Source organism: Drosophila gunungcola, unplaced genomic scaffold (genome assembly GCF_025200985.1).
Source record: "Drosophila gunungcola strain Sukarami unplaced genomic scaffold, Dgunungcola_SK_2 000129F, whole genome shotgun sequence".
Taxonomy (NCBI): domain Eukaryota; kingdom Metazoa; phylum Arthropoda; class Insecta; order Diptera; family Drosophilidae; genus Drosophila; species Drosophila gunungcola.
The window spans coordinates 43,424-115,512 of record NW_026453290.1 but is presented as its reverse complement, the minus strand read 5'-3'; the positions used below and the strand labels follow the sequence as shown (position 1 = coordinate 115,512).

The window sequence follows — 72,089 nt, the reverse complement described above, 5'->3', positions numbered from 1 at the left end:
ACTTAAGCTCTGCTCAGCTCGACTCCTGCCAACGGACGATTAGAAGAACCTAGCTGCACTTCCCTACACTCGAAAACAATTTTTGACTTTAATTTTGTTGTAGTTTTTATTTATATAAAACGTGATAACGTTTAGCTGTGACTTTTAAGCAGGGACTCAAACGTTATTTAAGAATTGTATTTTTTAGGGAAAAGCTTGATTTAGCCTCCCGCACTGGAAAAACTCCTGATATTTATATCAATTAATAACTTGTATTTATTTTTGGTTTTTGTATACACTTTTGGGGCAAAAAAAAAAGGCAAATGAGTTAAGCTTGTAATTTTCTTTATAGTCACTTTAAAAAATATCAATGAAAAAAACGAAGAAACCAAAAGTATCTATAAATGAAATGTTCATTTTGGTAATAAGAGCACAAAAGTATGCACTGAGGCTTGATTTTCTTGTTAGCTGAAGGGGTTATACACAGTTAGAATTTTTAAAACTATTTATTTATTTTATTTTATTTTGTGAGTGTACATATATTAAAGAAGACACACTAAAAATTTTATATTGTTCCAGTGAATGTTTTCGAAGTTACACCCGGATAAACCACGAGCTTCATATATATAAATTGTAGTAATTAATCAAAGATTTTTTTTCCGAAAAAATATTTTTTTTAAAAGCAATTTAAGACCGAAATTTTGCTAAAAATTCTCAATGTTTTATTTGATAAATTGCCATTTGGGAAAAAACTTTATTTAGCTTATTCCTTCGATTATTTACTAGATTTGGCAACACTTTAACGAAATCTGATTGATTTTTTAATACGAGAGGATCCAGTTCAAAGATATGGTCACCGCAAGATTAGCTGTAGCTCCTTTCTTAATTAATATTTTTTCCTATACTTAGAATTAAAATACAGTTAAATATTACATAATATGTGTACAAAATATTACATAAATAAACAAGTAAATGCAGAAAACACATAGAATTCCCCTGATTTTTTTCCCGTGTTTTAGTGACTTTTCCAACTGCATTGTTTCGCAGCGTATGCAATAAAAATAGGAAAGTTATCGACGCAGAGCAAGGTAAAAAAGAGGGGTTCTTTTACATTTCTTTTTTTTTGGCAGTTGACAGCACCGCTGCACCACTTTTTTGAAAAGTTTTGCTAGCGCTTTTCACTTTTCTTTTGTGCTTCTTTGGCTATTCTTTTGGTCGCTGAGCCGCAATGTTTGAGCTTTGAGTGCATAATAAATATGCAAACTTTGTGGTTGCTTCAGCAATTTTTAGTGGGTGCTGTTGGCTGGTGGTGGGCTAATCAATGCGCCAAACGCCAAGCAAACAACTGGGAGGAGAACTGCTCGGCTTTGGCCACGTGGCTGCTACTTGGCTTTTGCCCTCAGGAAAATGGAGGTGGTGGTGGCTAGGAGGGCAAAAAGACGCACCACCCACTTGTGATGTTGCCTTTGCTATTTCTATTTCTATTTCTATTTTCCAGCTTGCACTTCATCGTCAACGGGCCATCAATGGCAACGTGTCGCATTACTCAACATGGCTACGTGACTTAAATGCCATGGCGCCGCTGCCATTTTGCGGTGTCCCGCCCCTCGGCCATGCCCACCGCCTACAAAAACCACCCCCCAGCAGCCATGCCCTCTTGTCAGTCTCTCGGCCAAGACATAAACCCCGCGCCACATTACGTAATGAATGAAAGAGCCGCTCGACAGCTTATGCAAACAACAAAAAATAAGGAATATTATACATTGAAATAAGTACAGCTATGGTCAGATTTTTGGGTAATAAATTTGAATAATTAGTTAGTTATAATTAGTTAGCTTTGGATAAATAAACCCATATATTAGATCATATATCAGTGCATTGATAGAAAAGAAACAAATGAGCTATTAACTTGAAAATGTTCTTTAATAGTTGCTCTATCCCAAATTTTTAGAATACATCTTGAAGCGATTAATAAAAGGATATTTTCAGCAAATCAGCACATAAAAAAATAATTATATTATTATTATTATGTTATGTGCCTGAACTTAAATTTAGCTATAGCTTCAAGACTGGCTAAAATATGTATATTCCCAAATCTAACGCGGCTTAATATAGAAGCATAAAAATATTTAATAATTGACTAATTGACAAATACATTTTTTTGTATAACTGCAGAGCTTACCTAAATAAGCCTAATTTCTATTTAAAATTTGTTTTTTTTTTAAATTTTGAATTTTAATTTAAGTACACGTTTGGTCAAGACATATATGTAAATTAAACATTTAAGTTAAGATAAAGGTGTGGATCACTTAAAAACCAGCATAACTATGTTTTTTGGTTATATTATTATGCCCCAGCTGTAGCTCTATCTGTATGAATGTGGCGAGGGAATTGTTAAAGGCATGGGCACGTGACAGTGTCGAAGGTGCTTTCAAACAGAAGAGCAATGAAATAAAAACTAATTGTAATCAAATTCTAATTAGGACAAAACGCAATGCGATGGCAGCGTGAAACGAATACGATATTTAAGCAATCTAGATGAATATAAAATAAAATGGGGAGTTAAAGTGGTGCTGAATGAAACTTTGGTACCATTTTTTGATGGCAAAACGCTTAGGGCTAACTGATATATTTGTGGAACACGAATATACGCATAAAAATAGATTTGGATAAAAACTTTAGATTTTCGAATTTTCGATTAAGATTTTAGATTACGTTTCATTTTGGTTTGAACATAAGGTTAAAAGTGCAATGCTGGAGTTTGGCTTAAGTGTAACTTTGTTATATATATTTGTTTTTAACTTATATATATATTTTTAAGCTGATTTTCTTTATGTGAAAACTTACAAAAGGAGACATTAAAAATTATTTATCATCCTAAAAGTGTTTCTTCACTAATTGTACACAATTTTTGGTAATGTCTAGTGTACTTTTCGGCATCCCAAAACCTAACTTCCCACTCCATTTTGTCTGCACAACTTTCGCACCATTTTCATAGCACACTTTTCGGCTTGACACACGCAGCTGTTGCTCAAGTTCGTGGAAAGCGGTGGAATACGGGGGGAATGTTGGGGAAAGTGGGAAAGTGGGAAAAGCAGCATGACTATGAGACAGTCTGCTTGGTTTGCTCCATAACTAATCTCGTTTATCACGATTGTCGTGTCACGCTCGCGTCATTTGACCCACACATACGCAACCTCTTGAGTTGGCTCACACGTACGAGGATGCTTTTCTTCTGGCCCATATCCCATATCCCATATCCCATATCCCATTTCCCATCTACCATTTGCCCCCCAGCTCTTCCGCTAACCAAGTCTAGTGCTAGTTGCAGTTGTGTTGACCATGTGTGACTTGGGCCAACGGCTTCGTGCCACGTTCATTGTCATTGTCAACATCTTGCGGCCAGCGGCGACACGTAGCCTCCTCCCATCTAACATCACCACCCACCACCCACCACCCACTACACACCACCCAATGGCATCCCGTTTTTGAGCACCCACTCTAACCGCAATTTGCATTGGCTGCTGTCAAACGCAGCCAGGCGACTGCCAATTTATGAATGGGCCGACAATGCAAAAGGCAACCCTTGACCCCTGGAAAACCGGCGTTAGCCATGCAATATTTTATACATTTTTTAAACACAATAAAAATTGAATTAAATATAAATCAAAAACTCTCGCCAACCGCTGCAAACAGCCAAATAACCAAAACAGCAACAGACCCCCAAAAGAAATCGACGGGATAAAAACAAAGTGGGAGCTGTGAAGGCCTTTGTGCATGAATGAAAGTTCTGAATACCCTGGCTGAGGAATAGAAACTAAATATTTATGTATATTTAGGGATTGCAGAGAGTGGTTATTCACAACCAGTGTATGACTCACAATTATACAGTGATGGGTTGACAATTTATGCAGTATAAGAGTTAACCAATTAAATATACATACATGGTTTTTGCCACACAAACTGCTATAGTTTCCGAAGCCACTTATGAAGGTGTCTAAAAGTGTGTAGTGAAAGAAGAACGACATATTTCGTAAAGAATCCATTTAATTTCCAGACAAATTAATTAATCTAGTGATTTCTGTACCACCACCATATGCAAAAGTCCAGTTAACACCCATTTCTTTATTTATTAAGAAACAAACAACAATATTTAACACTATAATGTTTCCGTTTCAAATCTTATTGAAAATGTAAGTAGCTGGTTTGCAGTGCTATGCTTTTGACCGCAAATGTTCATATATTTTAAAGAGTGGCAAGTGCTGGAAAACTTTAGCTAAAACTATAATACCTTTCGTTCGGGGGATAAACTAGTGGATTGGGAAGTGGAATTGGGCTTTTGGGGTTGCCGCCATTAACTGGGGCCGTGGAAAGTTTTCAACTTTTCGAAACCGCAAAAATTGCCACATGGTTTTGCACACGGTTGTCTCCGTTTTGGGTGTCTGTGTGGCCGATGTGTGTGTGTGTGTGTGTGTTTGTGTGTGTGGACTGACCATGCCACGCCCATCGGTTGGTTTCGTACGCCTTCCGGTTCGGTGCGACTCTTCAAATTGCCCACAAAAACCAAAAAGTGTCAAAAACGTTTGCAGGCAACAACAGTAACAACAACAGCAGCAAACACCAGCGAAATGCAGCGAAATTGTTGCCACTCGTTGAACAGCCGCCACGCCCCACTGACTCCGTCCCGCTCCCCTTCCGCACACTTACCGCCCACTTACCGCCCACTTACACAGCAGCCCCTCAGCCGCGAGTCTGGTTTTTTTTATCGAACTCACTGGCGGCAGGCGGCAAAAACTACGAAGGCAATTGCTTTTTGTCTATTTTCACCATTTCCACCAGCATCCAGAATACATATCTCTGCGTTTTATATATGTGTGTTATATCCGAGTTTAAAGGGCAGAAATGGGCCTAAAACGTGATTTAATTTAATAACAAATTCTTGGCAAAAATATTTATTAGCTCTTGACCTTTTATTTCCTATTTGGTAGTATGGTAAGATAAATCAAACCCACTAAAAAACATTAGCTTATAACTAATTCACAAATTACAATCCATAGCACACTATAAATGCGATAAATATACAGTACAATAAATTAAGATAATTGGATTTGAATAGCTCTCGTTCCTAAGGTAATGTTTGCCTATCCATATTGAGAAATTCGCAGTTTGGTCTCTCAATTAAAATGAAATGAAATTCTAAGACCATCAAAGCTTAAAAGCCGCTCACTTTAAAAAAACCCCAAGCCCTAAAGTTGTACATTTAAAATTATCACGTATACGTTAAAGGTAAAAAATATCACGTATACGCTATAAAAAACGTACAGGTGATTGTTTTTATGAGCTACTTCGTTATTTTTTATTTTCCATTTCCTTTTTTTTTTTTTGCCTTTTTCAACATATTTAACAGCAGTCTTTGCATATTTCCCTTTGATGGCAGGTCAGGAATAATCGAATAATCGATATGTCCGCATCCAGAACACTTCAGTTCCGCCTCGTGTGCAGATGTGTGCGTAAATGCGTGTGTGAGTGTGTGCTGGTGTGTGTCGGTGAGCGCACTTGCACCGGCTGCACTGCAAATGCGTTTCAATGAGCACCAGCAGCCGACGTCATCGACCGGCCGTGTCCTGGCTGTGGATCCTGCACTGAGATAAACGCACACATGTACGAAAAAGTCACAAATTTAATAACATTTAATTTTCAGTTGTTACTCGATTTATTTCCAAACGCTTAGATTATGAAGGAACCTCACTAAAAATACTATTCTGTACTGCAGTCAAAAAATGTATAAATATTAAAATACAAAATTTACTCAAATTATTATTTCTCTGTGCTAAAAAATTCATTATAGATTTTTTATGTAGATCTCTTAACGAAAATCTTCAAATTAAATGAATCTTGATTTTGTAGGAACCTCACTCACAAATCAAATAATTTAAATCAAATAATTTGGATTTAATTTAAATATTTTCCCTTTGATTTTTATGCATTGCGATCTAACGTTATTTTAAATATGAAAATATTAAAAACTTGTTTAATTTTTCATTTGACTACTATCGGACTTGTCAAAAATGTCTTAAAATTTTATTAAATTTAAAACCATATTTAACTCAATTAAAATTCATTTAAATCAAATGGGAACTATTTGAAATTTAAAATTTTGCACATGCATTTTAATTTTGTATATTAAATAATTTTATTTAATACGCATTGTATTTAATAATTTGATTTCATATTTAATTTTAATATTTGATTTTAAATTCAATAGTTAGATATTCATCATTAATGTTCCATTATTTTTTATCAGTAAACGAATTGAATAATTTTTTACTTTTCTTACAATGTAAAGCTGCTACTGAAAAGGGATTTCAGAACGGGAGTCTGCAGCCAAAGCTTTGGATAAAAGTCATATCCATTGCGTGTTTTTGTCGCGTTTTTTCAAGCGTGCAGTAATTTTTTTATGTCCCCTCGTCGGGCTCAGTGAATCTCCAGCTCCCCCCACACCCTTTTCAGTCCCCTCTCCGGCACCCCTGGCTGTGTGTTGTGTGTGCGGCTAGACGCATAAATATTCTGATTTGGCAAAAATTATATGCCCGTACGTGCAGTGGGGTGAACCGATTCAGACAGAGCAGAGTAGCAGGCCCAATAATGTTGCGAATTGGTATAGCTTCGGGTTGGCAGGACTTGCAGCACTGGCAGGACTCCTAGGACTCCCAGGACTCCCAGGACAACTCCAGGCTGGAGCTCGCCCGCTGCTTTATGACAGCGCATATTTTACAAATGGGCCAAAAGCCTGTTGCATAAATTTAGCACAACAGAAAGTCGCACGGCCAGTCCTTGAAAAAGTCCTCGCCCTTAAGCCGCCCCGTGGAGCAGGCACACGATGGCATTCATTTGCATGCTTCCGTTGGCAGGAGAGGGGAGTCCTGTCGCTTCCCTCGCCTTTTTCCGCGGTTCGCTGGGTGTCCGCGTTGTCGTCTTATCGCTGCCCTCATTGCCGCTGTCGGCCTGACGTCTTCTCTATTTTTGGGCGGTTTCAGAATGTGGGCCGAAATGGGTGGGCTAAGGGGTGGTAAGGCGGTGGCAAGGCGGTGGTAAGGCGGTGGTAAAGGAGTGGTTATGGGTGGTAAAGTTGGCAAGAAGGGTATGAAGCCTTTATCTTTAGCCAGGCCTGCCCAACAATGGGATGATATATGAGCCGGACGAAGTTGGTGGGCATTCCCCTAAAAAGGTCATTCTGCAAACTTAAACATCCCAACCTACTATCGATTATTTACGGGCTTATCAATAAATACGACAATAATCCCAACTATTTAGCTTTCAACTAAATAGTGTTGATAAATCTTAGTATAAACTACATAATATTTATTAGTTACCAAAATTAAATAGCTAACCTTTAAATTCCACTAGACAAGAGTTATTTATGGCAACATTGCGTATGAGTGATAATGAGAAAGGTTATTTATGAAGTTGCATTTTCTAAACAAATTAAACATTTTTTCCACTTTGCTCACAATATTTTATTAGATTTTCAGATGACTTTCGGCTGCTGCTTTGCTTTCGGCAGGCGACCCAAAATGTAAATGGTCCCAATCCTTAATATTTGATTGTCTCTGCTAGTCCCGCATCGCAGATTTCAGATTTCAGATAGCCGACTTTCCGCCTCTTGAAAAGGCGCCTTCTGCATTATTAATAATTTTTTAGATCTCCAAAGTTGCGCCAAAGATTTTCTATTTCGCCCGGTCTTTGTCCATTTCCCCCCTCGTTTTGCTGTGATTTATTTGGCTCGATGATTTATGTCGGTCGAGCGAGTCGCTGTCCCATTTGCTGTCCCATCTTCCCTCTCCCTCTCCCTTTTTCGCAGCTTTCTTTGTCTCTTTCTTGATGGGTCATCGCTACGAGGGTCGCGTAATAACTTCAAGCACTTGTTAAATATTTACAATTTAAGCGGGGGCTTTGCGGCTATGGCTCTTGTGTTAGGCCATCTAAATCCTAGCTAACTTAGTTGCTTAGCCTTGTTTTGGTTAAGAAACATATGACGCTATTTTGTGAGCTGTGGGGATGTGTCCTAAAAAGCTTTAAATTCACGATAAAATGGTTTGGTTATGTTTGAATTTGTTTAGCAATATTTTCCTTGTCATGTCTGAAGTTATTTAAGGAGGTTAACTGAATTAACTCAGTAAAAAAAGCAAAATTAAAGCATATTTCAGCACATCGTAACTTGGCTATATATATATATATATATATATATATATATGTATCTTCTTTATTTAAAAAATTTAAAAAAAGCAAGCTTAACCCAAAAACTAACAAATGTATAATTGAAAGGCAGACCTTAAGAAAATAAACAAAGCACATGAAAAAATTGTTTCTAAATTAAATATAGTATTTAAGCTAAAGCTAAGGCACATATGAAATAGTTACGTAATTTTTTCACAAACAAATTAGATTGAGCTTGTTCCAAAAAACTTAAAATTAAAGAAGTTGTTAAGTTTTAAAAGAATGTTCCTTTTATAGGGCTAAATTAAGTGGTTGCTCATTAAACAAATTTCCTCAAAACCTGAGTAAGTCCTTAGGGGTCTAAACTATTGTTACCGGTCAAATGAGTGGTTGAAAGCAAAAAATTCAAAAGGTGTATGCCTGCGGGTGGCCGCTCTTTAGAACTGCGGTTTAACAACTATTTTATATACGACTTTGCCGCTTTCAAATTATGTTTTTGTCATTATAAACTAAAAAATACCCAATTTTTAATAAAGTTTCACTGGTATAGCCCCTTAAGCTTCGAAAATCCTTAAATTAAAGAAGAAAGGAAGCAAACTTCGGCAAGCCGAAGTTCATATACCCTTGCAGCTATATCAAAAATTAAATATTCTTGAAAACATTAAAATTATTATTGACTTGCGTGTATGTATACATTGAAGCTATTTGAAGCTTGTTTGATAGTTCCTATAGCAGCTATATGATATCGTTTTCCGATTTTAATAAATTAAAAATTAATCATAAAGTATTTCTAAAAAATTTACGAATAAAAAAGTTAAACTTAAATTTTTTTTTATTGTTCCCATGGGAGCTTTAAGTTATAGTCGTCCTATTTTGATGAAATTTAAGACGTAATTCTGAAATATTATATTTAACCATTACTTTATGTTGAACAATTATAGAAAAATTAAAAAACAGCAAAGTTATAATTTTTTTGTATTTTTTTTCCGATTGTTCCTATGGGAGCTATAGGATATAGTCGTCCGATCTTGATGAAATTGTCGAAGAACTAAAAAATAAAGTTATAATTTTTTTTTTATTTATTTTTTCGATGGTTCCTATGGGAGCTATATGATTCCGATCTTGATGAAATTATCGAAGAACTATAAAATAAAGTTATAATTTTTTTTTATTTATTTTTTCGATGGTTCCTATGGGAGCTATATGATATAGTCGTTCGATCCGGCTCGAACCGACTTATGTACTACCTGCAATAGAAAGACAACTTTTGGGAAAGTTTTAAAACTGAGGGACTAGTTTGGGTAGAAACGGACGGACAGACGGACGGACAGACGGACTGACAGACGGACTTTATAGGATCGGAGATGTCTCGTTCAACGCAGTGAAACATCTGACTGAAATTATAATACCCTCTGCAAAGGGTATAAAAAGCGATTCTAGATAAACAAATTATATTTATGTGGATATAAAACCAGTTTACATTTTCGGAGGTTAGAAAGTTCTTAAGGAACGCTTTACCGGAAAATTATGTGCACTTTCTTGAGGATTTTTTTAATGGGTTAAATAACCTTTTACAAGTAATCTCAATGTGATGCCGGGTCGTTGGCTCGCAACAAAAGAGACAACAAACACGGGCGATGGGGAGAGGGAAGGAGACAGCCACTTGCGCGCGTGTCAGCGTCAGTTACAAAGTCCCCGCCCCCTGCCACACCCCCTCACCCCCTTCGCACACACTGCGGCCCCCGCCCCTGACGCTATAGTTGTGTCTGCGCTTCCGCCATTGTCGCGCTTATCAACAGCATAATTTGTCTTGGCGTGTGGCGCAGTCACTCCAGTCACACTTAGAAAAACAAGGCAGTTTATTCCCAATTTTTTTTTTGGTTTAAATATGATAAGTGAACTATTCGCAAAATAGATGATATACAAACATAGCACGGTGTTACAATATGCTTTGTTAATTTTTTGTAGCTCTAGCCCTCAGCGTTTTGAGAAAAGTAAACTCACAGTTGCAAAAATTGCTGTATCAGCGTTTTCAAATAATAACGATTTTCATATTTTAAATATCCAAATTTATTAGCAAATGCGAATACCTTTTTTCCCACACAAAAGTTGTCTTACGTTTAAAAAAATTAAGGTGCCTTGGAAATAAATTTTCGAAAGCCAAATAGTTGCCATTGGCCATATTCCGTTCATCTGTTATTCGGCTCAAAAGTGTTTTCAACTTCAAAAAGTATATTTTAATTGCGTTGCAGCAAAATATGTGCTAGATAATTTATTGGAGTGTAGGCGAAACTGTCCTCGTCGCACTCCCTGTATCCTCATCTCCTCCTGGCTCGTCTTACGCCAAATTGTTGTTTTTCTCACGCTTCTTCGGGTTTTCCCTGCCTTTCCAGCATCCCAATTCCCCCAGCTAGCTGGAGTTTTCCCCAAACGCTCGAGCGGTAGCGATGTCATGTCTATGGCTTTTTCTTTGGATCCGGCTACGTCTTTTGGCCATGAATTTGAGCCATCCCCGTTGGAGCCTCCCCCTTTGCCACGCCACTGGGTCTCCACACATTACATACGCAAATTGGCAGCTTGCTGGTTTTTGTTAGTTTCAGTTGGCCAAAGCAATTGCGACTTCTTTGCCGACACTTTTGATGGGCTTATGTGGGATGTTGCAGAGGCTCCGAGGCAACTTGTGCGCTCACACACAGGACTACGAGGACGTCCCAGTTATAAGCATAATCTAAACAAATTGATCGAGTTGTCGCGAGTCAAGCGAGGACGGGGAAAACTTGTTAGGAAACTGAACTTTCTGTTTGCGTTTGGTTGCTATCTGCGAGAACGATGGATGCTGTGAGTGCTTAAATTGGGATTATTGGAGGGCAGGCCTTGGGTCCGCCATGAAAACAATGGTCACATTTTGGTTTAGATTTATAAAAATATTTGATTGGCTATCATATTTGGATTGAATAAACTTGAAAAGGTAAAACATTACTAGTTTATTGCTAAGCATATGCTGTATAAGCAATATTAAGTGTAGTAAAAGCCATAATCCTCAGTGTTGATAAATACCTGTAGGGTTGGATAAGGCTGTTTGCGGAGGGGTTGTTTTTAATGACTTATTATCGCAGATTTGTACCCACTTAGTTATATTGAAGGTCCCGTGGCATAATATCGCCCTTTGATTAGCCATTGCCTTTGCTGTATCTTTCTTAGTATCTTACCATCTCTTTCGCCCCGATATTGCTTTCTCTTTCCATCTGATTGCCGTTTTCCTCCTTCGCTCTGCTCTTAAGTTGACTTTGTTGTTTGCTTGCTTAAGCAATGAGTGTTTTGGCTTCTATATATCTCTCTGGTGATATCTTCTATCTCCGCCACGTAGCATCCATGCCTCCATCCCCCAACCCACTCATTTTCCAGAAACACCACCCTTTCCCCTCCCTGGAACGTGTAATTTCCTTTCAAGTTTGGTGTCGGGCTGGCAATTTGGTTGATTGCTTAATCGCATCACGATGCCGTCGTTGCGAAATCAGCTCACTGCCATTTCCCGACGCCACGCCCACACTGCCTAACACTTTTCCGCCCCCCACCAAGCACCACCAACACCAACACCCACACACACACACAAACTCACACACACCAACGCGAACGCATCTATACAAAAGATGTCGCGTATAATTTAATGACTTTGTATGCCTTGAATTTTAATGACAACAACAGAACAGCGCAGAATGGAACAGAACAGGAGTTTCGCCAGCCCCGCCCCCCGCCCCCGGCAGTGCCCTTTGTCTATATCCTGGCTGAAAGGATAATGGATCAAGTGGAGGCGGCAGGCAAACAACAAGCGACACCACAAATTGCAACAGACCAAAGAACGGGCACTGAACAAAAAGGATAATTCTTTGGATATTAAAAAAAAATCAAAAAATCACTACCTGACATATGAATAATTTATAATCAATAATACTTATTAAGGGCAGGGTTTTTCAATCATTATAACTTAATATTTTAATATATAACATTTTAGGAATTTTATTTTCACATTTTTAGTTTATGAAAGTTAAAACAATGCATAAGCAGGAAACTTGTTAACATTTTATATAAGTCAAAAATGTTTTCAATTTAAATTAAATTTTTGGATACTAAAATCCTATCTAAAAATAATCAAATACAAAATATTTTGATATTTTCATAAATAAAAAAACTTAAACGGATGAAAATAAATTTAATTATGATTTAAATGGGAAAGTCATAAATCAAGATATACGTGATTGAGCATTTCTGAGGCAGTCTTTAATAAATTGTACACGCAAACATAAATTTAATGTATTAAATTTACTGAAATTTAAAATAGCCTAAAGTCATTAATCAAAATAATTGCTATAAATGTTAATTTAAAGCCATGTAAAATAGTCAATTATTTGCCGCAGTGCAGCAGCAGTAGCTACTCAAGTTGAAGATGAAGACCAAGATGCAGGACTCGAGCGGAAAGGTTAGTGGGTGGTCAGTGGGTGGGCAGTGGGTCATGGGAGGAGGGAAACGGGAAATGGGGAAATGGCAACTGGACTAGTTGAGCAGCAAACATTGCCATGCATGACACTGGCTCCCGTTGTGTAGACAACGGGATTTGTTTTGTTTGCAGCAGCGATCTGACCAAGTCCTTTCCACCGCCCTCGTTCTAACCCTCCACCATCACCACCACCACCACCACCACCCACACCTTCCCCCTCCACCGTAGATTCCCTTTCGCGAGTGGCAAAGATTTATGGCTTTATTTGTTCATTGTCCTCGCCCCCAAATCCCCCTTCCCATATATCTGTGTCCATCTGTGTTAGTGTTATTTTTTATGTGGACATCGCGATGCGACTCAAAATGCGCAATGGACGGCACAAGAAAGGCGAAAGGGGGCGTGGAGATGCAGTGGCGGCAGATAATACCCTCCTCAAAGGATGAAACTAGAAAAACATGCAGTTCGAAAGGAATTTCAGATGACCTGCAATGCAGTAGATGAAATTATGAGATTTGACACTGTAAATGTTAGGGAAAATTCGCAAAACAAAGAAAATGTTTGGAAAAAACCGAAGAAAACTTGTAAACATCATTGTAAATTACATATTTTCATTAGAAACTAGTTTGGGACTGCTACAGAAATCTCTTCTAAATTAATTACAACAAAATTAAGATTTCATTTGCACATAAAAAATAATCGTATAAATTAAAAGGAATATAATATATATTTATATACACAGCTATATTATATTCGATGTTTTGGCCAATTAAAAACACTACGTTTTTCAAGACTGGTCTACCTAAAAATAAATTTTAAAAAATAAATTAAAATATTTGTTTTTAAAAATACATGTTTAGTACATTTAGATACATTTTTTTCAATACACATGTGTATATCAAAAAGATGGAAGAATCCATTCAAATCAAATTCTACGAAAATATTAACTCTGATGTTCTCAGGAGTTTCGAACCGTAGTAGTTCATCTCCAGGTTCGTTTTAAGCCAAGGACATGCACTGTAAGGCACTCTACATAGATACAGAGATGCAGGACATTCCCCATCCTCCGTTTCCATTTCCTGTTCTCATACTCATCCTCATCCTTGCTTGTTTTCTTTTCTTTTCTTTTCTATTCTTTTCTTTTCTTTTCTTTTCCGCTCTCTCCGTTTTTCTTTTGCTGTTTGGCTGCTTTGACTTTTAGCCCGGCACTCGCTTCCTGTTTATTGACTTGTCTCTCAATTAAGTTAGAAACACCCACCAACCGCACACTAACAAGCCCTCACACACACACAGAAAGACACACACACACACACGCAGGGCGGGGAAAACTGTCGGAGGACATTGCGTAGCCGTGTCCTTTTCCTGCCCGTTGTCTCTCTACCGATTTTTCCGTAGGTTTTTTTATGTTTTTTGTTTCCCCCCCCTCAACCATTGCTTTTTCCTACCAGCGTTTCCAATCTCAATTAATTTGCTCATAAATTTGTTGCCAACTTGCCGGCAGCCCGCCCCCTTAACCCACCCCCTTAACCCTCCACTGCCCACCGAACTCCAGTGATGGTCAGACTGCCTTGAGAGTTGTCCCTGTCGCTGTTCGTTGTCCTTGTTGGTTTTGCTTTATGTCCTGGCAACTTATTTGTGTACCCAGTACTACGACTAGTTGGGAATAAGACTAGCAGAAGAACTATATACATTAATGATTTTTTAATAACATACAAAAAGGCAGCTATATTTTGGCAAACAGAACTGATTACTTTACTAAACTTGTAAACTTTTCACATCACAAATTAAAATTTGCCCTATTAACAAGAATGCTAAACGGTTTGTAATAAGTAATATGTAATTAATTAGGAATTGCTCTGCACATCTGACAATTTTGTTATTTATGGTTGCCAAGCTTAGCATTCTTGTTATTGTCTTTAACAAGAACTATTCTTGGATAACAAAAATAATAAAAAATATATATATAACAAAACAATTAACAAATATATATACATGTTTTTAAGTAAAAAACTAAAAAATTTAAAATATAATTGCATTCTGGAAATATTAACAAAAAATCAAAATAAATATACTAATAAATGCATAAACAAAAAAAAAAATAAACAAAGATGTAAGAATAATATAACTTAAAAGCGAGAAAGGTAAAAAAACAAAATAATATATTTCTGACTAGCGCGATAGCTTAAAAGCAGCGTCTAGAAAACTAAATTAAAATTCTTGGTACTGAGTAGAAAGTGCAGGGTAAATTTTAGTCTTAAGCTTAAAGCCGGCTTGATTACATTTTTTTCCTTGCCAACTTGAAGGAAAATTCTGCTTTATTTTCCTGTTCTCTTTTTTATTGTAATGCCATCTTATCTGCCTCGGCTTCTTATTCAGCTCGGTTGATGTATTTGCCTTGGTTTGCTTTTGGGGCTTTCCCCCCAAACGCCCTTCCCACTTTTCCACGATGGCCTTGTTTTTTAGCCTTTCCTTTATGTATTTTAATTTATGCTCGGCTTCTGTCCTGTTTTATATATGCCCGGGCCAACAACGTTGATTTCTATCTATTGAGATTGAGACAACATTCTACTTAAGAATAACGCAAAAAAAAGCAAGGACAAGAGAGGAGAGGTGAGTGGGGGAAAAATGTCGTTTTTATGGCGCTTAATTAACTTGGCTACCATTTTCTAATTGCTTTTGCTGTCTGATTGACTTTTGTTTATTTATTGTGATTAGAAAATTGCCTTAACAGCGCGGCGACCGCAGAAAAAGGTTTTCTTTGCTTTCAAGGGGCTGAATTTTCCGTCGGCAAGAGGTAGACATACACATTTGCCGCTCCATCCGGATTACGGATGACTTTGAGTAGCGCTAATGATCACACAACCCCACATCCATTCAGTTCTCCTCAAAAAAATATATATTTCTCCTTTCCGCCGAGCTCTCTTTTTTGTCTCTGTTCCTTTGGCTTTTACTTTCGACTGACTTTGAAATGCGCAGATTTATTGCGACAATTTGTTTAATGACAGACATTTATTTTGATGGCGCCATTCTGCATGTGAGTGAGTGTGTGCTAAGGGGAGCAAAGGGTTCCCTCATAGACATCTAATGAGTGTTGGCCCCCAGTTTGGTCCCCAGTCCCCCTCCCCTCTCCCGTCTTCCCCCGTTGCCACTGACAATTTAATTATTTTAAGCCTGGCATCCTTCGTCGCCCCAAAAAGACCCACCACTTTGCTGTGTGCAACTCCTTTGGATGAAGACATCCAAAAGTAACCAAAGTTTTTCTCTGAGTCACTCTCGTAGGGCGGAAAGTTTTGATTCTACTCTTGGGGATTTTGCAGGCGCTTGTTGCTTGGTGGGAACATTATTGAAATAAAGACATCTCGTAGTTCGGTAAGACTAGTACAAGTTAATACTAAGATTTTTCTCTGGAAATAATCTGCAGAGCCTTACAAAAATTGGTTTTAATTAGGGGGTTTTAGGTGTTCAGCTCAATCCTTTAACTATTTCAGCCAACTGGTTCCGATGATTAGGGGGCAACTATCTCATGAGGCAATTCATTAAATAAAATGGATATTTTCTATAAAATCGAAAAACTATATAAAGTACATCAATACAGCCCTAAAATACTAAGAAATATTGGAGGTGCTATAGAAAGGTGTCTGAAAGTTGTGTATGTGGTGAAAGGAATCCTACTGAATCCACCAAACTTCCGTATTTAAAATACATTTTTGCATAATCTTAGACACTTTTTTAAGTAATTGCAAAAACCTATTGATTTATTTAGCACATTATTTGTTTATTTCTTCAAAAAAATGCTAGGCTCTGATAAAACATCCTTCAATTGGGGCCCGTTTCAACATTCAGCTCATATTCCTCTAAAAAAGCTCCAGGCAACTCTACTGTATCCCTTATCCTTAACAAATTAGCCAGATATCATTTGCACTGCCTTCGCCTGTCAGGATCCTACGAAAGGGGGGTGTGCAGGAGGTACTTTTTCCTTTTTTTGTTGTTGTATCCTGAGCTGCTAAGCAGGCGGCGAAGAAAACTCTGCTTATTTGTAAACGATCAATCATGCAGTGCAAATGTGATGACTTCAGAGGGGGCGGCAGGATATTGGAGGCGGGGCTGGGCCGTCTTTATGTCCTTCGCATCCAACCCGCAGCGACAATTTATGCGGGGTACGATATCGCCATATAAGGCGCATATAATGATATATATACAATATAAGTTTTTTTTTACACAACTGAATGTAATAACGAGCAGGCGCTTGGGGCAGGGGCTCCAGAGAAAAAAAAACAATTGTAAGGAATTAAACGTTTTTATCTATTCATATTTGAATGTACATATTTCGTGTACAACATTTGCTTTTAAGTCCTAAGTTTGTATTTAATTTATTTAAAGAATTATGGTTATGATACATTTATCAAATTTAATGGATGCTATTTTTAAGCCAACAATGATTTATATTTTTATTTTTATTTTTTTATATTAATATTTTTATTGATGGATTTATTCTTGCTTAATTTATGACCTATCTTTTTATGTTAAAAAAAAGGTTTCAAATAATTCTGAATAGCGAAATGGATTTCATATTTTAGTTAAATCTGATTTCTCATATTAGCAGTCATTTTATTGTGTTATATTTATGCCTTTATGGCGTTAATACCTGTTAAATGTGCTAGATTTTTAACATTCAGATTTAAGGTGGGAATTAATATATTTACATAGAAGTGCGACATCTCATAAATTTGGCACTTTCTTTTTCAATACAACCTTTAAGGTACGTAATAGACCAAAATATATAACAAATTCTTTTGAAATATATTATAAGACATACTCATTTTCTGGTTGAAAGTAAACTTCAAAATTGGTTTAGAAATACCCATTTTATGGATTATTTCAGTGTAGCTGGGCAAGGGGGCGGGGCTGAAGCGGTACAAGCAAACAACTGAACAACCAACAGCCGAACAACCGAACAACCGACAACGACGATAGTTGTGGCACATATGAAGACAAGGGTCTGTCAAATACAAGTTTCTGGCGTGGCCCAAAGCCCACTCCAACGCCCTCGTCCACGCCCCTTTTCTCAGTGGCCACCCGTTGCCGCCTCCATTGCCTCACCCCCTCCTCTGTCCCGTCCAGTGCATAAAAAGCAATGTAAAAAAATGGAACCGAGAAAAATTGAAGATGTTTTTAAAGACGTCACACAGACAATATTGGCAGACTGTCGGTCGCTCGAGGGGTGGCCCTTTTTTGCAGGGGTCGGGGAGGGGTCAAGGGGTGGCAACAATATAAGAAGCCACACACACACACACTCGCGCACACTTCTGCCTTAAATTGACAGTACACAAAACTGTCAAAAGCAGCAACTGAAAATCGGAGAAGGGGTGGCGAAAAGTCTGCAAAATATATGCGCGTGTTTTGTGGTTGAAATATTTTTTTAAGGACCCCCCAACTTTTGCCATTTTAGGAACTTTAAGCGTAAACAAGGGCAGGTTCCCTTAATAAAAAAAATGAATATTTAGCTAATGTCAGGATAAGCACTAAAAAATATATGATATATCAAACTTGCTGAAGCATTTGTTTAAAGATTGAAAATTGAATAGCAAAGTTGGATATTTTTTTTATTAATAAAGAAGACTTGTATAAAACAGTATATTTGGTCCGAAATTACCCCTTTATTTTAAGTGTTCAACTTTTGCCTAAAGTGTAAAGTGGATAATTAAATAAATACTTCAGTCTTGTTAAGTACTTCCATTTGTGGCTTTTTTGGACAAGTGTTCTAAGGGTTTTTTTTTGTGTAAATAATCATAGAAAAAAAGTGAAGAAAGAAAGTGGGAAGTGGTTGGAGACTCCACGAGCAGCGGCAATTCTTCGGGACTCGAGATTCGAAAGCGTCGCTGGGCGGAAGACAAACATTTACATTAGTCTGCCAACTAGGCAGAAACTTGTTGGAGTACACACGCACACCCTCGCTCAGACGGCGAATAAATGAAGTTGCTAAAACACACTGCACCCCCTCTTCCTCCCCCACCACCATTACACCCTCAAACGCAAGTCCCGCAGACGACAGCCACTTTTTGGCAAACAAATGCGAAAACAACGACAAACTACGCAAAAAAGTATGCTATACAAATATGCGATGTGCGCTTCCTGCCTGTCTTTGTGTGTGTGTCTTTGGCAGAGTGTGTGTGTGTGTAACTGGTTGGGGGAGTGTGTGTGTGCGGCTGAGTGTTTACATATATTATAGCCAGGATGGAAGACAGGGGGGCAGCCACTGCGTTTTAGAACGCCACATTAACTACACAACATTGGGCCATCCGAGAAAAGGCAGCTACACGGAGAGAAAATATCTTAGAATCCGACCGAACACATACCTTGTTGTTAAGACAAGCTTAGAAAAATAAATTTGAGTTGATACATATATGGACATTCTTGTGGCTCTAAAATACAAAAAAAAAAAAATGAATTTTGCCTAATGCAAATACTTTGTATTTAAGACAAATTAAGAAAAAATGTTATTAGATAAATTAGAATTTTTTAGAATTTATTAGAATTTTAGCATTGAAAAAATTGGTATTAAAAACAAATAGCGTGCAAAAATTAAGTTAAAAATATGGAACAGACACGAAATTCTTTATAAAAATACCTTATATTTAAGACAGATTACGTAGAAAAGAGCTGATTATATCGAACAAGTATGAACTTTTTAAGATTAAAACAAATTTAATGAAATTTTTGAAACATGGCTCTGTTTTTCTCTGTTTACAAACAGGGGCAAGACCGAAGGACAAGTGATAAAAACTCGCAAGGCAACAGCAAAATGGTCGTCATCGTCAACATTGTCGCTTGTCGTAAGCAAAACAACCTGCAAAAAAGGCGCTCACATAGGACTAAGCAAAAAAAAAAACAAAGTACAGAGCAGCCAAAATGGATATCCTTAAAATCCGGCAATGAGGACTGCCGAATGACCTAGCACTCCAGGCAGAGTCTGAAAATTATGATTTAAAAAAAGCATTTCATATACATCTTTATATTATTGGTTTTACTTTAAGCTTTTGGTTTGTTAAGTAAATGGCAATGGATAATTGAGTATTTTTCAAGACAAACACATAGTTGGAGGGCATGAATTTCTGCCAGATTAATTTGTTGTCTTCTCAAATCATATTCCTTTAGGTTCTTTTAGTCACCTTCGAATCGCTGCCACTATGGGAACAGATCCTGAAGCTCTCAACTCAAGGCGATGGCCTAAACGGTTAACGTCAGTGGCAGACGAGGCCAAAAGGAGCAACTAATATTCTGTGATTCCATGATTCCGCCGTGTCCTCGGTGTCCTGGGGCCAAGTCGGCGACTCTTGGCTGGCAAATGTTTATGTTGCCATAGACGCTCGATGTCTGGCAGCGGATTTGGCTCATGACCAGCTCAGCCCCCCCCAACCTCTTCGATTCTCCTGGCCACGTCCTTGGCTTTTAGCCTTGCACCAGTGTTGCGTTGTTGCTAAAAGGACTGCAAATAAGGCATAATTAAAAGTTAACCATAAAAATAATAGATAGGGAGAAATAGAGTAGATAGCAAAACAATTTGTAGAACTCTAACTTACATACTACATGACGTGAACAAAAAAAAGCGAATAAAAAAGGAATAAGTGTCTTTTAATTTGCTAAATTCAAAACAGATATATCTTAATATGATTCATATCTTATAATGGCCTTCAACTAAAGAGGAACGATTTTTCAACCTTCCAATAGGCTAATTTCGGTTTTGTGTTTGCCCTATAAATATCCAAGATGACAGATCTGATGTGGCATTGCATTTTTATGCCGGCATTTAGCAATTTTCCCTGCTCTGTTCCTGCCCGCTTCCGTTCGCTTTTCTTTGCCTGCCCAGAAATTCAAATTCTTATGGACCACCCTCAGCCCCGCCCCCTCGGCCGACCCATTTTCCACCCGCTTGCCACCCCCCTGTGTACTTTTATTCTGCCATTTGCCATTTTGCCGGTTGCCCATTTTTGTCAACGTAATGATGCGTTATGCTCAGACAGCTTAGCCATGGATGCGTTTTCTGTTCGGGGAATGTGGGTTTTTTTTTTGGGGTGCCAAGTGGGCGGCGGGGTAGGGGTTAAGGGGGCGTGTCAAGTGGTTTGCTGAGTTTGCTTTTAATTTCCGTTTGATTTGCGCCACTCCCACGCGCGCTGGCAGCTGGAAAAACTTTGGGGGCGTTAATGAGAGAGCAAATGAAAACTTTGACTGCATGCACACGGATAGCATAAAAGTGCATATGTGCACAGAGAAAAATTAATGAAAACATCAACAAATAATAATCAACATATGCAGCATATGAAGCTAATTAAAGAATAGCATTTATTTTGGGTTCTTAACTTTACCGAGTAAAACTCAAAGTATGGTTCATCAATGTGGCCGTGTAAGGTAACCATTAATATTAAAAAGGGGGTTGTCGTCAATGACCAATTGTCGTCTACTTTGTTTTTGTCTGTGTGCTGGGCAAAAGGGCTTAAGCCAAATTTAAAAACAATTTCATTTAGTTGCGGATAAAAGAAGCACAAAGTGGGCAGGATGGCGCTGGAAAATAACCAAAAGTTCGGCCATGCCATGCCATAATTTCTATTGGGCAAAACTTTTGGCCAGCGCAAACTTTGTCGCTCCATCTCTGTCTATCTGTGCATCTGTCTCTCTTACTTCAAAACGCACCCTCCCACCCACCAACACCAGCACTCTGTTGACTTTGATTGCCGGCTATAAAGTTGCATATTTGTATTTGGCTTGGCTGTATCACTGGCTGCCTGCTGCTGCTGTTCTGATTTATTAATTACAATTTATATTGTCGCATCCGGCAGGACAAACGTGGCCCTGACACTCGACAAGGACCGCAAAACAGCAAGCGCTCGTAATCGGAGTTTCCATTTTCCGGCCAGCTGGGAAATGGATGCCCTTGCCCCCTCTCCAATCCTCTCGAAATCCTGACGAAAATCCGGCTTCCTTGAACAGCAAACAAAGATCGGCCGAGTTGGTGGCCCAGTGCATAAGGTAATCAGATTGTTTGCCGGCTCATCAGGTCGCTTCGAACGGGCTTCGAAATGTTAATACTCCTAGGCACGACGGAATCTGATGAGTCCCCAAATTTGGACTAGCATCGGAGCCACAAAATTCAGCAAAAGCTTGTGTGCACGTTTTGGAGGCTCAATGCTTAAATGGCACAGAAAAAGTTGATAACAGAAAAGTTTCTTCGTATTAAAATTTACATTTTTAGTAAGAGACAACTAATAACCAAATTATTTATTAGTTACATTTTTATTTAACCCTCAAATTACTTAGGTTAAGAAGCAGCTGTGTTTTAATATTCAAGAATCTGACATTTTTAAAATCAGGAGTCCAAAAAATGATCAAAATAAGTATCTGGCAGATGGGCTTAAGAAGAGGAGTTTATTAGGTTGAGAATTTAGATAAATGCTTGTGCAGCTCTTTCAGAGATTGGCCAAAATAAAGTCCCCTGAAAAAGGTATTTTTGATTGGCAGCCTCATAGTAAGTTCAAAATAACACATTTATTTATTAATATTAATAATATATAATATATTTAAAGCTTAAAGAAGAAGGGAAAGTCTGCCAACTTTGAATAATTTCAATGTACATTTCAGGGATAACAGGGATTGTGTTTTTTGTAAAGGGCTACTTTAGAACTCCCATATCACCCCAAAATTTGCCAAGCGAGAGTGAGAACTTAGCACTCCCAACTACTTTCCCGCTTTCCATTAAAGTTTAGTCTTCCCACGTCGCTTTTCACTATTCCCGATAGATTTGCCTTTTCTTTTTCTTCGCCGTGGAAACCAGTTCAATCTAAGCCAAAAGAAATAACGCTATCCTCAAAATGGACGGCATTTGTCGTAAGAAACGCGGTCGCAAAATAAATTTTATAGTCTGTAAGTACTTACTGTGCAAATTGTAATGTGAGGGAAATAGAAAATGGATAATATGCAGTTATAAAAAATGGTTACAATAAACTGAACAGTAATATGAACTGAAAGCCCAGTGCCATTTTGTTGCAGGAAAAGATTCTACAATTTAATAATGTCTTTTTGTTTCTTAAAGCAAAACCTAAAAAAAAAACCAATCGAAGCAAAAGGAAAATTTAAGTTCATCAGAATACTTTGAATTTCTCTCGCTAAATTTTTTTGATTATGTTCGATTTTAGCTCGGGGCATGCAACATGTTCGCTGGCCAACATGTTCCAATATCAATTCGCTTGCCCTGGTTCCCCTTAGTTTTTCCGACCACTTCCCCGCCGTTTTCCACCCATTTTCCGGCGCTGTCATATTTAATGTTGTCCTAAGACCATTCACGGAGGCTTTGATTCGTTTGAGCCTTGTCAGCTGCGTGCCGTGGAGTACAAAGCAAAGAATGGAGAGGAGCTCAGCCTGATTTTCACTTTTCCCGCCCTTTTTACCGCATTTTCCCCTTCAAGTAAACTCATTTCGAGGCTTTTGGGGTTTTAATTGTGCTCAAGGATTTATTTCACCAGGCTCGGTCTGTCTCTGGGTGTTTTCCATCACTTGTCTAACCCATTAACGACCGCTGGCGACTTAGAAAATTTGTGCATGCTAACTACAAATTAGATGAAAATAGTTTTTCCACTTTAAAAGATGAAAACCAATTATAAAAACTAATAGAAAGTAGAAAACTAAGCTTATTTTAATTTAATGTTTATATGCACTTAATTCTTGAAACTTATCAAAACATTCTGTTTTGAACATTTTTAAAAACTGAAAAAATATATTATTCTATTATTACCGATTACTTCGTTATTGTCTCTATATGAGGAGTAAAAGGTATTGTTTAGAAACCGATTTTAATGGGTTAAGGCCGAGCCTGGTCAAACATTTGCAGCCATCTCCCAACAATGGGGCATTGATCATCGCCTGTTGGGGGACTCTTATGCTTGTCTTCTGTGGGGTTGTTCGTTTGGACTTTTTTCAGTACTTTCTAGCTGTGCCAAGATGAATTGCCCCAGGGACATTTTTAATTTAGTGGCGCGCTGCTTAAGCAAACTCTAGTGGTTGTGCTGTCCTTGTTTGCTTCTAATTATTAATCCGATTTATTCTGCTGGCCTGGCCTTCATTTGGCCATAGCCGCTCTGGGCCCAGAAATGGAGCTCAATGATGGGGGCCACTGAAAAAAAAATGGTTTACTTAATTACAAAATTTATTTTAATATCATAGTCACGATTAAACAAAATAGCCTTTTTTCTTTCGTTAATTTCAACACGTCGAGAGGGGTATCTACAAAATCGTTTTCATTTAATTTTCATGGAACAATTTAACTCGTTTCATAGCCCTTTGTTTGTACTTTTGCACTAGATTTTTCCTTATTTTTGTTTAGTTTTTCACTGTGCAGCGGCGAGTGGCAATTGCATTGGCTTTAAGCAATCAGCAGGTGCATCATTTTTCGGACATTTATTCGAACGGCCAGCTTTTCGCAATTGTTAGCCACCAGAATTACCTGTGTGCGTGTGTGTGTACTCAGGCATATGTGTGTGTGCGTGTGTGTTAGCCAGGCTCAGTTGATTGGGAGCTGGGATCTGAGAGCTGGGAGTCAGTCAATTTGCTGCGCGTTTGCATTTCAATTTGTTTTGAAAGGGCCGCTTAAATGCTCGAGTAAGTGCTGGCGAGAGGGGGAAAACTGGGAAAACTGGGGGTCACGGATGCCAAAGGGCAGGGAAAACCTACTGGGAAATCGAGACAGTGATAGTTGCACTATTTATAATACCCAGCAGCGCATTAAGCGCCCGTCGTTGAGTACCTCAATGACCATTTATAAATCCCCTACTGCCCCCACGAACAGCGCATATCTCCGTTTTCAATAAAGCAATCGAAATCAATCAAACCAAGGGCCCTAAACTTGTGGGAATTTCCATTTATTCGATAATAATGTGTGCGAACGGTGCTTTTTGTTATTTGCATTTTTAGTTTCTATTAAATAGCCCTTTAGGTAACAAGATTTACTTTAAGAATAAAGATCCTTAAGAATAATTCTTTACTGGCTAGAATATCAATAACAATACTTCGAAACTTGCATAACATTATATTACTAAAGAAAAAGTTTCAACTTGTACAATTGCAAACAACATAATTTATAGATACATAATAATAATAAATTTAGCAAGCGCGAAAAGATACATTTTATAGTTACTTAGCTTAATAAAAAATAAACAAGGGATAACTAGAAATATTTAAAAATTCCATTCTTCTTCACTTTTATATGGATCTTCATCAAGTGATTGGTCATTTCCTAACCATTTTCTCCGTCTCTGGGCTTTCTTCCACTTGCAATTATAGGAAAACCATCTGTCGGGACAGTTCACTTGTCAAATTCATTATACAAATGTATAGGGCTCGACTTTTGCGAAGATGGCTGCAATAAATAATACCGTATGGGGAAATCCACGTTCATTTTTCAAAAAAAAAAAAAAAAAAAAAAAAAAAAAAACATTGCCGCAAGACGGGTGGGTGGTTGAGGGGGTGGTAAATGGGTGGCAGATGGGTGGTGATGGGTGGCCGTAGTCATCGCCATCATCATTGTCATTGACGACGACAAATGTTGCCGTCTTTTAGGCGTTGACATTTGATAAATTAAACATTTTTGTACAGTCGCCAAGCTTAGAAGCTGAGCGTTGCGGGAAATGGGCCCTCGCCGAATTTTTTGTCTCTTTGTTAAATACATTTTGGCTTTATTTGTTGCCTTTGTTGTCATTCCCCTCGTTTCCCCCGTTCGAGTGTTGCGCAAATTAGAAAACACTTCTGACGTTTGCTGTGCCTTTCGCTGTTTCCCCAGATGAAGGTCCTCGAGCGCCTCCTTGGCCCCCTGCCACGCCCCCGTTGCCCGCTGTCATTTTGTTAATTGAGCAGTCACGCCCACGGCGGAAAAACAACTGACGGATTGCACTGACGACTGGTTTTGAGCCATTTTGGAGGAGAGGGTATTATGAAAATTACATCAACTGTTGCTTAGAATTTTCTCTGAACTTCACGTTGTTTACTAAACGGATTAATAGCTGGCAACAATGAAGATGAAAATTTGATTTAAGGTCACCCAAGGTTTCGTGGACTTACAATTATATATTCCATGTGAAGTCTCTAGTTCTTGTTATCGCTTCAATGTGATACTTGAATTTTATTTGTTCGAAATATTGACTAGTTATTGTGGAGTGTTGAAATGTGGCTCTAAACGGGCCACCACTATTGCCTGAAACGATCTGCAAAGTTGCGATTTGGCCGGCGCTCAAGGACCCAGCTGCAGGGCACTAAAACAACTTCGAAGGACCTTCGACCCCCCGAAAATCGCAAGGGTCGTAAAAAATATGGCCAGCATAAAAATACAAAATGTATTCGCCTATCTCAATATTTATTTGTATTCGCTGGCCATTTGCCGATGCTCTTCGATGCTGTTTTGTTTTTACAGCGCCCGTAAAATTGACCGCAAATGGTGACCCTCCCAGCCTCCCAGTGTCCTTCGTCCTTTGTCCTTCGTGCCGCGTCCTGTGTCCTGAGTCCTATGCCCTGCAATTCCAAGGCGTCACAACCTTGCGCCGAAAGTTTCGTTCAATGTCCGTTCAATTACACGCACGATTTCCGCTTCCTGCGGCGACGGCCCGAGAAAAACCAGGGGGAAAAACATACGAGAAAGCGGAATAACGAAAGGAAAACTTTGCACCCAATACTTTTCGCTTCTTCGGTTTTTTTTTTTGTGTGAACGTGTGTGTGTGTGTGTGTTTTTTTTTCGTCATCGGCTGCGTTTATTTGACAAATATAAAACACATTTTCACCCCAGATGACGACGCCATCATCATTGTCCTCATCGTCTTCACGGGCGAGAGCAAAGTCCAGACGAGCATTAATAAAAATAATATTTTCGCTGGGGTAAAAAACAAGGAGCGGTGCCCAATCGTTGAGCTCAGCAGGGTGCCGAAAGTCCCCATCCTGCGTCCCGAATCCGCAGTTCTTGGTCCAAGTTCTGTTTGCCACTTTGCAAATATTTGCTAGTCGCGCAAAACACTTTTGGCCGTAGCCAAAAAGCAAGGAGGCGAAAGTCCGGAGACCTGCAGGACATGCGACTACACGGAAAACTTGTATATGTGCGAACTTTCATCAGTTGACAAAAATTCTTCACTAAAAATCATCTTTTAGTCTATTGCTCATATTGGTTGGTAAAATTAAATAGTTTTTAAAATTTCCTCTGAAGAATGGTTAGAAAAAGATGTCAGATTAAAGGTAAACAAATGTTTTTAACATTTGATTTTGCTTCATTAAGTCCTACATTTTAAATATAACTATGATTTTATGCAGGAATTAAATGTTAACGACGTCTAGTTATAAAATCAAATAGATAAATTAAATATGTTTTGCAATTGGTTTGGATGGCTTTAAGTATACTTTAAGTTGAGAACAAATGAAAGATAAAAATATTGAGATCATGAGCCAGCTGAATTAAGTATTAATAATAAAAAAAATGATCTTAAGGTGTTGGCTGCAAATTGAAGTTATTTTTTCTGTGTACCGGCCAACACTCCTACCCCACAAATTTTTTCCTATATATTTTTTTCCGGCTTCCTGGGGTGTTGCATGTGTCAAAAAAACTTTGCAAACTTCATTATGGTTATTTGCTCAACGCAAAACGTGGCAACCCTGACCCACACACCCACACACCCACACACACACACCCACACACACACACACACATGCAAATGCAGCGGAACGTTTTCCTTTTTTTTTTTTTTGGTTTTTTTTTCGCTTGGCCAAGTCCAAGTTATTACCGTTAATTTTGTTTGCGCCAAAGTTTGGCTTCCCCTTGCTTACTCTTTTTTCTCGAAGGATTTTCGGTGGGTTTGCCGCGGGCTGTGGATCCGGCAGGCGCATTTCCTTTTAGACATCTCCAGGCGAGGACTTCCGCCAAAATGATAAATTATTTTGTTTACTTGCCATTCGGCAATCATTTCCGTCCCGAAAGGGGCACAAATCTTTATCGATGGCCAATCGATTGGCGAACCCCCATGGGTGGGGGAGGGGGAGGGTGGCGCAAATCAAGGGGGCGGCGCCCTCGATTATTGTTTTTCAAATTTCGCTTTCAATGCCATGAATATTCATAACCGCCCACATTACGCTTTTTGCGGCCTTCGCGTGTCGGGCATTCAAATGCATTCGATTGGAAATTTACTGAAAAATGTGCTTCATTCGGTTTTCCTTGCTCTTCGTCTGTTCGGATGGGGTGGACTCAACTATTTAAATTGATAAATATTCAAACTCGTTTTTGGTTGTTTTATTTTATGTTTAGGTTATCGGGCATATTCACTCACTTTGATTATTGAATTCATATTCTTATTGCTAAGTTTGAATAGTTGAACAATTTGTGCAGAAAAATATTGTAATGGATTCATAGTAGCCGGTTTCTTATAACCAAATTATTTTCCATTTACTTCTTAACAAATTCAAAATGTTTTTGGTCTTCCCTTAAAAAAAATGCAATCACGTTTCCACAACATTTTAATGGAACTCACACTTTTACTCTATTTGTTTTGCTTTTTTTTAGCTGCCAATTGTTTCAAATAGAAATTCTGTTTCAGTCATTTCCAATGAAGATCAATTGTTTAAAGTTAAAAACCAATTTGTGTTATACACATGTTTTTAAAGATTCGTTTGTTTTCCTTTTCTTTCTATTGCCATTCGGTTGTTACTTTAGCATTCAATTGGGTGGCCAATTTCCACCCCCTCTCCGCTTTTCCTAACCCAATTCACGACTTGTTTCCTTGGCCCAGACACTAACCAAATAAAACTAACCCCTGCCCTTCGGAAAATCGCACCAAATTGCAAACGGAAAAGTGAATTACTTTGTTCTTGTTCTTCCTCTTCGCCGGCAAGAGAGACGGATAGCTGATTATTCAAGTTTTAATGATGTTACGCAGCCGAGGAAGGAGAAGGACTTCAAGGAGCAGTCGAAGGACTGGGAATCGACGGTGGTCGTAATGCCAGTTGCCACTGGAGGCATGGAAATGTGGGGGAGCCAGATAGCCAAATAGTTTTTACGCGTTCTCAAGAAGCTTTTAACGTTTTAATGGATAGGCGGCCTTCGGCGAGTGGCTGGAGGTGACCCCCATTCTCCCTTTTCCATTTCCCCTTTGCCCTTACCCCTCCTTCCCCTCCCCACCCACCACCCCCCACCCCGCACAGTTACCGCTCAGCTTTTACGACCAAAAAGTGCTGACTACTGGCCATTTTCTCTTTCTGGCCAAGCGAACAGTTGCTGTTGCTGTTTCTGTTGACATGAAACTGTCGTCTGCCATAGTCGCTGCACTGGGAAAAAAAAATTGCTAATGTGTGCTTAACTTGTTAATTCAATTTTCCTACTTTGAGTTTATATTGCTTATATTTGCATTCTTTTTGCTTAATTTTGATGATATAAAATAAGAATGGACCAATTTCTTACTAGAAACATTGCATTCATAAAAAGAGTTTGTGTTTCGAAGCAAATTGACTTCAAGCTAAGAACCTTAACATGGCAATGAGAAATCGACCCTAAAAATGTGAGACTGTAAACATTTCAACGAAAATGTTTTATAAAGATTACAATATTTCTATTATTTTGTTTGGTTCTTTCGAAACAAGCTGTCTATAGTCTAAAGCCCTAGACTCGAAAAAAATATTTCCTCTACTTCTAATGAGATGACCGCTTTTCAAAATGCATATATCTCTACTAGTCTCTGGCATCGGGGCATCTACTGAGGTACTTTTTTTGTTTCAGTGCTAGCAGCAGCTAGGATCCTCCTCATCTTCGCTGATTTCCATCTATTCAAACCTTGGTTGGCCATCGCTGTTGTTGCTGCTGACTGTGGCCGTATGTTTGTGGTAAATGCTAACAGTTTTTTGTGTAATTGTCAACGGCAACGGCAACAGTAAAAGCAACAACCAGCCACAACAAACACCAAGTACAACAAACAGTCCGGCGACAATGAGATATAACGTAAACAAGTAAATGAGCATGAGGAAACTTTCCGCAAATGTCAGCACTTTTCCGGTGGAGTGAGAAGGGGGGTTAGAGAAGATTATTTTCCACCCCCCTCCCCCCACCCCCCCAGCCACTTGCGTTTATTGAGTTAACTAAACAGCAACAACAATGCGGCAGCTGAAGAAAAACAAAGCCAGTAACAAAAAGAACTGCGGCAACTGTGGCAACTCTGGCTGCGTAACGTTATTTCCGCACAAGGATTATGCTTTTGGCCAGCGGCAAGCAGGGGCTCCACCCCCCAAACGACCTTCCCAACCTTCGCCTGAATTTGTGGTAGCTGCTGGTTACCTGGCTACAGATGCTCCTGGATTATCGCTCTGCCTCCCCAGAAACAGAACATGGCCAAGCGAAGAAGACCAGGAAAGGCAGCCACTGCCACAGCATAATGTGTAAGCTGCTGGACAAGACTCACCTGGCGATCTATGCGATACCCATTGATCTTTATTTGGAAAATAATTTTTAATTGAAATTAAGCTGGTTTTGCATTGATTTATGCTATCGTTTGATACAAGAGATCAAGTTAAACGTTTCGATAAAATGAACTTAGTCCTAAGATATGTAAACTGTAAAATAGGAATATCAGGTATTAAAGATTAATCTAATTACGAAGTGTTTATTTAAAGATCTCTAAAAAGCGAATGTTTAAATTTTTGTTTTATACACATAATCCGATAAGTAAAAAAAATTCTTGTCCAGCCTAAGAGACATTTATTCTTTTGTGCTGCTAACATTTCTAGAAACTGAATGGTTTAAATATGGTCATAACAATATCATGATTTTCAAACAAACACATTTGTAGCTAAACATTTTCGTACTTTTTATGCGGCTAGCCTTAATTGGCTGCCCATAAATAAGTTATAAATAATAGTGCTCCTTAGTCCGTTTAAATTTAAAACAAATACCGATCCCATGAATTAACCGAACATTTTAAAATCCTTTCAAGGGATTAAAAATCATTTTTGAAGGCAAAGACCTAAAAAAAACATTTAAACTAAACTAAAGTGTTTCAACAGTTCTTGGTAACATTTGGCATACTCATTAGCCAGTCCAGTCTACCCCAATTACCAGTGGTCATCGTCTTGCCAGGGTATCTGGAAGCCACAATAAAAATGTAAAAAGGTGCGACGGTTGCGGTTGCGGTGGATCAACCACCACCCCCTCTGATGAGAATGGGTGGTGAGAAATGAGCGGAGGGGTGGTAGGACTACACTGCTGCTGCTAGATTATTCATCTTAGATAAAAGGAAACTTTAAAACGTAACCCAAACAACGACAACGACAACCGACAACCGACAACCGCTGACTGCGCAGCTTAACGGTTTCCCCAATGCACCTGTTGTTGTTCTCGTTGTTGCTTGTTTAATTGTTGTTGTAGTTGATGTTGTTGTTGTTGTTATTATTATTATTGCCGCCACTGCTGATGCACAAAAGCGGCTTACAGTTTGACAAGAACTGCCTGGTGATGCAGCTCCCAATTTCAGCCACTAAACTCCCCCACCCACCAAACTGATTGTCAAGGCAACAGGAGAGAGAGACAGGTAATGCACGGAGAAAAAATATGTGTTCTACTTACCGCTTTCTGTCTGTCTTTTAATAAATTCAAACAACATCGAAACTCCTTTAAATGGAGAAAACGAGTTCATAAATTATGTAAGGCCATTGTTAAGATAATGTTAACACAAATAAAAAAAGAGCAAAAACAGTATTATTTATCCCTTTACTGACAATCAATAATCAATACAAACATTACCTATTTTAAATTAAAATTAAAAATTAAACACAAAATAGTCAAAAATCATAAGAAACATATTAATGAGTTACAAAATACCTACACTTTTTCTGGCAGCGTAGAATGGTATACAGCATCGTCTACTTAGTTAAGTTGTTATTTTTATTATAGACCGCCTTCGGCGACTGCTTGGGGAGGCGTGGCACATGCTATTATGACAACACAGCAGCTGCACTGGAGCGACAGGGATGGCGGCATAAAGATTTCCAACATTTACAAGGAGCCCTGTCTGATAATGCCCTTGGGTTTGGAAATGGTGGGTGCGCAGAGGGGTCAGGGAACAGGTGACGGCAAGAATTTGCTGCAGGGAAATTGGGGAAAAGCACTTGCAGTCTCCTCCATTTCATTGAAATCGAGGGGTGGGGGGGATGGAACGGTTGTGATGGAAGGGGTCAGGTCCTAAGTAGCCAGTAATAAGTTGGTCGGAGGGCCAGGGAACTAGCATAAAAGATAAGCAGCGCAGCTCGCAAATGAATACCAAACACTCATCAAGTGTAATGGGTGCACTGAATGAGTAATCGAGTGTCCTGATTTGATCACATCGTCCCCCTTTTGTTCCCTGTTTTCCCTTCTTAATCAGATGCGATTCACTCCGTAGAAGCGACTTACACACATGCTATGATTTCGTAATCTCATTCATAGAGAAATCGACAAAAGTTATTTACTCTGTTTAGAATATCTTGGCTCACTTCAGTGTAAAAAAGTCATGGAATTCAAGTGAATGCGGTCGATAATGAGCCTTAAATGCATACAAAACTGTCAGAGTTGATGAGACAAATATTTATCAAATACAACTGGAAAAATAATGTTTTTTTTTGTTAAATCATTTGAAAAGAGTTGAATAAATAAATAAATGCAAATATAAATATTAATATTTTTATGTATAAATTGTTGAATTGCCCCTTACATATTCTATATAAAGCTACGGTCACGAAAAGGTTTTTAGCTTATGGAAATAGCTATCAAAACTAGTTTTGAAGCAACTTTCGAATTCTTGGTATATGTATTATCATAAAGCTAGTACTATAAATCAAATGTAGCACATTTAAAAATCCAAATTTATTAGAGGTATAATATTAAAAAAACAATTTTTGAAGTACTAAAAAAACGTGTTCATTTTTTAATTTAAAAAATAGGTCAGTTATCAACACAAAAAGCACTATTACTTAGACCGCAGCGGTATATAATTTTAAATAATTCAAATCAGTTATTGTTTTACCTTCGAGCTGATCTATCATATATTTGATACTTTCCGCTAAATAGACGTGTGTCTATTTGATTTATTTACTCAGTCACTTCGTTCACCCGCTTATTCGTTGTCCGCTTGAGTTTAATTTGTGAGTATCAACTACTCACCTATTCATTCGCTCAATCAGTGAGTCATTCACTCAGTTATTCACTGGCAGCTGGTTGAATGCCCGCCGGGCGAGTCCTGCTCCCGAACCGCTGTCAATGTCCCTTCCATTGTCCTTCCTTAGCTGTCACTGGCGGGTGGGGCAATGAAAATACCTGCAAGGAAATTATACGAAAACTGAACAAGCCAAAAACAACGGAAGGTTGTTATTTTAGAGTTCAAGTTAAAGTTAAGCAGCGCCCGCGGCGCTCGACGTTCTCAACGCTCAGCCAGGACTTCAGAGCAAGGACTCGCAGTTCGTGGGCGATGGTGGCCAAGGACCCGCGGATGAGGGCCCAAGAATGAGGACGATGAGGAGGCCGGGGATTGGGTAGATGCGACAGCAATGAAGTGCACTCGAGATGTGAATGGGCTGGAGTGTTTTGGGTGCTCTGTTTGTGTCCCCTCTTTTCTCTCTGTGTCTCATTGCTGCCGTTCGCCAAGCTCTACACTCGGAAAATAGCTTTCGCACTTAGGATGAAATTATTCTTTTAGGTAGAAACCTAAAAAAGTTTATTGACAAATCATTGGACATTCTTTACAATATTTTCACTATATTATGTATGCAGATATGTACATTGGGTTTTTTGTTATTCCGATCATATAATTAACAACTTTCTTTTAATTTATTTAAGCAGAGAACATTAAAAAACAATTAAATTGACAGTTTCGTTACATTTTTGAGGTTACTTTTAGGGGACTATGTAAGTTAAGGCCTCTTGGGAATTATACAGAAATAAACAAAGTAGTCTTTTTTCTTGAGTGTATACCACCAGCTAGGATATCCTAGGCCACGTTCCATCAAGTTCACCCCCCTCCGCCACTCGTTACTCGTATCTTTGTGGAACAATTTTGCCTGAATGCAAGCGGCAAAATGGTTGAATGGGCGAATGAATGAATGAATGAGTGAATGGGCATATCCCTGCCAGCCCCGTTGCCCGTCGCCCTTCCCCTTCCCCTTCGTCCTCCATCCAGGGTCCTGCGAATTTTCCTATCTGCTGGCCCATTCGAATGGCGCTGAAAAGTTTCTCTCACTTTGACTTAAGTGCTCCCACCCCCCTCAAGTGAACAATTCGAGTGCCTGTGTGCCGTTGTTGCTGGCGCAATTAGTGAAGAGCGCACTATTATTATTATCATTATGAATTTTAAGCAATCAACTGCGAGAGCAGCAACAATTAAACTTAAAGTTGGCAACTTGCTAACTCCTCCGCCGCCCCTCGCTAACCGAAAAGCGTAAACAGTCGGACCGCGAAAAGCTATGGAAATTGAATTGCTGCTCTTCTTTTTTGTTTTTCCCGGGCTTTTCAGCGTATTTATTTTGTTGTTTACCTATGATAATTGTGATGTTTATTTATGGGAAAAGTCAAAAGTGGGGAAAAGGCCACCGATGATGGTATGCTAGCAGAAAATGTGTTCTAGTGAATTGTTTTTCCTATTTTTCCATTCATTATGGTTTTCTTTTTGGTTTTCTTAAATTGCTGAATAGTTGGCTTTATTAAAGTCCTGGTATGTATGTTAACGACATAATAAATAATTTAAAACTCCATAGATCACATATCCAACATATAGTTTTAAATTATCAGTAACAAAAAGAGAGTGCGATCACAGTTGAAAGAAAATGAAGTAGAGATGCAGGTTGTCTTATAAATAGTTATAAATAATTTAAACATTGTAGACGTTTTGCTAATTAAGTAAACCAAATCCGGATTAAGTGCACCCAATGAGTGTACCTTGAAGCATTAATTCAATACTTAATCATATAGACCCTATACTTTTTAGTTTCATTTCTATACCGAAGAGTCTAAGATTGTAAGCTAATGTAGTCTTTCGCGGCATTTATTTAATACTCAAGATGAGTATTGAGCAATTTGCATACCCAATAGCTTAAAATTCATGTAACAATAGTTAAGTTTCTATGACCATTTCTTTTTTTTTTGGTGTAGTCTTGATGGGCATGTAAAAGCCTATTTGTCAATCCATTTCTGGCCGTTTCAGTTTGTTTTATCATTGTTTGAATGTGTACTCTTATCTTTTAATTAGACCGAGCAGAAAGCTGCGATTTATGGCTGGTGAAAAAAGGGAAATTGTTGCACAATTAAGCAAACTTCCTTCGGTGCGGATATAATAAGGGGTTTTCCATCCATCTCATTCTTGGTTACAGCGCAATCAAATTTAACTGTTTAAACAAGCGATGAAAAGATTCTGCCCTTCAACCACACACCACCAGCGCACACACATATGCGACGGGTGGTGCAGTCATAGTCATTGTCATTGCCAGCAAAGTGGGTGGTGAGAGTGGGTGGTGAGAGTGGGTGGTGAGAGTGGGTGGTGAAAGTGGCTGTGGGTGGGTTGGAAAATGCAAAACAATTTCAGGCGAATTAGCGTAATTGTCTCGCCGCTGCTGTTGCTTCGGCTTCGGCTGCTGCTCCTGCTTCTTCTGAGACAAAAGAGCCAAGAGAAAAGGACGGAGCAGCAGGACTCAAGCTACTTAATCCTCTAATTTGTGTGTCTGTGTGTTTCGGTGTGTGTGTGTGTGTGTGTGCGGGCCACGCCCCTTTTCTGGGCTTTCTGAAGCCCGGACGAAGCAAAGTTTGCCCTCATTTATATGCAAAAATGTAAACCAAAAAATCAGCGAGAATGTTAAATCCAACAAAATGCATTTAACACATAAAAATTTGCATAGAAAGTGGCTTCGGTAAACCCCGCACCCCGCACCCCGTACCCCCCACCCCCATTTCCCATATCCGCCCCCTTGGGCACCCCGTTTCCAGCTTCGAATGCCGCACTATCTAAGTGCGAGCAGCAGAACAATTGAAGTTAATTTTATTTTTATTTTTATTTTTATTTCCGGCCCACGCTACTTGACTATTATTATACCGAGCCTGAAAGTGTATATGTGGTTGCCACGCCCTAATTTAGCGTGCAGCTAACCTTCGGTTAATTTTCGCCTTCTAGGCGCTAGTGCATACTTTCAACACTTTCTTTTTAATTATTGGCATCGCTTATGTGTCATCTTTATTTAAACTAGTTTATTTTACTAGACCTTAGAGTGTATGTATGCATTTGTGTCTGCCACGCCCTAATTTAGCGGGTTAATTCAGCTAGCAGCTAACCTTCGGTTAAAATGCTACCATCTAGGACCTTCTCTATATCTTTAGTTGTTGTGGCCACATTTTCCCAATTTTTCTACAAATTATTGCAATCGCTTATGTGTCATCAATATTTAGACTGGTGGTTCTATTTTGCTTTGTCTTAAAGAGTGTATGTGCCCAAGTTTTGTGGGCTACGTCTGAATACCTCTAGTTATTTGAAACATTATTCACATTTTCTTCTTAGCAGTTTTATATATATATACCTATATGGCATATATATCCATCTTTATTTTAACTAGTCAAACAGTCGATGTTAAAGCGCGCTTCCCAAGATTCCTACTTGTTGGACACTTTTTAACATTTCACTTTCGCAGCAGCTATTTCCCCCATGTTCTTTCCATTTTATTTCTGTCCATTTCTTATAATGTATTTGTAACCAATTGGTTGCCAAAACCCCACACTCTGCATTCACGCTCAGTCAATTTTTTGTTGCCACTGATGCTGCTTCTACTGCTTCTACTGCTGCTGCTGCTTCTGCTGCTTCTGTGTCCTTTGTGTTGTTGTTGTTGTTGTTATTGCATGTGTTGAGATTCTCATGGAAATTTGCATACAAATTGCGTCTGGCGCGTAGGAAGCCGTCGGTTTGGTGGGCAATGGCGGGATATATGTACTATAAACACAAGCGGAGGACGGGGACAGATGGCCCGACATGCGTGTATGGGGTTAACGAAGGGTTAACACAACACAAAAAAACCAAAACCAAAACCAAAAACGAAAAAAAAACTTAAAACATTGCCAGCAACAGCAGCACCTGACAACTGTCAAATTTTGTGGGTTACCATCGATAAATTAAATGGCGGACAACTTTATGACGACGGCAAGGCAGATTTCTTAAACATATTCATTGAGAATATTACTTTATAGTTTTCAAGTAAGAAACATAAATTTAAAACAATGAAAATATATATTTGAACCATGGAAAGTCGCAAGAGCTCTATAACAAGCAAACATACTTTTTAAACTTTTTCAATTGTAAGAATGGTAAATAACAAAGTAGTCGAACACGGTTAACTTTTGACTTTGAATCTATTAAATCTTAAATCAAATCACCTGGTTTGACTGAAACATATCACATTGAAACACAGGAGCATTCGCTTGTAAGGACTTCCATTGAAATGAGCAGCGGTCGCAACATTGAGGACATCATTTGGACAATTAAGCACGGGGAGTACGATGAGGTGGAGCGCGTTTTCCTGACCGGATCGCATAATGTGAACGACCAGATGGGCGTCCGGTTCCCGCTGCACTACGCCGCCGACTTTGGCCAGCTCAAGCTGCTGCAGTTCTTCGTGAGGATCGGGGCGGAGGTGGACCGGAAGGACCAGTACGGGGTCACTCCGCTCCTGGCGGCCATTTGGGAGGGCCACACGCGCTGCGTCGAGTTCCTGCTCCGGATGGGCGCCAGTCGGACGGAGCGAACGCCCCAAGGACAGAGCTACTTGGAGGCTGCCGAGCAGGAGGACATTCGACGGCTCCTGGCGCGGGAGTGAACTCCTCGGGGACTCTAATTGATCACTTTTAGTTTTTTAAATTCATAGTGCGCCGTATGGAGATATTTTCGTTTGTTTGGTTTGTCAGGAAGTAAGCCAGCTGGTTGTAAACGGTGCATCGGTTGTGATATGTGTATACATTTGATGGCTCAAAGCATAGTCTGCTCTTAAAAAACAATCGAAGACTTGAGAAACTTAGTCTTCAGCTAAGAATTAAGAATACTTAGCTAACAAAACAAAAGGAACGCAATTCTTGTTTTTGGGGTTAAATGACTCAACAAAGCGTTATTGTTTTTATTCATTAATATTGGGAAGTATTTACAATTAAGGTCAGTAACAAACAGTAGCCAAAAAGCATGCGTTGACCAACGCAGAGCATTTACCAACTGCTCTGGGCCCAGCCGCCCTGGGGAGCCCAACCGCCGGAGGAGTAGCTGGAGCCACCGCCGTAGCCGCCTCCATAGCCGCCGCCATGGCCGCCGCTCGATCCGGAGTCGGAGATAACCTTGATGATCTTAATGTTACCGCCGCTTCCATAGCCACCGCTGCCGCCGCCGCCGTATCCGCCGCCATGGCCGCCGCTGTAGCCACCTCCGGAGGACCAGCCGCCGCCATGGCCGCCGCTGTAGCCACCTGAGGAGCCACCTCCGTAGCCACCTCCGGAGGACCAGCCGCCTCCATGGCCACCGCTGTAGCCACCTCCGTAGCCACCACCGGCTCCAGAATCGGTGATCACTTTGATGATCTTAACGGTGCCGCCGCTGCTGCCGCCATAGCCTCCTCCATGGCCACCACCGTAGCCACCGCTGTAGCCGCCACTTCCACCGTGACCACCGCCGTAGCCACCGCCATATCCTCCGCCCGAGGACCAGCCAGAGCTAACGGCACTGCCTCCTCCTCCTCCGCCGCCGCCCAGGAATCCCGCATGGGCCATACTGCACACCGCCAGCAAGCAGACGAAAACCTGCAAGAGATTGGCAGGAATCGCGTTAATCGAACTCCTTTTTCCAAAAAAAAACTCACAAAGTCACACATAAAAAAATGTACAAAAAATAAAGATACGCTTTCTTCGAATGTGTTAAACCGCGAGATGTTTTCATTTTGTTTTTTGAGCCAGAGCTCGGCGCACCTTCATGTCGACGTGTTTGGAGATTGATTGTTGGGAAGAACTGCGACTGTGTCGGGCTGGAAGGGCGATCTTCGACTGTGGTCTGCAGCGTTTTGGCCGCCGCTTTTATGGCCAGCGAATCGGATGCTGGGTAACCAGCTTGGCTCACTTAGCCCTGCCCTGCCCTGCCCTGCCCTGCCCCAACTGCTGCGGCGCACAGTGGGCACAATTCCACCAAGACTGAAGTGGGCAACTGAGGCAAAGAGATTGAGATACCGTAGCAGCTATATTACTTAGCTTGCCCTTGTTAAACGTGATTGGAATGGATGAATGGATGAAAAGTTCTTTGTTAAAAGAAGGTAAATACTTAATGTTCAAATTGTTAAAACTGTAATATCTTATTACAGAAGATAAAAGTTGGTTTTAAATTATTGTTAGAAAAAAACAACGAGCAGAACTTATTTTTCATATCCATACATAATAATTTTATAGATAGTTTCTTAGCCCTAAGGTTGAGCCTAGCCTATGATCTGCCAAAGCCTAAATAACATGGCTCAATGCCCTATAGAAACCAGAACAATAATAAACCAAGTTCGTACCATGGCCTCTAGATATACAATCAAAATATGTTGGTTGCTTGGTAAAAAAAAACACTTTTCCGTAAATAATATCTTAATAACGCGCAATCCTCCCAATGGCTTACTTTAAAAATCAAATTTTTAGATGAAAACAAATAATTAACATTAGGAATAAATGTAATGTTACTAAATTTTATATTAAGGGATGATTTCTTTTATAAAAACCCAAATGAATTGCCCCAAAACATATGGGAAAGGTATCACTGTGTGGAGTCTGCCCGTGTTTGACACACTAATTGCCGGTCCACGCGATGGTCTGTTCGCGTTGTGGCATCATCATTACCACTGCCATCACCATCACCATGTCTGCATAAGGGCAACGGCCCTGACCCCACCCCATCCCGGTAACCTCCACCTCCACATCCACATCCACATCCACCACCCCACCTCATCTCATTTCATCTCCACCCCGAGCTAATTTATGACTCGGACTATGTTGCAATCCGGACAGCTGAAGCTGTCAAGTAAGCCAACTTGCAACGCAGGTCGGCGGAAATCGTTCCCCAAAGATACTGCACTTGCCGAGGTAAAACCATTTGATAGCGCATTTCCAGCTCGTTATGCAATTCACCCAAATCGGCACAAAGTTGCAAAAATAATAAACAATAGCTGCCCGCAGCTTGATCCAATGAACAGGTAGCGATCACACCACTGGCCAGTGATGGGGATTTTATATGGAGTGTACCCAAGTCCCTTAAAACTGGGTACTTACTTTCGGTACATTTGCTTTAGCCCAATGGCCAAATCTAATTTAATGCAATGAGCTTGACTTGACTCTAACTGCAAATTACAAATAAGAGGGGTTTGTGGAAGCTCTTCAATTAATTATAGTATATTTGACTTATATCAGAGCGGAAGATCTGTGCAAATATTACGATATAATTCAGGTAACATATAAGTGCAACTAAGCCATCTCTGTGCCCGGCACAATATCGATCTTGATTGATTCAGCCAACGCGATCGGGGCACCATTAACTCTCGGGTCAAACAGAATGCTTATTAATTGCCGGTCCCGCCGACTCGATTCGGTTGCAGCCAACCTTCACTTCTCGATCTGATAGATGAGCCATACATTTTCCGCCGATTGTCGGCGACTTCATGTTCATGTTCGAGTGGAATGGCCCGCGGCGTCACGAAACTCGAAATTACCGAATCAAGGAAAGACCATCTGTAGAACATTTAGAAAGGCCATTGTATAACATTTATTTTGGGCCTACACCAACAAAGCGGGCTGATAAGTGTTACATCACTAAAGAACTGGTTACCAAAAAAAAAAAAAAACCCAACCAAACCACGGAAAATTTTCAAATATTCCATCACAAATTATATTTGCTCACCAATTTTTTATCTGTGCTTATTTTAATTTGATTAGTATTAAACATTTTTCCCCAGGGTATTTGTGTTTGATAATTCATGAATAACTTTTTTTTTAAATTCAGTTTTTTACTGGAAAACATTTTTAAAGGCCAAGGCTGACTTCTCCAATTTAAATGCAGAAAAAACCGTTAAAAACATTTAATGCTCTAGCAAAAAACAATTACCAATAATGTATTTCAGTTAAGACAATCGACACAATCCACATTTTATAATGATTTATTTTAATCTTTGAGTTATTGCCTTGCAATAAGTGATTATTTAAAAGTTTCTGATGGGTTTTAAAGTTATTTTTACATTTTTTGGAACTGCCGAATGACCTCTTTAAACAAAGCAGTAAGTCCCAACATTCGTGTAATCTAAGATAATGTTCGATGACGATTAATGCATTTATATAACAGTGTAGCAGTTTGGCGTTCGAAAAATATATTTATGCTGGGAAATCGAATACAAATCGAATTGGTAGCGCTGGTAAATATGCATGGGATTAAATATATATGCAATCTTAATTAGACACCCTATCATCTGAGTATCCATTAATTAAGCCATAAAATATGTATGCTGATGCGCACAAAAAAACGAAACCCACGAATTTGTCGATAAAAACAAAACACGAAGAACGGAAAGATTTAAGTCCGTTTTGGATCGAGTCTAACACTCGGCCCATACAAAACTAGTTACGGCACCATCAAATTCCATAAACATAATGATGGAAATTCAATACAAAACCCGGGGCGCATCCGCAATTATATATTTTGGTGGGGGGATTTACTTGTCTCACAGCATGGCCAGAATGGACATAATTACCAGACGGTAATGGTTTCGATTGACCTTGAGCTTAACCCACATCGTGCTGAGGATGCAAAGCTTAATCGTGGCTTGAACTAACAAAAATTTCCACGTTATAAAGGTAATTGAATTAAACAATATATATATGTTAAATAGAAAGTGTTTGAAATCATAAAAATATGTCAAGTCAAAGTATTGAAGTAAAGGCAAATTAACAAGCTTATGTTCAACAATTTGTCATTCAATTTGAAACTATAAAAAAATGCTAAGTAATTTTGGTACGTTAGAAATAATATGGCAAACTGGTTTTCAATTTTTTTATGTAATTGCAAACATTAAGGCGCCATCGAAAACAAAAAAGTGTCAAAAAATGGGTTAAGTGGAAAGTGAAACCGGCCAACAAAGATGCCCAGAAATACCCCCGAACATGAGTAAACATTTGTTGGGTCTTCCCAATCTGTAGACAAAGAATGAGGCAGTGTTCGTAGTTTTTTTTTTTATATATTTTGTAAGCAATTAACAAAAAAAAAATAATGCGTTTCTAAGCGCACACACAAAACGCGTGCACTATCTTAAACATAACTTCGTAACATCAAAAAGTCCAATGTCGCTGCACAACTCCAACAACAGGAACAAAAGAGTTGACGCCAGCGCGCTGGATTGCCTGGGATTTGCCGGAATCTGGCGGGATCTTCTGGTTTCCGCTTAGTTCCAGCCGGAACCGCCGGAGGACCAGCCACCGCCGGATGACCATCCACCACTGGGAGCGCCAGCGGACCAGCCGCCTCCAGATCCGCCGGAAGACCAACCGCCGGAGCTACCGCCATCGGCGATTCCGGAGCTGATCAGCTTGATGATCTTCACATCCTCGGTGTGGTGGTCGTGGCCATGTCCTCCGCTGGCGTAGTCGTACCCGTGACCATGGCCATGGCCGTGACTGTGATCCTCCTCCTGGATGACCTTGATGATCTTAACCTCGGAGCCGTGGCCGTGACTGTGTCCGTGGCTGTGTCCATGATCATGGCCGTGGGAGTGGCCACCTTCGCTGATCACCTTGATGATCTTCAGCTCCTCGGCAGCGTGGCCATGACCGCCGGAATATCCACCGGACCATCCGCCGCCGCTGTGGCCAGCCTCCTCGCTGATGACCTTGACGATGGTGGGTGGGGCACCACCGCCACCACCGGAGGACCAGCCACCACCACCGCCGCCGCCGGATGACCAGCCACCACCACCGCCGCCGCCGGATGACCAGCCACTGCTACCACCGCCTCCGATGAATCCGGCTTGGGCCATGGCGAAACAGGCAATCAGGCAGACGAACACCTAATGTAAAATAAATATTATTATATTCCGATACCAAATCGAATGCATTTTAACCAGCGCTGTAAGAGACTCCTGGGGTCATACCTTCATTTTGTTGTCGGCTAGGCTTGGGTTGAACTGGCACTGGACGATTAACGAAGTGGGATTGGGGAGCTGAGCTCGAAAACTGATGACAATGCTCTGCCCTGCGGCTACTATTTATACGGCTGAGATGTGGGTCATTGCGAAGAGAAATGCTCGCCCCCCCCCCAATCCGAGCGTGACATTCGCTGACCCAAACGACATTACTAATGCACCGATTTTTCCAAAGAGTCTTAATCAGCTTGGGCAATTAATCAAATAGGTCCAAAGGTTATGTGGGTCTGGTGTTCTCCAGACTGGAGTGTAAATTAGAGGTGCCACAACTTGAAAGGCTTACTGCTGCAAGCCGCATTTCGGACCGATTTCTCAATGTCATGTTAAAGTTCTAGTTGGTTATCTGTCAGAGAAGTCCAATTGTTCGGAAACACATGTTGCCTTTTTCGATGTTAAGTTAATTTGGCCCATGAATTTTAAAGAAATTAAAAACCGTCAAGAAAAGTCATTTTTTTTTTTTATTTTTAAATTGCTTTTAACCAGAACATTTCCTCTAGCTGGGAGTTTTCAGTTTGATCAACTCCCACAAGACCTTGAGAAAGAAAATGTTTACGAAACAGCGATTTTTACCCAATTTCAAAACTTAACATGACATAGAGAACCTGGCTAGCTTTTTCAATACTTTCCATTTCCATTTTAAAATAAAATCAAATATGTCGAGAAAGACGCCGCCTTGGCAACACTATTTCAGACTATCTTCAAACAGCTGGTTGCCCTGGGCGGAAAACACCTCAACAAGTGTTCCATCGTGATTTGATTTTGCCACCGACCGGTTTTCGCGTTTTGCGTTTTGCGTTTTACGATTCGCGATTCTCTTTTTTCGCACTAGACTCACTTTCGTGCACCAAATTGGCAAGACACTTTAGATGACCGAATTATGCAAATCGCCGCGTGGGTCAAAGAGAAAGAGACCATAATCAAAGCCAAAGCCAGCCCAGCCACTTACTATTGCGTATGCACATTTGCTTAATTAAGCGCCAAACATCGCCACTGAAATGCAGAGAGATTGTTTTCGGTGTCTCGCATGAGACAGACGATTAATATACATCCCAAAACCCATTTGGCAACTTTCTAGCCGCTTTGTTCATTGTTTTCTGGCGTTGTACTCGTTAGCATCACACATATTTATCTTTATGATTTTTCTCGCCAGACCAATCACATTCTGTAATGACTCCAAATATTTTCACTAGACTCCATGGTTACCACATGGTGTACTTTAGTCGGTGTAACTAGATTTTTGGCCTTGCTTGCATCACCTTTACCTACTGATGAAGTGCCAGCAAATATTGATGGGATGATCAGCATATTTGCAATAGTCGACACTTTGAGTTGCAAACAAAGCGCTTGCTGATTTGTGGTTGCAGAAAAAAAAGAAAAGCATTTCCAAGCAAGTTATGAACTGGTTTTATCAAAGATATTCGAAACAGTTGTTAAGAGGTATCATGTTGAAAAAGCAAACTATATGTACAAAAATGACTCATTATGTGGTGTTTAAAATTGTAAAAAATATCTTCGAAATTCCATGTAATGTTACCGATCCTCCCCTCCCCGAATGCCATTAGTTTCGCTTTATCATTGTTATCCTTGTGTATGGCGTTTAATATGCAAATCGGGCTCACGCATGAACGCCCAAACATATGCAACAAGACACGGAGCAGGCGAAATGCGATAAATATGTTGATGTGGTCGTGTTTTTCCACTACCACCCACCATCACCCACCATCATCCACCATCACCCACCACCACCACCCACCAGCAGCCGCATTCTTTCCATGCGCATTCTTCATTAAAAATAATGAAAATTGAATTCAATTCGCTTGTCGGGCCTAATTATAATTATGTTAATGGCGCATGTTTTTCCACAAAATTTACACAATGTTTGTCCAAATCGTCAACGGATTCTCCATCAGGTTGGAGAGTGCATTGCGGGCAGTTGGTTTCGGCGGAATCATGTTTCGTTCCATTACATGTCGTGGCAGGATTCTTGTTTGGTTTAGTTAACGGGCGCTAATTGGAAGTGCTTTAAACTGATTTTAAATACGCATTATTGATGGCAAAAAAGAATTTCATATTACCATCAGATATTGAAGAATATAAAGGATGTTGTTTTTATTTTAAAATATTACAAAGCCAAACATTTTTAACAAGAAAAACTTTTTATTAGCTGATGCTAATATATAAAAAGAGTTTAAAAGATAAAGTCGTGCTAACATTTTTTATTTTTATTGTAATCGTATACTTAATCATAGTTAAGCTGATCCACAAAGTGAAGAGTTAATCGCTCTCTTGAAAATTATCCACTTTGCATCTCAACCTTTTTCACAATTTCTTCTTCAATTCCCTTTGATTTTCTCTCCAGCCAAAAATCATCCGCTTGTCGCTAATTTTCCCACTTTAGTTTACCCAACGACATGGAAACAATCGCTGAGCTTTAACCAAACCAAAATCGGGGTGGAGAGGGGGAGTGGCATTTCGGTTTTTGGCCAACTTGGTTACAGCGATTGAATTTAATTAGCTTATCATGAAAGCGTATTCCACATAAATTTATCAAAATTGCTTTACACAGCAGTCGGGACACAGAAGCTTCCGAGGGGGGTACAAATTGCATTACGACCCGCCCATTAAACTGATAAAAACGAGAGCCTGGAGTGGTGGGTGGGGTTTTATTTTTGAGGGGGTGTTGGGGGGGACTCATGCAAAGGGAATGGAAAAGGGCAGGGGAAAGGGCAGGGGAAAGGGAAAGGGGGGCTGAGCGACACTTTAAAGTTGATGGCTCGAGAGAGAATCTAAAATCAAATTTATTAACGCACATTACAACGGGCTCACTTCATGGCACAGCAAGGGGAAGGGAGAAAGGGGAAAGGGGTGGTGGTGGTGGTCCATGGGCGGAGTGCAAAGGGGTGGCTTCAAAACAATACAAAGGCCGTTGCTATTTGTTTTCCGGCTTCGCGTGCGGATATGTATTAATTTTCACACCAGTAAAAATCCAAGAAGTTTAGTGTTGGTAAACAGTCCAAGGTTTGAAAATACTGAAAATCTATCTCGGGTTTTTAAAGTTTAAAAGCACTTATCAAAAAATGTTTTTGACAAAAAAAATATTACTAAATTGAAATCAAATGATATCAATAATATGCAAATAACAATTTTTTTTAAGGAATGACATTTATTTAAGCCGTTTGTTATTGTGATCAGGTAACTTTAATATTGTCTGTGATTTAATTGAATCGATTTCATTTTGAAACCCTGTCGACACAATACAACAATCGTTTGCCTCACTTTAGTTTACCCTCGGCTTATTCCACCCAAGTGGCTGCATTGATACCGACACACATATCCGCATCGTTATAACCAACCATTAAGCCATGATTACTGCGCCGTGAAGGTGACACCCCATATGGCTTGCACCCGGAAAACTCCACCCTCCCGCCCCCGCACACGGTGTTTTCCACGCGCCTTAAGCCGCTTGGCAAAGTTCGGTCGACTTATTTCGCCTTATCGACGGGGCTTTTGAGGCATCCACTTTGATAGCTGGCCAACTGTGTTAATTGATAAGCAATCGCTAATCGCGCGACGGCAGTAGCGGCAGAAAGACAGTGTGGGGGAAAGTGTGGGGGTTGGGCTCTAAAAGTGTTTTTGCACCCGATGCGTTTCCGCAGTCTGCCGACTCTTTCTCACCTTTTTGCCGTCTCTTTTGCACTTTCAGGCATTCGCTTGTAGTGTCAACGCGATTATGATGATTATGCCGCTTCAGGGGATATACTATGGAGGTCGAAATAATAGCAGTTAGAATTTGAGACATTTAGGTGTATTTCTATAAATCGTATTTCACAAGAATATACCCACTACAAAGTATTTACCAAGTTTACTAAGAACATATCATTTTAAAAACGATCTACTTTAAAAAATGAAAACTAATTAACTATAAGTTTTATAGTAAAAACCAATAAAATGATTCTCAATAGATGGTTTATGAGCAATTTCTGAAACTATTAAACGTCATAAGACTAAACCTTAATAAGATCAATCTAATGCGTTCTTGATTCTATTTGCAACACGTGCCTAGCTTAATAAATATAATCGTTTTATGTATGTGGCATTGGGATACCATAAAATCAAATTCATGCAAACTAAGACTGAACTTAATCTGAAATTATTAACTTAGGTATTATAAAAATTAAAAGCAAAGATTCTATATGTATATCACATTGAAATTTGCTTTTATGAGTTGTGATTACGTTATTAAAATATATACAACACAACAAACTCATTCTCCACAATATTATTATTAAGCCAAAGAATGGAGTTTCTTACCTTTGTACCATATGAATATCTTATTATTAATATTATTTTGCCCCAAGCTGTGAATTATGTCATCAAAAAGGGCCAGGCAGTTGTGGGGCAAGGGGAGAGGACAGGAGTTTATTGGGGCCTTATAGAAAGTGGGTTCCAAAAGGGGGAACATTGCAACACCATCCGCCCGGCAATTGGAGGCATTTGTGCGTGAAATTACATTGAAAATTTAATTGTGCACACACACACAAACACACACACAGACAGCTAGCCACCGACAAAGTGCAGCAGGTCGTAGTGCATTAGACACGTAAATTAAAATGCAAAATCCAGCAAAAGTCCAGCCACTGGGTTTTAAGATAATCATTGAAAAAATGACAGTTGCACGAGTCGGCGATTATCGCTCACTGAACGAGTCCAATGCAAGAGCCATTTATCTGTTGGGTTCCGAGATGGGAAAGAATTGATTGTGGATTTCATAATTAACTAAATCGGTTTTAAAGGTTTTCAAGGCATATTAATCATCGAAACAGAGAGAGAGAGAGAGCTAGTCGGGGAAATCTATCTTTGCAGTACCAATAAATAAGGTATTTACAACTATTATTGGCACACAGACCGACCTGGCAACTTTTCGCACGCAATCATTAGTTGATTGTCTATCGATCTGCTGGATTTTCCCGCAAATTTCCCCCTCCTCTCGCCACCGCTTGCAACCTGCCCGCTGCAGTCTCCTTCGGCACACGTGGAAAGTTGCCGTGCATTTCTCCTGTTGCGGTTGGCAAAAAACGGGAGAGGGGTGGTGGTGGTGGTTAAAAAAAAAAAAAGAAAGAAAAACGAAAGCTGTGGAAACCCCTCAGCTGATGCAATTTTCCTGTGCGAAAATTAACAAACAAATACACACACACACACACAAACACACAGACGAGTGTGGCAAATGAAAATGCGCGCGCGAGAATTCAATTTGCGGAAAAGAAAATGGTGTTGTATGAGTGGCTAAGGGGGTGGTATGGCCCTGGCTGTATAGCATGTTGTTGGGTTAGGCTGCCTGTTTACTTGAGGTTTTCGCAACGCGCCCCTCCCCCCTACTTGACTTTCCTCCCATTTTCCCTAGACTTTTCCGCTCACTGTCGGCATATGAGGGCCAGCCGGAAGGAAATGCAAGCGAACAAACGAAGCGCGCCAGGCAAATATTCAGCGGGAGTGGGTGGAAAATGGTGGAAAATGGTGGAAAATGGTGGAAAACAGGGGGGGTGGAGGTAATGGTGGTGCAGTGGCTTAGGTTTCGGTCTGGGTTAGGCAGCGCCAATGTCTTGGCTTATACCAAAAACTGGCACAACCGGAAGTCGATTGAGTTCGCTGCTGCCAACAGACTTGTCGCCAATCATTCGACGAGGGCACTGGTGGGCTAGGGGATCCCACACAACGTAGAGTTAAGGGTTAAAGGGTTTTCCAGAGCGACTGACAACCCCACTTTAACGAAGTTATTGCGCTTCAAAAGTTTAAGCTAAAGGGTCCACAAGGTAAACCTACAGGAAGGAATAAAAATCGAGAGGCCATACAAGTTCAGGAAATAAAGAGTGGCCCACAAAAATTTAAATTTTAAATATATTATATTAAAGTGAAAGTTTAAACAAACCTTAGTGCAGCTCTAAAAGCTTTGTGTTTGATATCTTTAAAAACGAGCGACCTTGGTCTGAAAGCAATCGCATTCTTATCAAATCAAACGTTGAATAAAAATGATATAAAACGCAATGAGCACAGCAACATAGAACCAGCAAAACACATTCTTGAATTATATAAAAAAAACATTGTATGGCGCTATGTTCTTCATCAAAGATTAAAGTAGATTATTTTATTGCTTCCAAAAAAATTGATTAAATCCTATTGAAATAAGCTCCATTAAAATTATAAAAGCACAAATTGCCTTTCATAAGCTGCTAACAAAAACTTAGATGCAAGCTCTCTAGCTAACAACTTATTATTACTTTATTTTGCTGGTATTACTCTACGTTCCGGCTTTTTCGCTAGCAATTAAGCGCATTTTGTAAGTATAGTTGAAGCTGCCAGGAGCAACTGTGGAGCCCTATCAACAGATCCCGGCACAAAGCACATATGCATCACAACCGGTATTAGTTGGGGAACCTCCGAACTATCCGGATCTACACGGAGCAAAATGAAGTCTGTCATTATAGTATAATTAATATTAAAATGTATTACTGCATGCAAAGAAATCAAAATAATGTATAAAATCACTTGTTATATAATTTCCTTTGGTAAATCAAATCCATAAACAAGGTAGGAGTTTTGTTCAGTGCAAAGAGCTGGTGGAATACAAATGTTGGCAATCTGTTTGGTTCTGGGTGGTGGGAGGTGGGTGGTGGTTGAGTGGCTGAGTGGGTGGCTGCATTTTGTGTGCTTTTAGGGCCAAATATTTCTATTATTAATGTCTGTTTATCTGCATGCGACGATGTCAGCTGCCCCATCCCCCTGTGCCCCCTATTCTCCCAGTATATTCCTATACATATATATAAATGTATATATATATATATATATATATATATATACCCACCCGATCTGTGGGGGTGTCTTTGTTTACGCTGCTTTATGGCCTTCGATTAATTTTGCGCGTAAATGGCGGAGAAGTGAAGAGTTTCCTCTGGCAATTTGTTGCTGTTATCTGCGGGGCTATATTTAAACATAGTTTATTAGTTGTTGTTGGAGCGATTAAAAGCGCGGCATAAATATGGCAGACATTTCGCTTGAAGACTGCCATAAACGAGAGCGAAAAATTAGCAAATTTAGTCAAGAGAATTATTGCAAATAAGTGTGATAACTCAAGTATTGCGATATCATCTCAATTATCTGCTAAGTTGAGCTAACACTGATGTACTCTTGATATTATTCATTTAAATACATTAATATTTACAAGTCTAAAGGCATGTATTTTGAAACAAATAATCAGAAAATGGGTATGACAAACTCACCGAAATATTTAGAGAAATATTTTTAAACTAAGTCAAAGCTAACTTACGCACACTTGAGGGTTAGATATCAAAACAGTCATGCAGTTTTTATTATATAAAGAGCTTGCTGAATATTAAAAATACATCAAAGCCTTAATGCTTATCTTCAATAAGCCTTTTTGCTTACTCACTCAACCGTTTTACAAAATTCAGACACTTCCATCAGTTTTTAAGTCACTTCAGTACGAATTGACGACAGATCTCAGGTACTTCAACTGAAAATGACCTCACCCTCTCTACTTTGTTTTGTGCTGATGCACTACGATTTTATTGAGGAAAGTCTAGTCGTAAAAAGTGCCGATTGTAAATCTTCCAAAATAGCTTTGCCGGTAGTACGATTTTCACGGTTTTTTAATCTTGTTTTTTTTTGTTTTTTTTGGCAGTCTGTGATTAAATCCTAATTATTACTGCATTTGTAACAGCCAGTAGTTTGCAGAAAACAAAAACCAGGTGGCCTCTCCAGATAGTGTAAATTTGAAAACAAACATGAAAGGGAAATCGGTCGAGTGTGGTGATCAAATGTTTGCCCACAAATGTATTCGTGTTTAGGCGCAAATTGTTTAGATAGTGACGCACCCCGTTCCGAGATTAGGCGTTCTTGATAAACACTGCTAATAAACAGAGTCCGCGAGTAAACAAATAAAAACATTGCAAAAATATAAAAATATCAGATTTGCGCAGACATGTGTTCATACATGCACATAGAAAAACAATGTTGGTTTCAATTGGGAACAAAATATATTGATTATTTTTGTTTATTTTTTTTATTTTTAACAATATAGCCCCAAAATTCAAATAAAATTCTTTCTTAAGCTAAATATTTGCCGTATGTATTTATTTTTATAATATATAAAATCTATGGTGCAATCACATTACTTTTTAGGATTATGTTGAAATTTATAAGTTTATTGAAATTGTATAAATATGTTTGACCCTTAGAATTAATATGCTTTAGCGTAGCTTTATAGTTTTATTATCTAAAAGCAAGGGGGAGTTTCCTCCTGACTTAATAGGGAAATCATTGACATCACAGATTGGTTCTTAATCTTATATACATTTTTTTATAGCTAAACTAAGCTTAAGTTAACTTATGATTCTTAAATAATGCATTTTAACATAAGGCTACATTCTTTTTCTTGACTAATATTTGTTTATGCTGTTTTCTCGCAGTGCAGCAGTTTGCACAAATGTGAATGCTTGAGCTTTTCGCCATCGAAGTGCGAATCGTGGTTATCTAATGAGTCGATAATGTGGGCGAGTGGCGGCGGCGAAGGAAGTGCATCATCGGCGGGCGGCATGTTTGTGGGAGCTTTTCTGCGTTCCGTGGAACACGGAGCTGGAGGCGATTGTGCCTGGGACTGGGACTGGGACTGGGACTGGCCGACGTGACCGCCGGCACATCGGACCCAGCCAAAGGGGAAAGCTTCCCGCGGGCTGTGACTACGGTTCTGGTTCTGGGAGTGCTACTCGAATCGCCGACGAGAGGCAATAGAGTGTAGGTATAAAAGGCCCCATGCAGGGCGTGCGTCCCGCGCATTCTGCAAACAGCTCTGCCCGCGTACACTTCGCACCCGCTTTTCCGTAGTGGCCCCGCATTTTCCGTAGTCCCCGAGTGAGCTTCCGATTTCCCGAGCGAAAGCAGCATGTGGTCGAAAATTGGCATCGCCGGAGCCCTGCTCGTAATGGGTGGCGTTCTATCCCTCAGCGTGGTGGACAACTTCGCCTACGTGGACCGCTCCCTGCCGGTGGCCATGCCCAAGGCCAAGGGCCTGGCGCCGAAGGAGTAAGGATCCTGCGCATCCTGGGAAGATCCTGGGGAGCCTGGTGGTCAAAGAGCCAGGCAGTGGATACCGGATGGCAGCCGATTAACCAGTTCCTGCAGCAGGAACCAGTGCTTTGTACTCGGCGGAAGGAAGACCACTGTGGATATTTATTGGCCAACCGACTACACCGGCTTGTCGTTAATTAACAAGTTCACCGCAAGCGGGAAATAGTTAATTTAGGCCCCAAAGCCACTCCCCTCCTCTCTCCCTGCCGATAAGAACAATCGTTGAATTCGTGCACTTCGCTTTAATTTATACAATTTTTTGTAACATTTTTTTCTATTTTTTTTTGGTATATAAGCTAAGAGGTTCCTAATATTTAAGCAAAATAAAGTGTTTAAGCTCATTTACCCAAAATGTCCGCGTGGTGTATTTGTATTTAATTCGTGTCCATGTGAATTAGCCGTTTTATTTTATTTTATTTGATGTGGTCCTCAAATGAGTCGCAATTATCGGAGTTAATAATGAAGTATTGACCTCGGTCGGCAATTAGTGTCAGAAAGATTACACTAGACCACGAAGCCAGACCATATTATTTGGAGGGCTTATCAAAGCCAATTAGCATTGCTTTTTTATTTTTTGGCATGTACGCATACGGAAATCTTAACTTATTTTTGATTATATATTTAACACAATTATGCAACTTATGAAAGGAGGTTATAAAATTGAACCTAAATTTCTAAAGATCATTTTGTTTTTCTTTTATTTTTATGCCTTAAAGAAATGTTGTTCTTGGTCTGAATCGGCCGAAATTTTGTTCTCAATTTTATGTAAATTATATTATAAGAATATCCAAATACTTTGAACTCCATTTCGGTTTTTAGCTTTTTTATATATGAAAATATTAAAAAAATTGAAATTTTTAATTATTAATTCTTATTAAAACCAAATAGGAACAATTTGTAACCTAATATTTTCCTAAATACTTTAAAAATTGTAATATAAAATCTGTTTTGTAAATAACATATTCCATTTTTTTATTAGTGTACCATTTAAATGCATTTTTGAAACACATTAAGCTAATTGTCTTTGCTTTTTATATTTTAAATAATTAATTTTCCCTAATGTATCATTAATTATATTTAACAACTTATTGCCAGTTTAAGAACAAAATGTCTAAATACTCTAGATAAATTCGTTTTTGAATCACACTTAGATAGTTGTGTTTGTTTATTTGAAAGTAAATAAGTTAATTGTCAACATATCTGTTATTCTTGGCCTAAGTCGCCCGAATCCTTTTTTTGCTTCGCCTCCTGCGTCTCTTTCGGATTGCCCTCAGTGGACTTGAGTGCCTCGAGGCTCAAGGCCTCAGCCGCCTCTTTGGCCTTGGCCCTCTGGTTCTTCAATGTGTGAGCAGCTTCATCTTGGACTTGCGCTTGAGGATCGAGGGCAGCGCGAATCTGGGTGGTGGGGCTGGGCGCTGCTGCACTGGAGGAGGAGGGTCGGGGATGGGTGTTTGCTTGGCTAGGAGATTGACAGTAGCGTCGGGTGTAGGCGGAGCAGGAGGAGCTGCCGGAGCTGAAGGAGCTGCCTGAACTGCAGGAGCTGAAGGAGCAGGGAGAGCAGTGGGAGCAGGGGAAGCGGTGGGAGCAGGGGAAGCAGGGGGATCAGTTGGAGCAGGGGGAGCAGGAGAAGCCCGTTGAGCACGAGGAGGAGCAACATATGATGCCTCGTCGGGTGGAGGAACGCGTGCAGGAGCCCTTGGGGGCCTGCCAGTGGGCACCTTGAAGGGCGAAGGGGCCGCCTTGATAGCCATTCGCTGGCTGGGCATGGGCTGGATGGCACGAGGAACGGCGGTGGAGCCAGCCTTCTGCGCCCGTAGGGCCATGTGCCTGCGATAGACGGCGCCAAACGAGATCAGCTGCTCGGCGGTGAAGAGCAGGTGCCGGTGGTTGCCACTCACCTCGCGCAGAACGGCCAGGAAGCGCGGATATGGGGAACTGGGGCTGACCAGCTGGGTGATGGTCACACTGGGGCCGAAGAGCTGCAGGTTCTGGCGCAGCAGGGCCCGGCTCATCACCGGCGCCGACTGGCTGGTGGATGTGACCACCGATCCGCTGGAGGGGATCATCGGGATCGGGTTCGGATTTGGGTTCGGGACGACCTCTTGCTTGGGCTCCTCTTTCACGGGTGGATCTTCGTACAGGTCCTTGGGCAGCACCCACGGCTGATGTGCCGGCTGCACAATGACCTTGGGATAAATCTCGTTCTCCAGCGGATTGATGCAGTGCGCCAGGAAGTTGGGTGGCGGCGGCAATGGGGGCGGCGTCTCCGCACGACGACTGCGCTTTGCGGGCACTCTCTTGGGGGCGGCGTCCTTTCTGCCACGCCCACGTCCCCGTCTCCCCGGCTTGCGGACGGGGGACTCATCCGAGGACTCCGACTGTCTGGGTTCGGTGTACAGCAGGGTGGGATTGCTGCTCGGGATCTGTGGCAGTGGCGGCGGCATGAACTGAATCTGCCGCTGCTGCTGAGGACGCACTGCCTCGTTGCTGCGGAAGATCATCTGCCTGGGCACCACCGGATGCCCGGGTGGCACATATAGGTCCACCAGCTCGATGATCGTGTTCGGCTGCTCCACCATCACCACCGAAGTGGTGGCCTCTTCAGCTGGGGCGACGGTGCTTTCGATGGTTTCGATGGTTTCGATGGTTTCGATGGTTTCGATGGTTTCGATGGTTTCGCTGTTCTCTTTCCCTTCCAGGGACATGGAATCTTGTTGGACATCATCTTCTTTTTCCTGGAACTGATCTTCTGTGGCGGGAAGAGGATTCTTCTCCGTTTCCTGGTACAAAAAATACGTTGGGCCCAGCAGATTCTCCTCCGTTTCCTGGGACACAGTTTCCATTGGTGCCAGAGGATTGAACTCGTTTCCCTGAGATAATGACAGATAAGTCTCCTCTGTGCCGTTAGATATAACTTCCATTAGTGCATCAAGATAATCCTCCTCTTCCAGGAACATGGGCAAAGGATGCTTGTCTGGTTCCTGGGACATGACCGGCATTGGTACAACAGACTTATCCTCGTGTTCCTGGGACTTGCAAGGAGGATTCACAACGCCCATTGGGGTAACATAATGCTCCTGGGTCACATTATCCATTGGTGCAACAGGACTACCCTCTGTTGCTTTAAACTCAGCTTTCATTGGGGCATCAGGGTAGTCCTCTTCTTTGTGGAACATAGGCTGCACACTTCCCTCCGTTTCCTGGGACACAACATCCATTGGGGCAATAGGGTTCTCCTGCCTTTCAGGCAGAGAATTGCCCTCCTTTTCCTGGGCCGTGACATCCATTGGGGCAACGGGGGTGTGGGTGTCATCCATCGTTTTGCTACTTTGCGTGGCGCCTGGAAATGAGACGAGTTCAGTTGGGAGTAGTTTGGGGGAGTCCCGCCCTGCAGCACCACATATTAATTTGCATTTGGTTCAAGCCTCATTTGCTTTTATTCCTGCTGACTATTCAACTCTGCCCACTGCCAAACTCATTCTGGTCAGTCAAAAACAAAAAAAAATACAAAAAAAATACAAAAATACATTCGAAAAAATAAAACTTTGCAAATCGAAAGAAAAACTATTTGAAAACAAGGGATGCGCCTAAGATATTCGCTTGTCTTAATTTATAGTATGCTTGTATTTCTTGTGTACTATTGAAAAGGAAATAACAAAGAAGTGGAGTCAAGTTTTTGTCAGTGTACACACGCACACACACACACACACACACACGCACACACACACACACACACATCATCCCTGCGCACACCACCCCACCCCACAGGCACAAAAAATGACTGGCAAGCCGCAAATACTTTGTCAGGCTCAAGTTGACAGTCGTCCTGGAGCCCCAGTCCTGGTTGCGTTCCTGGCGCCATAGGCTCTTTCTGCCCCCTCCATCTGGACCACCACCACGCATTTGACACTTTTTTGTGGGGAGCCATATGCCGGCGATTCCCCGCCCTTCTCTCTGTGTGTGTGTGTGGTGAGTGGGTGAGTGGGTGTGTGTGCGAAGGCATTTGGCAGAACAGATTGTTGAAGATTTGATTTCGGGCAGAGAGCTTTGCCACTGGACGCCGCCCTGAGTCACCACCCACCACCCAGGACAGACCGCCAGTGGAACAATCGTTAATCTAATGAAAGATGACATTTCATGTGGGCCTGGAGATGTTTATGTCCCAACAACACTTGAACGGGCTCTGGCAATGTGACCACTGGCGTCTCCTCATCCACTTTCCCACTCTCCCACTAGCATCTCCACCGAGATGGCTCTTCCACTTGCTCGCATCTCATCCGATTTGCTGGGGGCATTCATCATTGCCCGGCTTTCGGTTTTCGGCTTTGGGAGCTTTGATGAATAAGCGGCTAGTTAAGCAGGGTAGCCCATCTCACTGAGCGGATGGAGGCAGCTTGTTGCGATCAAGGGTCAATTTAGAAGCGCCGGAGTTGACTCATTGGCCTCTTCCTTATGGGCCCATGCCCATATATCAAACTGGGCATTCGTCACTTAATATCCAAAATAGTAATTAGGGATGTGAATTAATTAGAAGGCAAACATTCGTGGGTTCCAACGAAATCCCTAAAAGTGTGCTTTATTATATGCTATGACTGAATAACCTTTCTATGTTTCTCAGATGTGTAAGCATATAATATAAAGCGACTTTTGTAAATGCAACTTTATTGTTGTTACCAACTAATAATATGAAGATCAAAGTGTAAGGTGCTTATCCAAATTCAGTAGATGCCAAGCCCTTCGCCTTCAACACCGCCCAGCACTCAGTGGCCCAATAAAATTTGATTAGCCGAAGAGCCTGAAAGACGAGGGCCTGGACAAATCCTTGGAAGGCCGAGGACCCAAGAAGGATCCGAGAAATATAAGGACTTATGGGGGCCAAAAGGGGTGAGCGACCACCTCGCAATTTTGGGGCGGACATGTGTATTGTGTATTCATGAGGCCAGGCGACGGCGTCGCCGACAGGACATCAGGCAACTTTGGGTTAATTTACATTATAAACTTTGAATATTTTATTGTTTGCCCGGGCTAAGGACACCAGCTGGCTCCTGTCCCTAGATTCTCCTTGCTGGCTGTACGTTTATTGACACTTTGCTGGCCCAGAGGGGTAAGCCAGCTGAAAGCGTCTGTGGTTTAATGGTGGCATCAACATTTTTGGCCAAATTATGACGGAGCGCCCCCGTCGCTAGGCTACCACGCCCACTGGCCTGGCCGTCATTGGCATGGCCTTTGCTTGTTAAGCTCTTAAGCATCGAGTTACTAAATAATTAAGCAATACTCCGTTACCAGCTCGTAAAGCAAATCAGCAGATTTCTGCACACAAATAGGGTCATAGGTGCGTATTAAATTGCACGTTGAGTGCAAAGATAATCGTTGGAATTACTCCGAAATCGATAGGCAAATACCTTTTGTCGCTCAAAACAAGTCCAAACCAGTCCAATTAAAACTAATTATCATACACTCGTATATATATTTATGAATTAATGATGTGTGCAATGAATACTATTGCAACTGCCGAGCCAAGAAATATTTTCTTTCAAATTTTAATGCCAATTTGCTTGGCAAAATCGATCAATTAAAGCCGGGTTCTTAAAGTTCATGATCTCTCCCTGCATTGTAGTCTGTATTTTAAATAGGAATTTTTTAAACGGTTGTATTTGTACACTTTTCTACAGGTTGTTTATCATAAAACAAATTGTACAAGGCAAGGGAATACTAAAGGAGTTTTTTTAGCTTCGTTTGATTTTTTTTTCGTTTTTTGCTAGTGGCACAGTCGCCTGGATTTCTGGCTATTGAAAACTCTACTTTATGGTCTTGGGACGTTTTCCTAAAACCGGATTACGAGTTCTGATGAAAGTTTTCGCTTTCGCTGTTAATAAGCTACGTGTGGCATTTACCTTACGTGTGGATGAAAAGGGGTGGTGGGTGGCTTTGTAAAGGTGTTGATACAACGCGGCTTTTGGCCTAATATAAATATGAGACAGCTTAAGCTGCCGCCGTTTCGTGTCTGCTCTTTGTTGTTGGCCACCGTTGAGCCACATATGAATAAACATTCACTAAATCGCCCCCTCACCTCTACCAAAAAAAAAAAAAAAAAAAAAAACGAGGGGGGAAACAAGAGACTGGGCGAAAAGAAATTAATAATTTATAAATGCTTGCTGGCGCCAAGGATTACGCAAAGGATTTTCAACGCCTTTTGCTTGGGGAGTTTTCCGCGGGGAAAACTCCGCGACGACCTTGGGGATGGGGAAAAACTCATTTAAAGAAATGTTTCTCTTATCACCGCTCTGGCATCGAAATTAGCCAAAGCAAAAAGTGCGAGAGGGTGGGTCGGCGGAAAAACAAGGACAAAGCGTATGCAGGCAGTGCAATAAATTATAATGCAAATCCGCCTTTGCGATCGCAACAACAACGGCTACAAAATGGGCATTAAGTGCCCGCCACTTGACTGCGCCGCACAATTTTTTCTTTTTTCCTATTTTCCTATTTTCCTATATTTTTTTTTCGTCGCACAGTGTTATCCTTGTTGTTCGTCCATTTAAAATGATAAAAATCGCAAACAATTTCTGTCCCGCAGTGGAAAAAAAAAAAAAAAATGAGGCGTCAGAGGGTTAAGCGCGGTGTATGGTGGCTGTGTGGGGGGGTTTGTTGCAGGAACTGCAGCCTTTCACTCACCAATCAGATGGGCAGCCTCCAAATTCTTCGCTAACTTAAAGCGACTTAAAACTGGACTTCCAGCGTGTGTCGATGCCTTTAGATCTGGAACTGAATGTAAGTCAAATGTTTGGGAGACCCTGTAGAATTTCAACTGACATGCCGCCCTAAGCCGACTTTTTGTTCGAAAAATTTTGAACGGATTATTTGTTCCGACCCCACAATTGATCATTTTTAAAGCAATCTAATAGCCTAGTTATACTCACTCACATCTCCTATCGATATCGGAATAGACGCAATGAAGCAGAATGGACTGTTATTGGTGAAAGTTCCCCACGATAGTATATCGAAATGACAAATTTCGAGTAATTATCTAGTAAACATCGAGTAAGTAACGGTAAAAATCAAAATTTTGTAGATTGATGCACATTGACGTACTTTTTCCCCATCTCTATGTGCCTATACAAACTTATTTAAAAAAAAACTGCGTCTTGCCACAAACGCAAAGAAGAAATCCAGGTGTAACTAGACCCTAAACTTCAAAACCGTGGCAAAGACTAGTTACTATTATTAAATATTAACTTTATTTATTTATACCTTTGTATTTAGTCAAATACTAACATACTCAAACTAGCATTTAAAAATTTGTGCACATATATATATCTAATATAATTATAAAGAAAACAGTTTATTACCTTTTTGCAACATTCAGAGATTTTTCTAACAAAATCAATAGAAAATAAATATTCGAAAAGGTATGTACTAAATAAGATTTTAAGAAGAGCAGTTAAAGTACAAGTTGGATAAAGAACAAGTGCATGCATAAACCTAGCAGTTAACATATGTTCATTTGGGGGCACCAAAATCATAACAAAAACGTTGTTATCCGCCTCAATACGAACCTTTCCAAGTGCGAAATTATAAGCATATGTAAATGTATAACCGTATTCATGATTCAAATTTCGCCTCCATTCACCCATTTAATCTGCTCAGTGCTGTCATTCTGTCTTTTTTCCGGACAGATCTGTCTGTGAGTATGATAATTATTATCATTCTTCTAGTTATTATCGCTTTCCACCACAAAAATCAAATTTTCTGACAAAAAACCATGGCTTAAATAGCCTATATATGGAATGCCATAAAAAAATCATACCAATCAATTGGCATTCAAACCTGGAAATGTTTACTTTTGTCTATTTTTGCAAAAACGTGTGCTGTTACCCTTCATGAAAACGCAAAAATTGTCCAAATTTATTTCAAATCAGCCGTAAAACTGTGCGTGTAATAAAAACACTAGAAAATTACCTATTATAGTTTAGCTGCAGTCGTGTATAACATAAGCTTTTCTGCCTATAAACTAATTCAAGTTAAGTCTGAAAAAGAAATAATAATAATGGTGTTTTTTGTTTTTAATAAAAACCAATAGTTCATCCTTTTTGGCCAGAAATCTTTTCTGATTTCTTAAACGAGCTGCTGACAGCACTGAATGTGCCGCAAAATATTTGAAAATTGCTCTTTAAGACGAAAAGTTGAATTGCGAAATGCTGACAAATGCGTTTCGATTTCCATTCACAAAGGGGGTTCGAACTTGGGTTTTCCATATATCTCAAAGTTGGAAATTAAATTAAATTTCTTTATTGGCACTTTTTTCCTGCATTCGTTTCGTTTCGTTTGCCACGCATATGCATATGCAAGATCCAAGGAGGGTGTCCTTCGGTGGGTGAAAGGGGGTGGCTCGAGGGCTGGGTGCGTGGCTGCGTGGGTGGGTGGGTGTTTGGATGGATGGACAGCCAAAGCAATCAGCAGCAATAAATGATAAGCTTCGAGGCAACAAAGCCAAAACCGAAAGACGCACATGAACACAAAGAATCTAGATGGGTGATGGTGAGGGGTTGGGTGTGTGTCTGCGAGGCGAACATTCCGCTTTGGGGGGAGGAACGAAGAGGCCGAAGGCCGGGCAAAAAACATCTCAGATGCCGGAGCCCAAGAAACTGTCATCCACAGGAAAAGCGGCAAGGCGAGGCGAGGCGAGGCGAGGGAGTGGGAAATAGGCTTTCGCCACTCGCTTTCCCTTGGTCAATATCTGAAAATCGGAAGACGCGAGGGGTGCTCGTCTGGGGCTACTTTGCAACTGATTTGCCGCTAACGAAGCGCACGATTTCCAATAATACCCAGAATGCGTCTGAGAGATGCGGATGCTATTCCTCCATACCCACGAAAGCCTTCAGCCTTGGGTAGCTTTGTGTTTTGTTCATTTTGCAGAAAAGCCTCATAATCTATGTCTATCGAAAACGTACGAGAATGTACTCATATAGATTTCGGTTAAGGAATATATGAAAATTGCAATAATCATGCTATTCGGCCATTGACTCGCCTGAAAAAATGTGTAAATATTTGAAGATAAAATTACTTTTCAAAACTCCTGTTTTTTATTCTTTTGAATACGTAAGATAGTGGTTTCTACATTTATAGTCTGATAGCGACATATTAAATATGTAAACATAAGGAACATATTATATCTTAACCCCATGATCCACACCTATAGACATCACTTGAGTGAATTTTAGAAACAGCAAATTAATAAAATCCCTACTTTAACTCTTAACTTATCCTGCTATTCGTAGGAAATAAATTATCTAAAAATTAAAAAATAAATAAAAGGAAGCAATTGAACATAAACTCGAATTACTTTAATTAAACTAGACAAAATTATTGAGGCAAGATTATCGCAACTAAATAAGTTAAATAAATGAGTTCATCCTTAATTGCTAGCACTTAGTCATGCCTGTGGACTCTATTAACTCTATTTTATTTAAACAGGGCATCCAGCTAGTCCATTCCTGACATCATCTCACATATGCGAATACAATCGCAGGGGACGGTTGCTCATAAAACGTACGCCAAATGGACACAGACACTCGCCGTCCCACTCCAGAGATGCGACTTGTTGGCCGGACTTGGCCATAATGAGTTCCCTTGTGGCCGGACCGTATCGCCTTTTATGGAGCCGCCCGGCACAAGGGGCGGCACAAGCGGTTGTAGGCGGTGGATGGTGGGTGGTGGGTGGTGGGTGGTGGGTGGTGGCGTCAAGGTGAAAGCCACTTAAAGCCAAGGGCAGGGCTCAACAATTTCCAGTTATCATGTGACAGTAATGAAGTGACAGACGGCAACAAGGAGATCCAAGGAGCCCGATGACAACTCGACCGCAAAGCCTGAAGTGCGAGAAGCGAGTTTTCCGTGAAGTGGATTGCGTTGGGGTCAATTTTCCCTTTAAGCCGTTTTAAAGCGCCTTGAGTTTCGACAACGGGCCAGGTTGTTTGCCGCCCACTCCTCCCATTCACCCTGCGGTTCTCGGACAGCGGCCACATCAATTATTAATTGCAGAATAATTGCAAAACTGTGTTTGGCCAAGTTAATTTATGCAATAAGACCACCGACCACCGACCACCGTCCACCGCCCACCGCCCACCGCCCCAACCTCGATCTTCAGCGTTTTAAAGTCGCTCCTTCACTCAATTTGCCACTCTTCATTCCGTGTAATTCCTCTGCTCATTTGGAGCAAGCGGCCCTTTTTTATGTTCTGTGTTTGGGCCTTGCTGTGTTTGGGCCCAGCTAATGAGCCACTGATGGTCATGAGCCGGCGACCCTGTCCCCAGTAAAGCCCTCCTTTTCAGCCAGGGCAATTACTTAATCATTTGCCTAACGACCGAAAGGCAGGCGAAAGGCAACAACAGCAGAAATTAGCAAAAATTAAGTGAGAGTTGAAGTGAACTTGGGCTTGGGCTTCGGCTTCGGCTTGGGCACTCCACGTGGCCGAATTTGTGGTAAATTGTGGTGCGGTTCTTCTAATTTTCAAATAAATGCGGTGTAGGCAGAAAAGTATGATACGTAAAATATGCTAAATTATCCTGAAAACCTATAGTGCAATTGCAATTGTAATCGATTCTGGCAGTAAGTGGAAAGTATAAAGATTTTGGCACAGTTGTAGCTGGCTCTTGGTGTCTCAAAGTACATCAAAAAACTTTATGAACTCATCGAACGCAAGGTGTGCAGCTTTTCTTTATCAAAATTCGTATTACTACAAAGTTTCGATAACGTTTTTTTTTTGAGTATAATAACTTATTAATTAAGAAAGTTTTTTTTCCTTTGTGCAATTATTCTTGTCTAAATGGCCATTGCACATATGAAAGGGAAACTTATTTTCAATATGAAAAAGGAATAAATTCTTATTTCCGTCTGTCCTAGTCGATAGTATCAATGTTTTACTGAAGTTAAAGTTTACCTCCTGCCCTCGCACGATTTCTGTGTGCTTATGTCACGTACTGCGGGCTTTGAAACTTTGAAATATTTAAAAAAAAATACAAGAAATATAAGCCACTGCATAAATGAACTTTCTGATTGGGTCTGGTGTTAGTTAATGGACAAAAACGGAGCACACCCTGGTGCGAGAATAATTCGTTCAGTCCACTGTCACCTTATTACTTATCAATTGGCCATCAAAAGGAGTTGATACCAAAGGTTTTAAAATTGATATGCATTAGCTGTCAATTGCTAATCATTTCTTAAACTAATAACACTGTAACCGTTTTGGTAACTAACAGAAATTATGAGAAATCGTGAAAAAGGATTAAGAAGCCAAGAGAATCTTGCAGTTGTTTTTCCATATATCTATGCATTTTCGCAGCTTATCTTGCAATTTCCTTGTCGTAAAAGAAAGTATCCCGTCCGAACGGGGGGACATTGAGGAGCGGAGGGCCAGGGACGAGGAGCGGGAAAAATCCACATAAACATTTTTGATATTTCAAATATTTATCATTTAAAATTCTCTGGCCAAGGCATGGGATGGCCTGGCAGAAAACCGAGAACACGCAGCATTGAGATGCTCTCGGCCTTTGGCCTGGTCTGGTCTGGTCTGGACTGGCTTGTTATTATTATTATTCTTCTACTTTTCCAAAGCTGAGTGTGCATCTGCATTTGCATCTGCCTGTGCATCTGCGGGATACCGAGATACTCGTACTCGACCGTGGGTGTGTGCGTGTGTGTGTGTGTGTGTGTGTGTGTGTGTGTGTGTGTGTGTGTATCTTATGGATTTCTGCTCGGGCCCAGGCAAGCATATAAATCTATTATCCTTTAATTTAGCCACAGAAATAATGAAGCATGTAAGAGTCTTTTGTGTATCTTTGTGCCTGTGTGTTTGCGTGCCACGCCCTCTTTGGTGCTCCCCTGCCCTTTCTCCCCCGCCGCTGACACACATAAATTCAATCAACGGCAATTTGCTGGCAGAGTTGCAAAGGCGTCGACGTCCGCAAATGTGCAATTTATTTATTGTTACTTAGGCAAAAGCCTCTCGCTGTTGTTTTTCTACCCAGTAATATGAATGCCCCTGGTATGTAATATTTGCAAATTTTACATGCTCTTGAGTTTCGTATTTATCTGGTCCCTTATTTAGTTCGTATTTTATATATTAAAGACTTAATAGGAAGCGATCACATCTGTTTAACTTGGTTTTTAGCATTAAAAATAATTAAATTAGTTTTAAAAAACGATTTTGAAACAGCCAAATAAAAAATACTAGTAATGAAGCTAAAGCTACTTATTAATTATATCTTTGTTTATTATCTAAATTTTAAATTTACATCTATGCACAAGATGAAATAAATTGAGAACTGTCAATGACTTTAAGGAGATGGCAAGTTATTGCTAATTTATCCTTTGCTAAATTAAAGATATTCCAATCGAATTGGTAGAAATTACTTACAAATTGTTGGGACAAAGTGCCATCATCCAACCAAAGTAAACTGCTCGCTTATTTTCCCTAGGGTATTTGTGACTCTCTTCACTCGATTTAGGCCTTTCTCCAGCTTGTTGTTATATGTGCAAATTGAATTTTCGTTTAGCATTTGTGCGATTTTGGCAATTCATTAAAATTTCCCCATCGCATGGAGCGGTTTGGGGATGTGCAGCTGCAACCGGCGCTCGCTGCAGGCAAATGGAAATGCAAATTTCCCGATCCAAGACCAAAAAAAGGGGCAGCAGCAGCAGCGAAGAAGACACAAAGCAACGACATAGCCAGAGCGGCAAATTGGCAACACACATGCCGGCGAAAATGTGGCAACATCTGGCTTGGCATCTGGCTTAATTAGTTAATAAGAAAAGCGAGTTTCGCCGGCTTTTGAGCCATGCATAAACGCATCCACGCACTTTTCCCCTCGAGGAAATTCGGAAAAGGCGCACAGCCAATAATTGCGTAACGAAGTTTGCCCCCCATCTCGATACTGGATACTCGTCGTACTCCGATACTCCGATACTCCGATACTCCGATATCCCGATACTCCGATGCTCCGATTCCATGGATCCGACAGCTCACTTAACTCCGGGAGCGGCTAATCGCATCAAAGGGAATTATCCTGGCCAACAATTGATTTACGGGCCGGGACTCTGAACTATAAAAAATGTAAAAAACTGCAGTGCGGACCACCGGCGAAACTCCCTTTAAGCTGCTGCAATCTTGGGCTGTTCGCAATCAATTCCATTTGATACTACCTGCTCCGATCCCAGCCCCTTCCCGCTGCCACGCCCACTCAATTGAGTTATGATTTATGGCAGGGCAACAGGTGAGTGAGGGCGGACCAGCGGACCTTTCACATCCGGGCAACACTGAAGAAAATAATTAAAACAGGGAGATTAGGTGGGAATTTATTTGATAAGGTGCTTAAACCGTCAAAAGCGTGCACCAAAGGAAAGTTCAGAAAATTTCAAAATATTTTCTTTAAATTAGTCAAAGTAATACTGAGAAAATTCCTATAGTTAAGTATTAAGTATTCAAATTTAATAGTCACAGAAGGCATAGCTGTGTACCTGCTTAAAAGTATCTCAAAACTAGTTGATAATTAAAAAATATAATTTTAATAAGACGTCAAAACAGGTGGTAGACTTATTCGCAATCAACAAAGTTTTTTATTTGCCATAAAAAGAAACTGGCAAGTCAACACTCCAAGTCCAAACATTAAAATAAAACAATATCTTACGTTTAAAACATTGTCTGTTTTTTTTACACTAGAAATAGACTACATGGTAATAGTTACAAATACACTTTTATAAGATTAAATTCCAATCAAAACCTAAGCAACTGCAGTTAGTTTGGTGGAAAAAATTGTTAAATGAATAAGCTCAACAAAAATCGAACTGAAAAGGTAACAAGTTTAGCCCTCTAAAGTCACATACTCCCAAAAATAAGCTGGTAAATTTATATGTACACCCAAAATAAAATTTACATCAAAATAAAACTTATGTGGATTAAAAGATATAGGTGTTTTCATAATAAGCATTGAATTAAAACTATTGGTGGCTTTAATTGTGGCTGTAGTTTATTTTCAAGACACACTTTTTCAAACTAAAATTAAATGCATTTTTTGGAGCATTTATAGACGAAAACAACTTCGTGAATATTTTTTTCAGTGCAGGCCACATCCGTCCGGTGGCCACGCCCACAAACGAGCCGCGGGCGTAAACTTTTCGCGCCTCTCGCGCCAGTCTCATAAACTGTCCCCCGTCGACGTGGCACTTGGCACTTGGCATTCAGGACAGGACACTGCTTCACGGAAAGTCGGTGAGGTTGGTATGTGGGTATGGAGATGGAGGACGGTGGACGGTGGACGGAGAACGGAGGACGGAGGATCTGCAGTCGGATTCGGAGCCGGAGTCCCACTGCCAACTGATTAAAATGCGTTGCAGGACTGTAAAAGGCGCTGAGTCGACGTCGACTGCGCTGCCGACGCCGCTGCATTTGCATTTATATTGTTTTGACCCGGGCATTATTATCATTTCTTTTCGCCCGCCCTCATTCCCATTCGCAGCGCCACTTTGTGGACACGTAGTCCTGCTGCTGCTCCCTTTACCCACCCACTGATCCTTGATTATGCCCCCGGCACAAAGCCAACTTTGGCCGCACATTCGCCCCGCGGAAAGTTCGTCTTAGCGGGTGTTTTATGGCCCTTTTTGAACCCATTCAGTGGGCCAAAACTTTGAGACGTTCTCAGCGACAGGGCGTCATAACGATATACAGGAGTTGATATACGGATTATGTGCCAAAAGCGATTGGCTGGACGGATGATTGGTTTTCTTGGGGCGTAAAATTTCAAGAAGTTGCGAATGGATAATGCATTATAAATGGTAAAGTCATAACAGTACACCCAAGTTACAGTGAGTTCTATGACTTCATAGTTGCCATTTAAAATGCTTGCCATTAAACAGTGCAAAAATCTATTTTACATTTATAGTTGCCACGTTTTAATTTTACATTTTATATTTTAAGGCTTAATGTTGCAGCAGTAAATATAAATCAAATTAAAAAGTATTTTATTTATTATTTCAACGGAAACTTATAGGGGACTATTTTTATATCGACATCGAACGATCATTTAAGTTTTATTAAAACCTCTTCTAAAATCACTCCCGATTTTTAGCGAAAAATGGTCTCAAATTGGCTATAAAATTACTCATACGGCACGTAAGCCAGTTTGAGTTTTGGGAAAGCAAATCTTTTCCCATTTCTAGCTTGTCCATTTTTTGATTTCGATCAGAAAAGTTAACAAAATGGAAAAAAACCTAAAAGTTTTTTTGGTTGCAAAGCTGAATTCCGTTTTTGAAGAAACAAAAAACGAAGCGAAAAATGTGTGATAGTGCTTAAAGTGTTGCCAAGATGCTAGTTACCGTATGGAAAAGCAGGGAAATTAGAATACGACCATTGCATCACATTAAGGAGCAAGTTTTACTGTTTCATATAGAATATTTTAAATTTACAAAAAATATTAATCGTAAGCACAAACGCTTACCTTCCCCTCCTTAAAAATTGTAAACATTGTTATGTGCTGTATATTATATTTTGCACAATAATAATATATATAGGTAATACAATAAATGAATAATATTTGGTAGGTATTCACATATATGTGCTTATATTTTTGTGATAGCTAAGACGGCGCCTACTAGAACTGTCCATAAAAAAAATTTGAAAAAAATTCAAAGATACTGTTCCATGTAGTCTTTTGTACCATTTCAGTGTTTATTATATGGATGTCAAATCTTCCATTTCTGGCCAGAAAGCTTTCGCCATAGCTTCCATAAAGGCAGCCATCATCGCAGTTGCAGCCGAAGATGTTGCACGGACCACGACCGCAAAAGGATCCCACCAGCGCCTTTCCATCTCCGCAAACAGTGATAGTACAACCTCTGCGAGTCGATATGGCATTAACCTGTCCGCAGACTCCGTTAGTAATATTAAACTCCAGTTTCGCCACGGTGGTGCAGCATTCGGCATTTGCTCCATCGAAGCAGGCCAGCCAAAGAATTGCGATGAGCAGGGAAGAAACCGAAAGCAGTCGCATCGTGGCACACAAAAGAACTGAATGAAAGTACTGCAAATGGATAGCCTTAAATACAGAAGCATATAGTATTTGCTTGATTTACATGCTGCTATAAAGTAAATAAAGTGTCAAATTGTAAGCCCTTGCAGAGGGTATTATAATATTAGTCAGAAGTTTGCAACGCTGTGAAGGAGACATCTCCGACCCTATAAAGTATATATATTCTTGACCAGCATCACTAGGAGAGTCGATCTAGCTATGTCCGTCGGTCCGTCCGTTTCTACGCAAACTAGTCTCTCAGTTTTAAAGCTATCTGCATGAAACTTTCCCAAAAGTTGTCTTTCTATCGGAACGAGCCGGATCGAAACAGTCGGAAAAATAAATGAAAAAAAATTATAACTTTGCTGATTTTAAATTTTTTTTTTTTCTTCGACATATAGTAATGGTTAAATATTTCAGAATTACGGTTTAAATTTCATCAAAATCGGACGACTATAACATAAAGCTCCCATGGGAACAATTAAAATATTAAAAAAAATAAATTTAAAACAAGAAAGAAAGCAAACTTCGGCAAGCCGAAGTTCATATACCCTTGCAGCTTTTGCAAAAACTAAATATTCTCATGAAACATTAAAATTTTGATTTCCTTGCGTTTAAAAACACTGAAGCTATGATGATTTGTAATTTTTTTTTTTAATTCTTTTTGACTTATTAATAATTTGACAGTTCAGAATTACGCTTTTAATTTTATTAAAATCGGAAAACTATTCATATGGCTGCCATAGGAACTGTCGAAAATTGAAGCTTTAATGTTTTTAAATTTTTGTTAAATTTTTGCAAAAGCTACAGGGGTATATGAATTTCGACCTGCCGATGTTTGCTTCCTTTGCTTCCAACCGCCTAGCAGAAGAGATTATAACGTTAGTCATTTGTATTTGCTCATTTGTTTGTTTGTCTTACTTGGTTGATGGTGGGTTATCGTTAGTGTTGATGCTTGATAAGGTGAAGTGGACTGCGATTTATTTATTGAGTGCAGTGATGAGCAAAACTGTAAAGCGACGTTACAACTTGGAAACCCCAAAATTGGAAGGTATAAAAAGAATGCGCCCAGGTTTTGAAACAGGCTTTAAACATTTATTTTGATCATTGCTATTCCTGACCGATTTTAAGCTCTTATTTTATTCTGCGGCTGTCTACAAAAGTCGCCTTCTAAGACGTTTCGTCACTACGTGGACGTCTGTCCAAATTTGCAAGATTTTTGAAATTTTTTTCAACTACCATCTAAGAGGAATCAAAGATCCATTTCCCTTGACTCGCCGCCAACAACCGAATTTTCCCCAAGACTTTTCCGCGCGCCAGCATCCTTTTTGGGTAGGCATAATCATTGGCCCGCAACAAAAAAAAAAATGGATAGGAAATACAATAAGACGAATATCGAAGGAAAACAACAAAAAATTTGAAGCGGACGTGGACGCTGACGCTATAACTTTGCTATTTATTAATATTTTTTTTTTTCTTCGACATATAGTAAAGGGGAAATATTTCAGAATTACGGTTTAAATTTCATCACAATCGGACGACTATATCATATAGCTCCCATCCAAAAAAAAAAAATTAAAGTTTTTTTTTTTTTTGTGACTTTTATATTTTGTAATTAATTTTTTAAACTTCATTTTGACTTATTAATAATTTAACAGTTCAGAATTACGCTTTTAATTTTATTAATATCGGAAAACGATGTCATAAAGCTGCCATATGAACTATCGAATAATTTAGCTGCAAATCATCATAGCTTCAATGTTTTTGAACGTATACGAAAGTTAATCATAATTTTAATATTTTCAAGAGTATTGAATTCGGCTTCCTTTCTTATTAAATAATATTTTTACCGCCTTGCAGACGTTAGTCATTTGTATTTGCTTATACAAACTTCCTTTGTTTGTTTGTCTTACTTTGTTGATTGTGGAATATCTTAAGTTATAATGTTTTTAATTGATAAGGTAAAGTGGACTGCGATTTATTTATTTAGTGCAGTGATGAGCAAAACTGTAAAGCGACGTTACAACTTGGAAACCCCAAAATTGGAAGGTATTAAAAGAATGCGCCCAGGTTTTAAAACAGGCTTTAAACATTTATTTTGATCATTGCTATTCCTGACCGATTTTAAGCTCTTATTTTATTCTGTGGCTGTCTACAAAAGTCGCTTTCTAAGACGTTTCGTCACTACGTGGACGTCTGTCCAAATTAGCAAGATTTTTAAGAGAAATATGCGTAAAATTTTTTTTCAACTACCATCTGAGAGGAATCAAAGATCCATAGGCTCTGAGCTTTAAAAATGATTTTTAGGCTTTTATCCCTTGACTCGCCGCCAACAACCGAATTTTCCCCAAGACTTTTCCGCGCGCCAGCATCCTTTTTGGGTAGGCATAATCAGTGGCCCGCATCGAAATGGCGCCCACAACACAAAAAAATGGATAGGAAATACAATAAGACGAATATCGAAGGAAGACAACAAAAAATTTGAAGCGGACGTGGACGCTGACTGATTAGAAAAATGTTGTAAGACACAAGAAGCGGGCAAGCAAGAACAGAAATAAAATGAAATAAAGCAAACTGAAAAGGCGAAACATTTGGGCCCTGAATGAGATGATTCTGGGGGGAGGGGGCGTGTGGGCGAGAAGCCTGCGACGAAATGAATAAAAAAGAAATTCATCAAACTTCGGGAGCGTAGCAAAAACGCCGCCCCTGTTCGGTGAGGGGGGTAGAGGGTTCTTGAGGGGAGCTGACAGGGAGCGGCTTGTCAGCACGCGTACACCAAAAAAATATTGTTGAAAACAGTTAGCGAAACAATTTAATGATGAATGATGGTCAATGGCGAATTCCGTGCATTGTGTAGCGGAAGGAAGCCATCCCAAAGGGGGAGGGGCTCCTCTGGGGCATATCCTCACGGCTGACCAGGTCCCAGCAGCTCCCAGCCATGGAACTTATTAAAAATGTGTAAAAAGTGAATGAAAATCCGGAGGAAGATGCCGGCATAGCTTGTCATACGCCTTGAAAAGGATATTCTAAGGGTATCTTTGGTTGGCAGTACAAGGGCACTGACAGTAATTTTATTGATCACTTTGAGTGGACACATGCTTTGATTTTGAATGCTGTTTGAAGAAAACGAAACTAATGGAATCAAATATTTTTATTCTTTAAATATAATTAATTTTGAAAAATTGTATCTTATAAAAATTTATACTTCGTTTTAAATAGGTTATTTTGTTAAGCTTAATGATAGCTAAGAATAATTTTTGAATTATAGGCACAATTAGGGAAATCTTATTTATTTTAACATAAGCTCCAGAAAATAATAGGTAATTTTGTCCTCTATATCGTATATATTCCAAATCGACTGTTTGTTTCAAGTACATATGCAGCTGCGGTCAAAATAATAGAGAAAATGTAAACTGCTTAGGAACATATCATTAAGGCATAGGACAACCTTTATTTTAATTTATTATAATGCAAACCAAACAAAAACAAAATCAGACTTCAAAATCCTTTGATATTGTTTAAGTTATTCAAGAAAATTTAAAACTAATTTTCAAAAGTAGACTCTCAAACTAAATTTGATTAATATTTCTATAAACTTATACACTACCATTATTTTGACCTGAACTGTATATAAATTGCACACCTCGCATAGGTAAAATTTTGAAATTACATTTTTGTGCAATAATTTATTGTTGAATTGTAGCTTAAAGTCTAAGTTTTAAAAAAATTATGAAGACCAAATTGGTGGTATAATTCCAAAAAGTATTTGTTTTACCATAAAGATATGTATTAATTCTTCAATATGGTTATTTATGTGACGCGTTCTCTTTTTCTGAAGTGGAATCATAAATTTGTATTCCCATTATTTAATTTGACAGCTCAATGGTCAAAGTAAAATTGTTTTTTTTTTCTCCAAACATAGATCTGGTGAACAATATTTTCTTTATTAATAAATTAAATTTTAT

General features: G+C 39.9%; 6 protein-coding genes across 6 annotated transcripts; 2 read left to right on the top strand and 4 right to left on the bottom strand.

Moving 5' to 3' along the window:
• Window positions 1–37,082: 37,082 nt before the first annotated feature.
• LOC128265538 (myotrophin) lies at window positions 37,083–37,674 on the top strand. Its single transcript, XM_053001610.1, has one exon. The coding sequence runs from the start codon at window positions 37,184–37,186 to the stop codon at window positions 37,556–37,558; it is 375 nt and encodes a 124-aa protein (XP_052857570.1). The 5' UTR covers window positions 37,083–37,183; the 3' UTR covers window positions 37,559–37,674.
• A 125-nt stretch (window positions 37,675–37,799) lies between these two features.
• On the bottom strand, window positions 37,800–38,815 carry LOC128265537 (uncharacterized). The gene is made up of 2 exons (XM_053001609.1): window positions 38,688–38,815; window positions 37,800–38,522 (listed from the first exon to the last, which is right to left on the bottom strand). The coding sequence occupies exons 1-2, from the start codon at window positions 38,691–38,693 to the stop codon at window positions 37,938–37,940; spliced, it is 591 nt and encodes a 196-aa protein (XP_052857569.1). The 5' UTR covers window positions 38,694–38,815; the 3' UTR covers window positions 37,800–37,937.
• A 3,160-nt stretch (window positions 38,816–41,975) lies between these two features.
• Window positions 41,976–42,979, bottom strand: LOC128265536 (uncharacterized). The gene is made up of 2 exons (XM_053001608.1): window positions 42,878–42,979; window positions 41,976–42,793 (listed from the first exon to the last, which is right to left on the bottom strand). The coding sequence occupies exons 1-2, from the start codon at window positions 42,881–42,883 to the stop codon at window positions 42,173–42,175; spliced, it is 627 nt and encodes a 208-aa protein (XP_052857568.1). The 5' UTR covers window positions 42,884–42,979; the 3' UTR covers window positions 41,976–42,172.
• Window positions 42,980–51,758: 8,779 nt separating this feature from the next.
• On the top strand, window positions 51,759–52,421 carry LOC128265526 (uncharacterized). The gene has a single exon (XM_053001598.1). The coding sequence runs from the start codon at window positions 51,885–51,887 to the stop codon at window positions 52,026–52,028; it is 144 nt and encodes a 47-aa protein (XP_052857558.1). The 5' UTR covers window positions 51,759–51,884; the 3' UTR covers window positions 52,029–52,421.
• Window positions 52,422–53,238: 817 nt separating this feature from the next.
• On the bottom strand, window positions 53,239–58,850 carry LOC128265528 (proline-rich protein 36). The gene is made up of 2 exons (XM_053001600.1): window positions 58,742–58,850; window positions 53,239–55,409 (listed from the first exon to the last, which is right to left on the bottom strand). Exon 2 carries the CDS (start codon window positions 55,384–55,386, stop codon window positions 53,407–53,409), a length of 1,980 nt encoding a protein of 659 aa, XP_052857560.1. The 5' UTR covers window positions 55,387–55,409; window positions 58,742–58,850; the 3' UTR covers window positions 53,239–53,406.
• An 8,693-nt stretch (window positions 58,851–67,543) lies between these two features.
• LOC128265532 (protein Diedel) lies at window positions 67,544–68,115 on the bottom strand. The gene has a single exon (XM_053001603.1). It carries the CDS (start codon window positions 68,104–68,106, stop codon window positions 67,708–67,710), a length of 399 nt encoding a protein of 132 aa, XP_052857563.1. The 5' UTR covers window positions 68,107–68,115; the 3' UTR covers window positions 67,544–67,707.
• Between the last annotated feature and the right edge of the window lie 3,974 nt (window positions 68,116–72,089).

Coding starts and splice junctions, on each gene's coding strand:
- LOC128265532 (XM_053001603.1), bottom strand. CDS start 68,106: ATGCGACTGCTTTCGGTTTCTTCCCTGCTCATCGCAATTCTTTGGCTG.
- LOC128265528 (XM_053001600.1), bottom strand. CDS start 55,386: ATGGATGACACCCACACCCCCGTTGCCCCAATGGATGTCACGGCCCAG.
- LOC128265538 (XM_053001610.1), top strand. CDS start 37,184: ATGAGCAGCGGTCGCAACATTGAGGACATCATTTGGACAATTAAGCAC.
- LOC128265526 (XM_053001598.1), top strand. CDS start 51,885: ATGTGGTCGAAAATTGGCATCGCCGGAGCCCTGCTCGTAATGGGTGGC.